The following is a 71423-nucleotide window of genomic DNA, read 5'->3' as shown; positions in this document are numbered from 1 at the left end:
TACTCCAGCATTTTGTGTCTATCTTCGATGTAAGCCAGCATCTACAGTTCTTTCCGACACACTTAAGTTGTGATACATCCCAATAGGATGCTTTCTATAGGGCATCTATAGAAATTGTAGAGGCTAATTGGAGGTATGCCAAATGTCTTGAGTCTTTTGAGTCGAGGTGTTGCTGGGTTTTATTGGCCTTGGCGTCAATGTGGTTGGACCAGAACAAATTGATGATATTTACACCTAGGAACTTGATGCTCCAGATCATCTCTGCCTCGGCACCATTGATGGTGATCGGAGCAAGTACTCCACTTCACTTCCTGAAGTAATAACCAGCTCCTTCATCTTACAGGGGGGGGGTTGTTGTCCTGACACCATGTCACTAAGTTCTCTATCTCCTTCCTGTACTTGGCCTCATCTTGTTCGAGATCCGGCCCACCACATCTGCAAACTTGTAGATGGAGATACACACAAAAAGCTGGAGTAACTCAGCGGGACAGGCAGCATCTCTGGAGAGAAGGAATGGGTGACATTTCGGGTCGAAACCCTTCTTCAGAAGAACTTCCTGAAGTAATAACTAGCTCCTTCATCTTGCAGATACTGAAGGGAGGGGGGTTGTTGTCCTGACACCTGTTCCTTATCTCCAGCGATGCTGTCTGTCCCGCTGAGTTACTCCAGCTTTTTGTGTCTATCTTTTGTTTAAACCAGCATCTGCAATTTCTTCCTTCACAACTTGTAGATGTAGTTGGAGCAAGTTGGCCGCACAGCTGTGAGTGCATGAGGCATGTAGTAAGCGCTGAGAACACATCCTTGTGGGGCACAGGTCTTGAGAGTTTTCAGGGGGAATAATTAATGTTGGTAATTTGTAACGATGACTATCGTGTGACTGCACAGCCAGAGATGTAGTAGCAGACTTGTTGTCTGCCCTCTTTGTCCACATTCCACCGCACTCCAAGCCTGTGCAACCACATTCTGCTCTGACTCCATGCTGATGCATGAACCCCGCAATAAGTATGTGTGAGGTGACGGCCACAGACAGCACTGGGGGCAAAGCTGGCCTGCAGAGGGACTCCCTCACCTCCTGCCCCCACCTGGCACATCTGTGGGTTCAGGTGCAACACACAAAGTGCTGGAATAACTCAGTGAGTCAGGCAGCATCCCAGGAGAGGTGATGTTTTGAGTCGGGACCCTTCTACAGACTAATTATTGTTGTGTGGAGAGAGCTGGGTGGTGAGCAAGGGGCAGTCCGCCCCCGGTCTGGCTGTGGATCTTGCACTGCCTCTGCCCATTGCCCCCACCATCTCCCCAACCCCCACACTGCCCCCTGCCCCCACCATCTCCCCAGCCCCCACACTGCCCCCTGCCCATTGCCCCCATCATCTCCCACACTGCCCCGTGCCCATTGCCCCTACCATCTCCCCAGCCCCCACACTGCCCTCTGCCCATTGCCCCCACCATCTCCCCATCCCCCACACTGCTCCCTGCCCCCTGCCCATTGCCCCCTGCCCATTGCCCCCTGCCCATTGCCCCCTGCCCATTGCCCCCTGCCCATTGCCCCCTGCCCATTGCCCCCTGCCCATTGCCCCCTGCCCATTGCCCCCTGCCCATTGCCCCCTGCCCATTGCCCCCTGCCCATTGCCCCCTGCCCATTGCCCCCTGCCCATTGCCCCCTGCCCATTGCCCCCTGCCCATTGCCCCCTGCCCATTGCCCCCTGCCCATTGCCCCCTGCCCATTGCCCCCTGCCCATTGCCCCCTGCCCATTGCCCCCTGCCTATTGCCCCCTGCCCATTGCCCCCACCATCTCCCCAGGCCCCACACTGCCCTGCCCATTGCCCCCACCATCTCCCCAGCCCCCACACTGCTCTCTGCCCCCCGCCCATTGCCCCACCATCTCCCCCGCCCCCACACTGACCTGCTGCCCTCTGCCCCGTTCTCCAGGACAAGGCGGCTGAGGTTCTGCGGCTGTGCCAGCGTTCCCTCGACGCGTTGTACCCGGTGGCGGCCCTGTCGGCGCTGCAGCAGGAGTGTCGGGGGGTGTGCGAGGACGAGAAGACCTTCTGCCTGTGCCTGGTGCAGCTCCAGAAGGACAAGAAAGTGGCGGTGGCTGAACTTGACGGGGACAGGGTAAGGGCAGGGGGGGAGGGCATTCGGGGTGTGGGCGCTGGCATCGTGGGCGCTGGAGGATGTGTGGGCGCTGGAGGATGTGTGGGCGCTGGAGGGTGTGTGGGCGCTGGAGGGTGTGTGGGCGCTGGAGGGTGTGTGGGCGCTGGAGGGTGTGTGGGCGCTGGAGGGTGTGTGGGCGCTGGAGGGTGTGTGGGCGCTGGAGGGTGTGTGGGCGCTGGAGGATGCGTGGGCGCTGGAGGATGCGTGGGCGCTGGAGGATGCGTGGGCGCTGGAGGATGTGGGCGCTGGAGGATGTGTGGGCGCTGGAGGGTGCTTGCTGGAGGGTGGGCGGGCACTCGGGGTGTGGGCACTGGAGGGTGCACGGGGGCACTGGAGGGTGCGCAGGGTGCTGGAGGGTGGGCGGGCACGGGGTGTGGGCGCTGGAGGGTGCGCAGGGTGCTGGAGGGTGGGCGGGCACTCGGGGTGTGGGCACTGGAGGGAGGGCGCTGGACAGGGTGGCCACTCAAGTGTGCATCTGCTGGGCTGTGCCCACACTGGGCCCACCAGGGCAGCAGGTCAGTACTTTCACATTGCTATATACTCTTCATCTGAACCCTGCTTATCTTGAATTAATAAACTATTCCCAGTGACAGCCTGCTTCACAAACATCCTTTAAAGGAAGGAATTTGCCTTCCTTATCCAGTCAGATCCAGCAGTGTGGTGGACTCCAGCCTCCTCCTTCACGGGTAATTAGGGATGGTCAATAAAATCTGTCATTATCAGTAATATCTGCACTGTGTGAGCAGATAAACAATATTACACCTACTCTGCGTGTCTGTCCCATGCTAAAACAAGCTCAAACTCTTGCTCAACGTGTGATGAGATCCAAATATGTCATCCTCCCCTCCCTGCCTGTATGCGATCACTCAGCAGGCTCTGTCCTCCCTCCTCTCTTCCAGCTTTCTCCCTCCACCCCCCACAATCACTGAAGAAGAGTCCCAACCCGAAACGTCACCTATCCATGTTCTCCAGAGATGCTGCCTGACCTGCTGAATTACTCCAACACCCTGAAACGTCACCTATCCACGTTCTCCATAGATGCTGCCTGAGCCGCTGAGTTACTCCAGCGCTTCGTGACTTTTTTTTCTGATCCAAGCGTGGGACTGATTACTTGTTACTTTGTTCCAAATCATTCAGCACGGAAACGGGCCCTTCAGCCCAACTTTCCCATGCTGACCAGGCTGTCCCATCTACACTAGTTCCACATCTACATTTGGCCCATATCCCTCTAAACCTTTCCTGTCCATGTACCTGTCCAGATGTCTTTTAAATGTGATTGTAGTACCTGCCTCGGCCACCTCCCCTGGCAGCTCATTCCATATACCCACCACCTTGGGAAAATGTTGCCCCTCAGGTTCCTATTAAATCTTTACCTTCTCGCCTTAAACCTTTCCTCTGGTTCTTGATTCCTCTCCTCCAGGTGAAGGACTGTGTGCATCTACTCGCCTTAAAATCTTATACACCTCAACCTTCTGAGCTCCATGGAATTAAGTCCAAGCCTGCCTAACTTCTCCCTACAGCTCGGGCACTCGAGTCCCGGAAACATCCTTGTCGATCTTGTCTGTACCCTTTCCAGCTTAACAACATCTTTACTATAGCAGAATGGCCAAAACGGAACACAATACTCCAAATGTGGCCTCACCAACATCTTGTACAACTGGAACATAACATCCTAACATCTATACTCAATACCCTGACTGATGAAGGCCAATGTGCAGAAAGCCTTCTTGACCACTCTACCCACCTGTGACACCACTTTCATGAAACCTAGTACCTGCATTCCTAGATCGCTCTGCTCTACAACACTCCCTGGGGCCCTGCCATTCACTGTAAAGGTCTTGTCCTGGTTTGACTTATCTGTGTTAAATTCCATTAACTATTCCACAAAGCCTCCCTTGCCAGGTGATCAAGATCCTGCTGTAATTTTTGATCAATACCACCCACTTTAGTGTCATCTACAAACGTACCAATAATGCCTTGTACGTTCTCATCCAAATCATTGACAACAGCAATGGGGCCCAGCAACAGATCCACGCGGCACACCACTAGTGACAAGCCTCAATTCCCAAAAACACCCTTCCACCCTCTACTTCCTTCAATTAAGCCAATTTTCTATCCAAGGTAGACACTAAATGCTGGAGCAACTCAGCGGGTCAGGCAGCATCCCTGGAGAGAAGGACTTTGTCCCGCCCCCTCCCCTGACATCAGTCTGAAGAAGGGTCTCAACCCAAAACGTCACCCATTCCTTCTCTCCAGGGATGCTGCCTGACCCGCTGAGTTGCTCCAGCATTTTGTGTCTATCAACGTGGACATGGTAGATATAAATCCTCCAACACATCCAATCCCCCCTGTAGTCTCCCAGAGGGAGTTTCTAGAGCAGGGACAGTGTGTGTTGGAAGCAGAGTATACCATGCCTGACCCTCTCCCTTTCATGTGCTCCCAGTGCCCCTCCATGAACACAGCATTCCCTGCACTTCCACCAAACATCCCAGGGTAAATTGCACTCGGGTGGGTATGGTTTCACCGGAGATCGTCTGCCCAGAGGTTGGTGTAAGCTGGGTTTGATGTCTCGCCTGGTATGACAGCGTGCAGGTCAGACCGGTTTGCTGGCAGTGGCTGTGGTGGTGCCCTCTCAACCTCTCTCTTTCCTCTGGCGTGCAGATTGTGAAGCTTGCCCACCCTGGCAGCAACAAGCCTGTGGTGGTGACGGAGGTGGACGTTGGCGTGTACCACCTGATGAACTGTGAGAAGATGATGTCACAGAAGGCCGAGACACTGTCGCAAGAGGCTGACGGGTACGGCAGGACCACTCCACTATCGCCCGCTCTGCTGCTCCGTCAGTGTTTGTGTTTCCACCCTGGGGTGTCTATTGGGCACAGTACCAATCTGGAATATGTTTGTTATGTGGAACATTAAACAGTAGCACAAGTACAGGCCCTTCAGCCCACAGTGTCTGTGTGGCTCAATCTAAACCCAACTGCCTGCAAATGGTCACTATCCCTCCGTTCCCTGCCCGTTCATCTGTCCGTCCAAAAGCCTCTTAATTTGCTGTTGTTTCAGTTTTCACTGCCACCCCTTGGCAGCAAGTTCAGACACCCACACTCTGTACAGAAACAACAACAGCTTGGTGGATATGGACCATGTGCTGGCAGAGATTAGTTTAACATGGCTTCATGTTCGGCATGGACATCGTGGGCCGAAGAGCCTGTTCCTGTGCTTTTAACTTTACCCCTCTCACGTTAACGCTATCCCCTCTAGTACTTGACATTCCCACTCTGGAAAATAGACTTTGATTTTGTAATGTATGTATGTATGTCTCTTTATAGCTTTATAAACTTTTACCAGGTCTCCCCTCAGCCTCCAGTGCTTAAGGCAAAGCAATCCACGTTTGTCCAAATCTGCAGGAGGAACTACGGGTGCAGGTTTAAACCGAAGATAGTCACAAAATGCTGGAGTAACTCAGCAGGACAGGCAGCATCTCTGCAGAGAAGGTATGGGTGACGTTTCGGGTCGAGACCCTTCTTCGGACCCTGAGAGAAGCTGAAGAAGGGTCTCAACCCGAAACATCACCCACTCCTTCTCTCCAGAGATGCTGCCTGTCCCGCTGAGTTACTCCAGCATTGTGTGTCTATCCAAGTTTGCCCAACCTCTCCTTCTAGCTAATACTCTAATTCGCCAACACCCTGGTAAACCTCTGCTGCACCGTCTCGTAAGCCTTCACATCCTTCCTGTAATGTGATAACCAGAACTGTGCACAATACTCCCAACTGAACTTTTATTTTGCTGCAACGTGACAAAATAACTGCAGATGTTGGTACAAATCGAAGATATCACAAAATGCTGGAGTAACTCAGCGGGTCAAGCAGCATCTCAGGAGAGTTCCCAACTTCTTTGCTCAATGCCCTGACCAGTGAAGATAAGCGTACCATAACCCTGGTGCACCACTATGTCTATTTGTGTTGCTACTTCTGGGGAGCTATGAACTTGCACCCTTCAATCCCTCTGTACATCAATGCTGTAAAAGATTCTGCTACTTACAGTATACTGGTGTGGTGGGCAGAGGGAGGCTTGACCATGCAGGATGTCTCACAGTTCCAGCTGCTGCCATCAGACCATGGTCAGGGAGAGAGCTCTGTTGAACTTCTCCTAACTGCGATGGGCTGAACCTTTCATGCAGTGCACTTCTTCCATTAACCTTTGCTTGTTGCGGTTGTGTGACGAGTGTTGGTGAGGCCACACTTGGAGGACTGGACTGTCTTTGGGTTTGGGTCACCCTGCTATAGGAAGGATGTAGTTAAGCTGCAACCATTGCAGAGAAGATTTACGAGCATGTCACCAGGAGTTAAGGAGCTGAGCTACAGGGAGAGATTGGGCAGGCTAAGACTTTACTCCTTGGAGCACAGCAGGCTGAGTGTGATCTTATAGAGGTGTATAAGATCATGGGGAATTGACAGGGTAAATGCGCAGTGTCTTTTACCCAAAGTCGAGGAATGAGGAACCAAAGGAGTGGGGTTTGAGGAGAGAGGGGCAAGATTTAATAGGAACCTGAGAGGCAACTGTTTCATGCGGAGTGGTGGGTGTATGGAACGTGCTGTCAGAGGAGGTAGTTGAGGCAGGCATATAACAGCGTTTAAAAGACAGGTACATGGATAAGAAGGGTTAAAAGGGATACGAGCCAAATGTGGGCAAATGGGACTAGCTTGATGGGGCATCTTGGTTGGCATGGATGAAATGGGCCGAAGAGCCTGTTTCCATGCTGCATGACTCCATGACCCTATCAGAAGATGCAGAGCTTGTGTGAAAATAAAGGGAAGGAAACTAAATCATTGTTTTGTTTAAAGAAATAAGGCAGCAGAGCAACCATTTATTTTAAAATGTATTTTTCTTTGCAGCTACAAGGAGGAGGCAAGGAGGCATATCAGAGCTGGTAAAAAGCATCTGGTGAGTGAGGGATGTGTTAGTCCATTCTGCCGGTAACGTTCAACGGTCTTTTATTGTCATGTGTACCAATTAAGGTACGGTGATATGTGAATTACCACGCAGCCATGCGGAAAAAAAGCAATTAAATAAAAGTTAACATAAACATCCACCACAGCGGAATCCCCACATTCCTCACTGATGGAAGGCAAAAAAAGTCCAAACTTCTTCCTCTTTATTGTCCCGTGGTCAGAGCAGTCGAACCATCTGTCGGGGCGATCGAAGCTCCCGCAGCCGGCGGTCGAAGCTCCCGCAGCCGGCGGTTGAAACTCCCGCGGCTTGGAGTCTCGGAAGTTGGTCTCTGACCAGAGGCTGCGGGCTCCGTGATGTTAAGTCCGCAAGCACCCGCGGTTGGAGCTGTGAGGTCGATCCCTGGCAAAGGGATCGCGGGCTCTGCGGTGCTAAAGTCCGCGGTGGAGCTTCTCGAAGTCGGTCTCCAGCAAAGGCCAGCAACTCCTCGATGTTAGGCAGCTGCGGACGGAGATACGATGCGGAAAAAATCGCATCTCCGTAAAGGTAAGAGATCAGAAAAAGTTTCCCCCCCACACACAAAACAAGCTAAAGAACATTAAAAATATACATTTAACACATACTATTAAACACAAAGGAAAGAAAGGACAGACAGACTGTTGGCAAGGCAGCCATTGCTGGCGCCACCCGGCTTTGTTCTTCAAAAGTGATAGGAGCAGAATAAGACTATTCAGCCCATCAAGTCTACTCCGCCATTCAATCATGGCTGATCTATCTCTCCCTCCTAACCCCATTCTCCTGCCATCTCCCTATGACCTCTGACACCTGTACTAATCACGAATCTATCTATCTCTGCCTTAAAAAATATTCTCTGACTTGGCCTCCACAGCCGTGTGTGGCAAAGAATTCCACAGATTTACCACCCTCTGACTAAAGAGATTCCTCCTCCTGCTCGGGCCATTGCCCGGGTGTGAGAGCGGGTGGTGCCATGCTGCTGCTGGTGTGGGTGCTGTAGTTTACACTTACATCTGAGGTGGATTTGTTGCGGAGCTGATCACCCTGGGTGGGTGCAGATCCTTTGCAGCACCGGAGGTCACATTTTGGCCGGTCAAGTGCGAGAGGAAAGTGTGCAGTAAATAGCCAGATGCTTAGCAGCATCCTCTCTGTCGGGAGAACTGAGCCGGGTCACAAGTTATAGGAGTAGAATTAGGCCATTCAGCCCATCGAGTCTACTCCGCCATTCAATCACGGCTGATCTCTGCCTCCTAATCCCATTTTCCTGCCTTCTCCCCATAACCCTTGACACCTGTTCTAATCAAGAATTTGTCGTAGTGACTGAATGCAGTGACTGTCGAGGAAGGACAGAAAAGTTCACCAAGTTTCTGCTTGCTGACCAGAGCAGTATACCTCACTGTCGTGCTGGTAAATCATTTGTCCACCCGCTTGCTTCAGAGGTGATTGGTCTGCTCTGAATTTCCCCTCAAAATAAATATGCTGTCATTATTTTATAGTTCGCACAGTGGCGCAGCGGTAGAGTTTCTGCCAGACAGCGCCAGGGACCTGGGTTTGATCCAGACTACGGGTGCTGTTTGTACGGAGTTTGTACGTTCTCCGTGACCGTGTGGTTTTCTCTGGGTGCCCCTGTTTCCTTCCACATTACAAAAATGTGCAGGTTTGTAGGTTAATTGGCGTCTGTAAATTGTCCCTAGTGTGTGTAGGATAGAATTGGTATACAAGGTGATCACTGTATCTCTAGACTAAATGTGTGGCGTAGAACAATTCCACAAATTCACAACACTCTGAGTGAAAAAGTTTCTTCTCACCTCAGTTTTAAATGGCCTCCCCTTTATTCTTAGACTGTGTCCAAGACCTTTAGAGATAGAGTGCGCAAACAGGCCCTTCGGCTCAGCAAGTCCGTGCTGACCAACGATCACCTCATATACTAGAACAATCCTACATTTTCGGGACAATTTACCGAAGATAGACACAGTGCTGGAATAACTCAGCGGGTCGGGACCCTTCTTCAGACTAGGGAAGGTTCCCGACCAGAAAAAGTCACCCATTCTTTTTCTCCGCAGATGCTGCCTGACTCACTGAGTTTCTCCAGCATTTTGTGTCTATCTTTGGTAACCTACAAACCTGTGCATGTCTTTGAAGTGTGGGAGGAAACCGTAGCACCCAGAGAAAACCCACACGGTCACGGGGAGAACGTACCAACACCGTACAGACAGCACCCGGAGTCAGGATCGAACCCGGGCCTCTGCTGCTGTAAGGCAGCAAGACTAGCGTTGCACGTGTTCAAGAAGTCGTCAGCGTACCCCTGCTACTGCTCCTTATGTATTGTTATGCCTGGTTGGCTCTTTTAAAATGCATTTCCTCCCATTTGGCATGTTTGTACCTATAAACTGCTCCATTTATATCTTTCTGGAGCCTCAATGTATCGATGTCAGCCAGCAGAAATAAGTGAAACACACAATTGGGCGTGTAGTTGTGTTCCAGTAGGTGCTGCGTTTTGTACCGTGCTACGTTGATGAGGCAGCAGAGAAACCAGAGGGAGAGTGGGGAGTGCCGTGGTCAGCATGAACCAGGCCAGGGTTTGGGGCTGTCTGGGGGGGGGGGGGGGGGGGGGGTGTGGGGAAGACCTGTGTCCCAGCTGTACTGTCTTTGCTGCACCTTTCCATTTAAGGCACTGAAATCTCTGAAAATGAACAAGAGAGCTTTTAAACAACTGGAAGATATCCACGCAAAGCTTGATACGATTGACACCATCCTCGATCGCATTCGCTCCTCCCAGACTGACCTCAAGGTAATGAAGGATTTTGCTCCTGTCTCCCTTTGGCCATTGCGAAAGGATAATGTTGGAAACTGCTGCGTTAACGTCGGGTAAACGGAGCTCCGTGCCGCCGACGTTCATGGTCACGTGTACGCTAGGAACACCTATACCTTGAGCATGGCCCAGAGACTGGAGTAGTGTCTGCATGTATCCCAGAACTGAGACCCTCGTGAGATGGCGGCATGGGCAAGTTCAAGTCAAGTTTATTTGTCACGTACACATACACGATGTGCAGTGAAATGAAAGTGGCAATGCCTGTGGATTGTGCAAAAATAAATAAATTACAATTTCAGCATACAAATTAAAATTAATACAGAAAAGAAAATTTAGTCCCTGGAGATATAATAGTTAATAGTCCTGATGGCCTGTGGGAAGAAACTCCGTCTCATCCTCTCTGTTTTCACAGCGTGACAGCGGAGGCGTTTGCTTGACTAGCAGCTGGAACAGTCCGTTGCTGGGGTCCCTCATAATTATAAGTTGGGCCGAAGGGCCATTCTCCATGTTGTATGATCCTGTGGTGACAAAGTCTCCCTTCCCTTTGGTGAGCTGAGCGTACCTGAGCATGGATGATGTTTACTTATTCCCTTTGTCTCGGATCATGTGAATCCCCATTACCTTCTGCCTCCTCGACGTTACTCAGTCTGAAGAAGGGTCCTGACCTGAAACGTCGCCCACCCATGTTCTCCAGGGAGGCTGCCTGGGCCGCTGAGTTACTCCAGCACTTTGTGTCTTATTTATCCAGTTAATTTTTTGCTTGCTCTTCACGGTATTTCTGGGCGCTGCCTGCATGTTTCAGCAGAGCTGAACTGCTGGTTCAAGCTCAGAAATGAACGGATACACAAGAGACTGCAGGAGTTGGAATCTTAAGCACGTGTGGCACGGTGGCGCAGCGGTCGAGTTGCTGCACCTGAGATCCAATTTAATCCTACCTATGAGTGCGGCCTGTACAGAGTTTGTGCGTTCTCCCTGTGACCTCATGGGTTTTCTTTGTGTGCTCCGGTTTCCTCCCACACTCCCAAGACGTGCAGATTTGTTGGTTAATTGGCTTTGGTAGGTTGTAAAATTGCCCCTAGTTTGTGTAGGTGATCACTGGTCAGTGTGGGCTCGGTTGGCCGAAGGGTCTGTTTCTGCACTGTATCTAAAGTCTGAGGTAGGGTCTCGACCTAAAACATCAGCTGTCCATTCCCTTCCCAGATGCTGCCTGGCCCGTTGAGATTCAATAATTAATTCAATAATGTATTCAATATCGAATGGGTTCCATTACAGATAAAGACAGCAATAAGCACAGTGGAATTGTACAGCACAGAAATGGGCCCTTGGTCCACTCCATCCCGCCATGTCTAAATGCCCCATAAACACAGTCATTGCAATTGCCCCCACCACCTCCACCAAAGATGTGGTCAAGCTGGAAAGGGTACAGAGAAGTTTTACGAGGATGTTGCCAGGACTAGAGGGTGTGAGCTATAGGGAGAAGTTGAGTAGGCTGGGACTCTATTCCTTGGAGCGCAGGAGGATGAGGAGTGATCTTATAGAGGTATATAGAATCATGAGAGGAATAGATCGGGTAGAGTCTCTTGCCCAAAGTAGGGAAATCGTGGACCAGAGGACATAGGTTTAAGGTGAAGGGGAAAAGATTTTATCAGAGTCTGAGGGGTAACTTTTTCACAAAGGGTGGTGGTTGTATGGAACAAGCTGCCAGAGGAGGTAGTTGAGGCTGGGACTATCCCAATGTTTAAGGAACAGTTAGACAGGTACATGGATAGGACAGGTTTGGAGGGATATGGACCAAACACGGGCAGGTGGGACTAGTGTAGCTGGGATATGTTGGCCGATGTGGGCAAGTTGGGCTCAATAGACAATAGGTGCAGGAGTAGGCCATTCGGCCCTTTGAGCCAACACCGCCATTCAATGTGATCATTCACAATCAGTACCCCGTTCCTGCCCTCTCCCCATACCCCCTGACTCCACTATCATTAGGAGCTCTATCTATCTGAAGGGCCTGTTTCCATGCTGTATCACTCAATGACTCTATGACCTCCCTGGTGGAGTGTTCCAGATAGCCACAATTCTCTTTATCGTAGAATAAAAATGTTCTCCTCAAGTTCGTTTTAAGACACTTTATCCCAGCCTTAAACTTGTCCTCACCGTCCACCCCATCAGCCGTCGCATACAGCATATAATCCTCCCGACATTTTTGCCACCTCCAATGGGATCCCACTGCTGGCCACATCTTCCCATCTCCACCCCTTTCTGCTTTCCACAGAGACCGTTCCCTCCGCAACTCCCTGGTCAACTCGTCCCTTCCAACCCAAACCGCCCTATCCCAGGTACTTTCCCTGCAACCACAGGAGATGCAACACCTGTCCCTATACCTCCCCCTTTGACTCCATCCAAGGATCCCAAATGTCTTTTCAGGTAAGGCAGGGGTTCACTTGCACCTCCTCCAACCTCATCTATTGTATCCGCTGTTCCAGGTGTCAACCCCTGTGTATCGGCGAGACCAAGCGCAGGCTCGGCGATCGTTTTGCTGAACACCTCCACTCAGTCTGCCTTAATCTACCTGATTTCCCAGTTGCTCATCACTTTTACTCTCCCTCCCATTCCCAATCTGACCTTTCTGTCCTGGGCCTCCTCCATTGTCAGAGTGAAGCCCAGCGCAAATTGGAGGAACAATACCTCATATTTTGCTTGGGTAGCTTACACCCCAGCAGTATGGACATTGACTTCTCTTACTTCAAATAGCCCCTTGCTTTTGCTCTCTCTCCATCCCCTCCCCCTTCCCAGTTTTCCCACTGTCTTACTGTCTCTGACTACATTCTATCTCTGTCCCACCCCTTCCCCTGACATCAGCCTGATGAAGGGTCTCGACCCAAAACGTCACCCATTTCTTCTCTTTAAACCCGCATGTCTTTGGAATGTGGGAGGAAACCCAAGTATCTGGAGGAAACCCACACGGTCACAGGGAGAACATGCAAACTCCACACAGACAGCACATGAGGTCCGGATCGAACCCGGGTCTCTGGTGCAGTGAGGCTGGTGTGTAGAGCCCGTTGCTTCTCTCTGACTGTTGAGGTAATTTGTCGATTGTTGTGCAATTTGACAGGTTGTTGAAGCTTATCAGGCTGGGCTCGGGGCTCTGAGGCTGTCGATGAAAGATGTGAGTGTGGAGAAAGTGGAGAACCTGATGGATGAGATCGAGCAGGTGAGTGGCTTCATGTTGCCCGTACTGTCAGGGTCAGGCCCTGCCTGGAGGAGCAGGCCAAGGTTGCCCGTGCTGTCAGGGTCGGGCCCTGCCAGGAGGAGCAGGCCAAGGTTGCCCGTACTGTCAGGGTCAGGCCCTGCCTGGAGGAGCAGGCCAAGGTTGCCCGTGCTCATGAAGCTCAGGGTCAAGGCCCTGCCTGGAGGAGCAGGCCAAGGGAGCTGAGATCTGAGGAGCACTGGGATGTAAAGCTGAGCCTCTATAAGGCGCTGGTCAGGCCACATTTGGAATTTTGTGATCAATTTTGGGCACCATATCTGAGGGAGGATGTGCTGGCTCTGGAGAGGGTCCTGAGGAGGTTTATAAGAATGATCCCAGGAATGAGTAGGTAACCTAGATTCTTGATTGGTACAGGTGTCAGAGGTTATGGGGAGAAGGCAGGAGAATGGGGTTATGAGGGAGAGATAGATCAGCTATGATCGAATGGCGGAGTAGACTTGATGGGCCGAATGGCCTTATGGTTTGGAAGAGTCTATTTAGTTTAAAGCCTTATCTACAACCCTAATTGTGTGATTCAGGTTTATAAGTCATAGGTGCAGAATTTGGCCATTCGGCCCATCTAGTCTATGCCGTTCAATCATGGCTGATCTGTTTTTCCCTCTTAACCCTATTCTCCATTCTCCGCAGTAGCTTTGACATCTTACTAATCAAGAAGTTATCAATCTCTGCTTTAAAAATACCCAATGGCGTAGCCTCCACAGCTGTCTGGCAATTAATTCCACAGATTCACCACCCTCTGACTAAAGAAATTCCTCCTCATCTCTTTTCTAAAGGTGCAACCTTTTATTGTGAGGCTATGGCCTCTGGTCCTAGACTCTCCCACTAGTGGAAACATCCTCCCCACATCCAATTTATCCAGGTCTTTCACTATTCAGTAAGTTTCCAATGAGGTCCCCCCTCATCCTTCTAAACTCCAGCGGGTACAGGCCCAGTGCCGTCAAACGCTCCACATATGTAACCCGCTCATTCCTGGTCCCAGCAGAGTTCTGGTGGAGGCCAGCTCCCTCCCTCCCCAATACTGATGCCAATGCCCCACAAATTCAAACCCACTTCTACCACACCAGTCTTTGAGTCATGCATTTAACTCTCTAATCTTATTGACCCTATGCCAGTTTGCTCAAGGTTCAGGTAGCAATCCAGAGATCTTTATCTGCTTTTTAAGTTAGTCGGTTCTGCTCATATTCTCTCAGCAGAAACAGAGCAGTACTTGAGCAGTAAATGTTTAGTTTAGAGAGACAGCGCGAAAACAGGCCCTTCAGCTCACTGAGTCCACGCCGACTAGCGATCCCCACACATTAACACTATCCTACACACACTAGGGACAATTTACACATACACCAAGCCAATTAACCTACAAACCTGCACGTCTTTGGAGATGGCTGAAGGAAGGATGTCATTAGTCTATCTATATCAATGATTTGGATGAGAACTGACCTGGCAAGATCAGCAAATGTGCAGATAATACAAAAGTGGGTGGCTTTACAGATAAAGGATGGATGACATTTTTCACACAAAGGGTGGTGGGTGTATGGAACGAGGTGCCAGAGGAGATAGTTGAGACATTGAAGAAACAATTGGACATGTACATGGATAGGACAGGATTCGAGGGATGTGGGCCAAACGCAGGCAGGTGCGACTCGTGTAGATAGGACATGTTTTTCAGTGTGGGCAAGTAGGGCCGAAGGGCCTGTTTCCACACTGTATAACTTTATGACTCTCATTGGAGAGGGTCCAGCAGCGATTCACCAGGATGTTACTTGGGCTTGAGTTGTAACAAGAGGTTGGATAGGCTGGGAATATTCTTTGGAATGTAGGAGACCGAGGGATGACCTTATTGAGGTGTACAAGATCATAAGGAGCCAGGATAAACTGACTGTGACTTTCAGTCTTTGTGCCAGGGCAGAGGATTGTAAAACTAGAGGGCATGGGTTAAGGTGAGTGAGGAGGGGTTCATGTGTGTAGTCAGGGGCAATGTTTTCACTCAGTGGGTAGTCCGTCTGTGCAGTGAGCTGCCAGAGGAAGCTGTAGAAGCAGATACAATTACAGCTCTAAACAGACCGCACGGTGGCGCAGCGGTAGAGTTGCTGCCTTACAGCCCTTGCAGCACCGGAGACCCAGGTTCGATCCCGACTACGGGTGCTGTCTGTGCGGAGTTTGTATGTTCTCTGAGATCTTTGGTTTCCTCCCACACTCCAAAGACGTACAGGTTTGTGGGTTAATTGGCTACTTTGTATAAGTGAAAATTGCCCTTAGTGTGTGTAGATAGTGTTAATGTTCGGGGATCGCTGGTCGGTGCAGACTCGGTGGGCTGAAGGGCCTGTTTCTGCACTGTTTCTCTAAAATAAAAATTGAATGAATGAATGAATAAGTTTATTGGCCAAGGATGTGCATATACAAGGAATGTGCCTTGGTGCCCCGCTCACAAATGACAACACAAACATGCAGTTAACAATTAAGAATAAAACATAAACACATCAAAACAATAAGGATACACCATACGGACTAAACTTGTTGGTGAAAATAAATCAGAGCAAAAAAGAGACTACAGACTTTGGTTATTGAGTAGAACTATCACTCGTGGAAAAAAGCTGTTTTTATGTCTGGCTGTGGCTGCTTTGACAGTCTGGAGTCGCCTTCCAGAGGGAAGTGCTTCGAAGAGTTTGTGGCCAGGGTGAGAGGGGTCAGAGATGATCTTGCCCGCTCACTTCCTGGCCCTTGCAGTGTACAGTTTGTCAATGGGGGGAAGGTTGCAGCCAACAACCTTCTCAGCTGTGCGAACGATCCGTTGCAGCCTCCGGATGTCGTGCTTGGTGGCTGAGCCAAACCAGACCATGATGGACAAGGTGAGGACGGTCTCAATGATAGCAGTATAGAACTGGACCATCATTGCCTGTGGCAGATTGTGTTTCTTCAGTTGCCGCAGGAAGTACATCCTCTGTTGGGCCTTTTTGACTGTGGAGTCGATGGTGGCCCCCCCATTTAAGGTCCCTGGAGATGATGGTTCCAAGGAACTTAAATGACTCCACAGATGTGACTGTGGTGTTGTTGATGGTGAGTGGGGGGAGGGGAGGGGGATCTCTTCGAAAGTTTACAATTATTTCCACCGTCATAAGAGCATTGAGCTCTAGGTTGTTGCGATGGCACCAGGATGCCAGCTGTGTCACTTCCCATCTGTAGGCAGATTCCTCCCCATCCTGGATCAGTCCAATCAGGGCTGTGTCATCCGCAAACTTGAGGAGCTTGACAGAGGAGTCTGTGGAGGTGCAGTCGTTGGTGTCGAGAGAGTAAAGGAGAGGGGAGAGTACGCAGCCTTGCGGAGCTCCTATGCTGAGGGTCTGCGGGTCCGAGATGTGCTTTCCCAGCCTCACATGCTGCTTCCTGTCTGTCAGGAAGTTGATGATCCACTGACAGAGGGGTTCAGGCACAGTCAGCTGGGAGAGTTTGTAGTGTAGTAGCTCTGGCACAATGGTGTTAAACGCAGAGCTAAAGTCCACAAACAGAATCCTGGCATAGGTCCCCTTGTGGTCTAGGTGCTGGAGGATGAAGTGCTGGCCTAGGTTGACTGCGTTATCCACCGATCTATTGGCCCGGTATGCAAACTGCAGTGGGTCCAGCAGGGGGTTTGTGATGTTTTTCAGCTGGGCCAGCACGTCTTTCAAAGGTCTTCATGACTACAGAGGTCAGTGCGACAGGCATGTAGTCATTAAGACCAGTGATCCTTGTCTTTTTGGGTACAGGGACAATAAGTGGAGACCTTGAAGCAGGCAGGGACAGTGCAGGTTTGCAGGGACTGGTTGAAATTTAACAGATGTTTGAACAAATTTATGGACAGGAGAGGTTTAGAAGGACAGGTCCCAAATGCAGGCAAATGAGACTAGCCCGGACCGCCAAGTTGGTGGTTATGGCCAAGGTGGGCCGAAGGGCCTGTTTCCGTGCTGTATGACTTGAAGTGAACGGCTCTCAGGGTGTCATTCTTACTGCTGCTCCATCCCGTGGCTAGCTTTTGATCCTCACCTGTGCTGCTGTCTATGTGGAGTTTGCCTGTTCGAGTCACCGCACAACTCATTTTCCCCGTGGCTGTGTGGGGCATCTGCTTTCCTCCCTTACCCCAAAGCTGTGCTGCTGGGTTAGTCGGCCTCTGTGTGGGTGGGGGGCAGGTGAATCAGAGGGTTCATGGGCTTGAGGGAAGGGTAGATCACAGGGCTGCATGGGTGGCCCCCAGGGACCTACCCCCGCTGCTGTCTGTGTGGAGTTTGCAGGATCTCCCTGAAACCCTGTGGGTTTTGTCCAGTGGACCGGCTTACTCCCCAATGTGGCAGAGCTGCTAGATGGAAATTAATCAGCTGCAATAAATTGCCCCTGGTCATAGTCAAAGAGTCATACAGTGTGGAAACGGGCCCTTCGGCCCAACTTGCCCAAACCAACTACTGGGAGAGTTGGGCAACAGTAAAATCAGGGAGAGTTTGGTTGAGGGGGGTTGCTGGGGATCTGAGGGAACAGTGGGGTGAATGTAGGGGGTGTATTGATGGTGTTTGGTGGCAGAGCAGATGTGAGTCTGTCCATGGTGTGGAATAGGTTTGGGGTGGAGGGGGGGGTTCGGAATTCTGTGAGAGCCAGCACAGAGCCTGTGGGCTGAATCCCGAAAGAATGGTCTTGGGCCGAAACGTCACCCATTCCTTCTCTCCAGAGAGGCTGCCTGTCCCGCTGAGTTGCTCCAGCATTTTGTGTGTACAGTGGGCTGAATGGCCTTGCTGTGTGCTGATGGGCAGTGGCTGTGCTGGGGGGGCATGAGTGGGTGTGGCATTGAGTGTGGCCCACCCGTGCCAGAGGGTGGGTGCCAGCCGTGACCTGGGGGTAATAACGCTCTCTCTCTCGTTGTAGTTCTGTGAAACACAGGATGACATCAGGAAGACTTTGGCTGGTGAAAGCTTCGATGTAGCGGGTAAGCTTCTGTTTGTTGACCTGTACATGTTTCTTTTACACAGACGTACATTCTTTCTGTTCACCCTAACCCCTCCCGAACAATGGTTCAGAAATACCAACCTGGTTGTTCCCATTAGTGACCCTCCAGTGGGTGAGTGTGTTCTTGTTCCCCGTCTGCTCTGTAAGTGTCTGCTGTGGTTCTAGCTCCACCAGTCCTGCCTCTCGTTTTATATCTTCAACCAACCATGTGGCACGGTGGTGCAGCGGGTAGAGCTGCTGCCTCACAGCCGGTGACCAGGGTTCGAGCCTAACCTTGGGTACTGCCTGAGTGGAGTTTACACGTTCTCCATGGTACCGGCTGCTCCAGTATCCTCCCACATCCCAAAGACGTGCGAGTTTGTAGATCAACCGGCTCTCTGTAAATTGCCCCTAGTGTGTAGGGAGTGGATGAGAAAGTGGGCTAGCACCAGTATGGACAGGTGATCGATGGTCAGTGTGGGCCGAAGGGGCCGTTTCCGTGCTATATCTCTAAATGAAGCTAAAGGCATGATGCGTAGGAAGGAACTGCAGATGCTGGTTTAAACTGAAGATAGACACAAAATGCTGGAGTAACTCAGGCAGCATCTCTGGGGAGAAGGAATGGGTGACGTTTCGGGTCACAAACACCTCACAATGAATGGCCTGTTCCCTTTATCATCGTTACTTTTTTGCATATCTTTCATTCATTTGTTCGACATCTCTACATCATTGTCTATGTCTCTCTTTTCCATTTCTCCCGACTCTCAGTCTGAGAAGGGTCTCAACATTGTTTTTTGTGTGTGCGTCATATATGTGTGTGTGTGTGTGTATATGTATATATGTGTGTACTTGTCAGTATGTATATACACACACTGAAGTTTATTTCTCTCTCGTTTATTATATTGTTTACAGTGCACTATGTTCACATATTTTGTTGTGCTGCTGCAAGTAAGAATGTCATTGTTCTACCTGGGACACACGACAATAAAACACTCTTGACTCTCGACCCGAAACGTCACCCATTCCTTCTCCAGAGATGCTGCTTGTCCTGCTGCGTGACTCCAGCACTTTGTGTCTATCTTAAAGTCGTGTTGAGCAGAGATGAGCTGTTTGATCATCTGCTCACTCCTGGATGGTGGAGATTTTAACCCTGCAGCGTTTATTTGCTTCCTCCTCCCCACATTGCCTCTCGCCGACCCCTCCCCTTGTCCCACAGTGTAATACCCACTGCTATTCTTCAGGGACGCTGCAGGATCCGAACAAATGCAGCTTTACCACTACAACTCCTGCCCAACCTCACGTTACTTCAACAAGGCTCTGCGAGCCTGTGATGGAACCTCCCAACACTTCCTCTAATTTGGGGTTTAAAAAAAAGTTGATCTGCTGCTTGGACATGTTGGCCGATGTGGGCATGTTGGGCTGAAGGGCCTGTTTCCACACTGTATCACTCTATGAAGGGCCTGTTTCCACACTGTATCACTCTATGAAGGGCCTGTTTCCACACTGTATCACTCTATGACTCTATGAAGGGCCTGTTTCCACACTGTATCACTCTATGAAGGGCCTGTTTCCACACTGTATCACTCTATGACTCTATGAAGGGCCTGTTTCCACACTGTATCACTCTATGACTCTATGAAGGGCCTGTTTCCACACTGTATCACTCTATGACTCTATGAAGGGCCTGTTTCCACACTGTATCACTCTATGACTCTATGAAGGGCCTGTTTCCACACTGTATCACTCTATGACTCTATGAAGGGCCTGTTTCCACACTGTATCACTCTATGAAGGGCCTGTTTCCACACTGTATCACTCTATGACTCTATGAAGGGCCTGTTTCCACACTGTATCACTCTATGACTCTATGAAGGGCCTGTTTCCACACTGTATCACTCTTATCACTCTATGTCCAGCAGAACAATTGGAGCCGTTCCCAATCACTGGTGCCTCTGCGTTTAATATAAGTGTGCGTGGGGATGGCGGTCGGTGGCTCTGGGCACCGTATGGTGAGGGACCTCTGCTCACGTGTTGTCTTTCATGCTGATGCAGGTGGAGCTGACGCGAGTGATTTGGAGGCTGAGCTGGATGCTCTGCTGCAGGAGGGGCCGCAGCCCCCAGATGTGCTGCAGGAGGGGCTGCAGCTCCCAGATGTGCCGGCCGATGCAGAACCTGCTGCTTCCCTCGGTGAGGACGATGAGCTGCTCGCCCAGCTCAACAAGCTCAGCCTGGCTCAACAAGGTAACCTTCAGCTCTGGGGGGGGGCTAGAGGCAGGGGGGCCATGGGCAGGAGGGGGGCCGGGGGGGCTGGAGGAGGGGGGTCAGCGGCTGGAGGGGGACAGGAAGGGGTAGCAAGGAGGCAGGAGGGGGGAAGCAGCTGGAGGGGAGGGGGGCAGCAAAAGAACAGCGAGAACAAAGGGGAACACAGCATGGGGGGCCACCCTGAACAACGAGGGACCATTGGGGACCATAATGACCACTTTGTAACTTTGGCGGCACCCTGTACGTGGCCACCCGGTGTGTGGTACACAAAACAAGAGTTTCACCATGACATGTCACATGTGATGATAAAGTGGCAGGCAAAGGCAGGGGGCAGGTGAAGGCTGGTAAAGGCAGGGGGCAGGTAAAGGCAGGGGGCAGGTAAAGGCAGGGGGCAGGTAAAGGCAGGGGGCAGGTGAAGGCTGGTAAAGGCTGGTAAAGGCAGGGGGCAGGTAAAGGCAGGGGGCAGGTGAAGGCTGGTAAAGGCAGGGAGCAGGTAAAGGCAGGGGGCAGGTAAAGACTGGTAAAGGCTTGGGGCAGCTTAAGGCTGGGGACCAGTGTTAGTTCTCGCTCTTCCTTTCCAACTTGCACCATACTCACCTGCCTCAGGTAATGTCCCAGACTGGGAAGTCCTGCAAGACATCACAGTTGACTTGAATTGATCTTCATTTCCCTGTCTCTACACGTTCCCTTTTCCATTGGTCTTTACACTCTCCCTCCACCTCTCAACGACTGGGTGTTTCACTCTCTGTGGCCGCTGCTCCTGTCCCCTCTGGTTCCCTTTCTAACGCTGGTGATTTTAAGCTACTTGCAGCACATTCCCAGTGCGCCCCACAACCTGCTGCACAGCTGTTTGGGAAGTGTCTTCCAGATGTGGAGCACATTCACAGTGCGCCCCATGACCTACCGCACAGCTGTTTGGTGCAGCATCTTCCAGATGTGGAGCACATTCCCAGCGCACCCCAAGATCTGCTGCACAGCTGTTTGGGGCAGTGTCTTCCAGATGTGGAGCACATTCCCAGCGCACCCCATGACCTACCGCACAGCTGTTTGGTGCAGCGTACTCCAGATGTGGAGCACATCACCAGAGGTTTGGCCGGAGACGCTGTGGTTACACGTTAGCGTCAGCACCGAGGAGTTGCCGTTCCTGCAGCGGTCGACCTGTGAGGATCGCTGTACCCTGAGCTTATGAGAGGTCTGTTCAGTGTTCTGGTGACAGTGGGGAGGAAGCTGTTACTGAATGCAGTAGTACGTCCTTTAGAAACATAGAAAATAGGTGCAGGAGGAGGCCATTCGGCCCTTTGTGCCAGCACCACCGCCATTCAATGTGATCATGATTGATCATCCACAATCAGTACCCCGTTCCTGCCTTCTCCCCATATCCCTTGATTCCTTCCCAGCTTTAATATCTTCTGTCGGGCGGGAGAGGGGAGAAGAAGGAATGAAGAAGTAAGTGGTCCTTGATTATAATGGCTGCTTTCCCGAGGCAGCGTGAAGTGTGGATGGAGGGGTGGGGGACTGGTCTGTGCTACATTCACAAGTCTCTGCAATTCTGCGGAGACAGGTGTGATTGGTACCTGGTGGAATGTTTCTGGCGGGCCATCGGAGAGCAAGGTGGGGAGCAGTGGGAGAACCCTTGCTGAATTTAAAACTACCAATTACAAAATGGTGCTGGGGATTGTGTCACAAAGTGAGTAACAGTTTCACCAAAGATAAGGACATAGAGTGCTGGAGTAACTCAGCGGGCCAGGCAGCATCTCTGGAGAAAAGGATTAGGGTCGAGACCCTTCCTCATTCTGAGAGTCAGGGGAGGGGGGAACTAGAAACATGAAATGATACAAAGAACAAAAGAATAAAAGGTATGAAAAGAACAAATCAAGGCCAGCAAGGAAAGGTGGAGCCCACAAAGGTCCATTGTTAGCTGTGGAAGAGGTGATAATGAGGGGGTGGGAACAGTGAAACTAAGCAGGAGGATAGTGTAACTCGTGGGATGACGGGTGGGGGGCTAGATGTGGTGGCACCACATCTGGCATTGGCATTGTCTTCACATTATGGTGTCACCACATCTGGCATTGTCTTCACACTATGTGATGTCACCACATCTGGCATTGGCATTGTCTTCACACTATGGTGTCACCACATCTGGCATCTTCACACTATGATGTCACCACATCTGGCATTGGCTTCACACTATGGTGTCACCACATCTGGCATTGTCTTCACACTATGTGATGTCACCACATCTGGCATTGTCTTCACACTATGTGATGTCACCACATCTGGCATTGTCTTCACACTATGTGATGTCACCAAATCTGGCATTGTCTTCACATTATGTGATGTCACCACATCTGGCATTGTCTTCACACTATGTGATGTCACCACATCTGGCATTGTCTTCACACTATGGTGTCACCACATCTGGCATTGTCTTCACACTACTGGGCTTATTGAACTTGTTGCCTTCGTTTTCAGGTCCCATTGTTGAAAGCAGGAAGCCTGAGGCCTCTCTGGAACTTGTACAGTGACCGGCGCTGTGGATGCAGGGGCAGCCCGCTCGAGTGGCCACGTGCCTCATCTGGACAGCGGGGGGTTGGTGAGAGGGTACACGTGGTCAATTGTAGTCTGCACAAGAGCACTCTTGCAATCTTTCCCTCATGCTCTAGGATCTGGGACAAGGGCAAGATAGCCTCCTGCCCAAGTGCAGCACCACAGGGCATTTTGGAAGAGACTCTGGGTCATTGAGACCGCTTCTACATTGACCACCTTTGGCCCAGCGTGGGTAGACATGGGCAACAGGCCGAGGGCTGTGACTGAGGACTGTTGAAGGAGGTGGGGAAGGAGCTTGTTGCCATGACGTTACTGCAGGTCGCAGTGATCTGTGACTGCAGTGCACTCTGTGTCCCCACTGCTGCTAAACACTGGCTGGAGAACATTGAGGCAAGGAAATCTGTGGTGAAATAGTGAGCTGCCCTGTGGCAGCTGAAGAGCCAGGGTCCACTGGAAGTCACCACTATGTGACCACTGATAACACACCACCCCTGCCCCGGTCACTGAGACCAGTTTGGTCTGCTGATCTTTCACTTTTCAAATGCTGCTCAATGGCCAACTGGTTGCCCGCGGGAGGTTGGTGGTGGTGGTGTGGCTGTAACGAGACTGTCGCTGGCATAGGAACAGTCGGCTTGCTGCTGTCCTCGATTCACCGACGGTCCTGTCCCGGGTGTGATTACTGTAGGTCTACCCCACCCTGTCCCGGATGCGATTAGTCTGGGTCTAACCCACCCTGTCCCGGGTGTGAGGGTTTAGCCTGGGTCTAACCTGCCCTGTCCCGGATGTGAGGGTTTAGCCTGGGTCTAACCTGCCCTGTCCCGGGTGTGAGGGTTTAGCCTGGGTCTAACCTGCCCTGTCCCGGGTGTGAGGGTTTAGCCTGGGTGTAACCCATACTGTCCTGGGTAATTCCTATCATTGTCCACCCCACCTTCCGCTGACTCGAGCTGCAATGGTGAAGGTGCATTTTGGTCAAACCCTTCCCAAGCGGGGCAGAGTGTCCAGCAGGCACCACAGGGGCAGAGTGTCCAGCAGGCACCACAGGGGCAGTGTGAGACCAGCAGGCACCACAGGGGCAGTGTGAGACCAGCAGGCACCACAGGAATCACATGGCTGCAGTAATGTACTCTCTGCGGCTCCAGCTATACTATCCTGCAAATTGTACAGTCTTGTAAATCCTGTAGTAAATGTATGTTTTGGATAAATATGAGCTAAATGTCGGCAGTGTGGAATATACTGAAATCCCTTTTTTCTGCCTGTTTAAAATAAAAAGATAAAGGGCTATGGTTTCTAACTTGATTGAGCTTTTTGAGGAAGTGACAAAGGTGAGTGATGAGGAGAGGGAAGTGGATGTTTCCCCTTAATCCCCATTTTGTGAATTAACCAAGGTACAAGCTCACATTCATTTCAACAGGACTAGAATACGAAAACTGGGATGTAATGCTGAGACTTTATAATGCACTGGTCAGATCACATTTGTAGTATTATGAGCAGTTTTGGGCACCATACCTGAGGAAGGATGTGCTGGCTCTGGAGGGGGTCCAGAGGAGGTTTACAAGAATGATCCCAGGAATGAGTGGGTTAACATATGATGCACGTTTGACGGCACTGGGCCTGTACTCGCTGGAGTTTAGAAGAACAAGGGGGGACCTCATTGAAACATACAGAATAATGAAAGGCTTGGATAGAGTGGATGTGGAGAGGATGTTTCCACAAGTGGGAGAGTCTAGGACCAGAGGTCATAGCCTCAGAATGAAAGGACATGCTTTTAGAGAGGAGATGAGGAGGAATTTATTTAGGCGAAAGGTGGTGAATCTGTGGAATTTATTGCTACAGACAGCAGTGGAGGCCAAGTCAATGGATATTTTTAAGGCGGAGAATGGCAGATTCTTGATTAGTGCGGGTGTCAGGAGTTATGGGGATAAGGCAGGAGAATGGGGTTGAGAGGGAAAGATAGATCTGCCATGTTTGAATGATAGAATAGACATGATGGGCCGAATGGCCTAATTCTGCTTCTTCAGTGTGGAAACATGACCTGACCAGTGTCCAGCACAGAGGCTGGACTTGCCGAGTGGGTTAACATCTGATGCGCATTTGATAGCACTGGGTGATGGAAAAAAGTGTGATTCGTAGAACAGTCATGTTTAATTACCAACTTCTCTGGGAGCTGTTCAAGTAGAATATCCCAGACCAAAGTGGGGTGTAAAATTGGCATCATCTCTCCAGATGCAACTCATCCTTTGAAAGAAGTGTTAATCTTGGATGATTTGGCCGCTTCAAGAAACTGACAATTGGTGAAAGGCTGAGGCGGTTGCAGGTACAAAGTTGTCTGAAGATGGCGGCGCAGGTGGACAGGTTGAACAGGTGAACAGGTTGGCGGTGCAGGTGAACAGGTTGGCAGCGCAGGTGGACAGGTTGGTGGCGCAGGTGAAAGGCTGAGGCGGTTGCAGGTACAAAGTTGTCTGAAGTTGGCGGCGCAGGTGGACAGGGTGGGAAGAAGGGGGTCAACACTCTTGCCTTCCTCAGGCAGGGTATTACGTACAGGAATATCATATTACACCTGTAGAAGATGCAGGAGTTGTTGGTAAGGCCACATTTGTAATACTGGTGTAGGAAGGAACTCCAGATGCTGGTTTAAACTGAAGACAGACACAAAATGCTGGAGTAATTCAGCGGGTCAGGCAGCATCTCTGGAGAGAAGGAATGGGTGAGGTTTCGTGTGGAGACCCTTCTTCAGACTGATGTCAGGGGAGTGGGCGGTACACAGATAAAATGTAGACAGTAAGACTGGTGGGAGAACTGAGAATGGGAGGGGATGGAGAGAGGGAAAGCAAATGTTACTTGAAGTTAGAGAAGTCAATGTTCATACCTCTGGGGTGTAAGCTACCCAATCAAACTATGAGGTGTTCATCCAATTTGCGCTGGGCCTCACTCTGGCAATGGAGGAGGCCCAGGAAAGAAAGGTGAGATTGGGAATGGGAGGGGGAGTTAAAGTGTTGAGTGAGTGGGAGATCAGGTAGGTTTAGGTGGACTGAACTGAGGTGTTCAGCGAAACGATCGCTGAGCCTGCGCTTGGTCTAGCCGATATGGAGGAGTATATACTGGAGAAGAGCGACGGGTCAGGCAGCATCCATGGAGGGAAATGAAGAGATGTGTTTGCTGGGACTCTTCATAAAGAAGGGCAGTATATGTGGTAGAGGGGAGGCCACCAGACTGAGTCATGGGATGGAGGTTTGCAGTAGCGGGAGAGCTGAAGCAGATGGTGCCTTCACTGAAGGTGGTGACTGAATGTTTTGGTTTTTTGAACCCTCTGACGAGGTTCTACCCACTCCATCGCCACTCCTGCCCCTCAGTCAGTGTGCACTTCACTGAACCTTAGTTGCGGCACGGTGGCTTAGTGGTAGAGTTGCTGCCTCATAGCACCAGAGACCCGGGTTCCATCCTGACTACGGGTGCCGTCTGTACGGAGTTTGTACCTTCTCCCCGTGATCTGCGTGGGATTTCTCCGGGTGCTCCGGCTTCCTCCCACACTCCAAAGACGTACAGGTTTGCAGGAAAGAAAACTGCAGATGCTGGTTTCAATCGAAGGTAGACACAAAATGCTGGAGTAATTCAGCGGGTCAGGCAGCATCTCTGGAGAGAAAGGAATGGATGACGTTTAGGGTCCTGACATCAGTCTGAAAAAGGGTCTCGACCCGAAACGTCACCCATTCCTTCTGTCCAGAGATGCTGCCTGACCCGCTGAGTTACTCCAGCATTTTGTGTCTACGTATAGGTTTGTAAATTAATTGGCTTGGTATAAATGTAAATTGTCCCTCGTGTGTGTAGGATAGCCTTAATGTGCGACGATCGGTGGTCAGCATGGACTCGGGCCGAAGGGCCTGTTTCTGCGCTGTATCTCTAAACTAAACTAAACATCCACCATCCTGAGAAAAGTGACTGTGATTCTGCACCGCAGGGTCTTTTTACTTTAGTTTAGAGATACAGCTCGGAAACAGCTCCTTGGACTCACCGAGTCCGCGCCGACCAGCGATCCCCACACACTAGCACTATCCCACACTCAGTAGGGACAGTTTACAATGTTTACCGAAGACAATTAACCTACAAACCTGCACGTCTTTGGAGTGTCTGAGGAACCTGGAGAAATCCCGCGCTGTCACGGGGAGAATGTACCAACTCCATACAGACAGCACCCGTAGTCAGGATCGAACCCGGGTCTCTGACGCTGTTCGGCAGCAGCTCTACCGCTGCGCCACTGTGCCGCCTCTGTGGTTGATCAGTGGCTGCTTCGTTCAGGACAGAGATCCATGGACGTTTGGATATTAATGAATCTCAAGATATGAGATTAGAACCGGAAACCTTCAGGAGAAGGATCTCATGGGATGGCAGAGTGGGCAAGGATCTCTGAATGGCAGAGTGCAGAAGGATCACATGGAATGGCAGAGTGGAGAAGGATCACATGGAATGGCAGAGTGGAGAAGGATCACATGGAATGGCAGAGTGGAGAAGGATCACATGGGATGGCAGAGTGGGCAAGGATCACATGGAATGGCAGAGTGGGCAAGGATCACATGGGATGGCAGAGTGGGCAAGGATCTCTGAATGGCAGAGTGGAGAAGGATCACATGGAATGGCAGAGTGGGCAAGGATCACATGGGATGGCAGAGTGGGCAAGGATCACATGGGATGGCAGAGTGGGCAAGGATCTCTGAATGGCAGAGTGGAGAAGGATCACATGGGATGGCAGAGCGGGCAAGGACTTGAACGTGATGCTCTGGCTCTTTATGTTTTAAGATTCATTGTCAGTAATACTCTCAAAGTGGCAATGGGGCAGAAACATGACCTTTGGTACGTTCTCACAAGCAGGAATAGAATAGACAACACTACTGCACAGGTACAGCCTCTTCGCTCCACAATATCTGTGCTGAACATGTTACCAAGTTACACGAATCTGCGTGCATATGACCCAAATCCATCCATTCCCTGCATGTCCATGTGCCTCTTAAAGCCTCTTCGATGCCATTATCGTATCTCCCTCCTCCACCACCACTCCCACAGCGTGGTCTAGATACCTAACACCCTCCGTGTAAAAAAACGCCTGCACATCTTCAAAGGTTCTGCACTGCATCTCTAAACTGACCTAAAACGTTTACCACTTTCAATTGAAAGCTCTTTATAGTCTTCAACAGTTCCATCCTGAGGGAAACCCTGAATTTACCTTGTGTATGGCTCCCATATAGGATCCGATCTCCCTTCAGCCTCCAACACTCCAGAGAAAACAATCCAAGCCTATCTTAACTCTCCCTGTAACTAATACCTGATCTCCCGGTTGCTGGACACTTTAATTCTCCTTCCCATTTCAACACAGACCTTTCTGTCCTAGATCTCCTCCATTGTCAGAGTGAGGCTTAAGAATAAGGGGTAGGCCATTTAGAACTGAGATGAGGAAAACCTTTTCAGTCAGAGAGTTGTGAATCTGTGGAATTCTCTGCCTCAGAAGGCAGTGGAGGCCAATTCTCTGGATGCATTCAAGAGAGAGCTAGATAGAGCTCTTAAGGATAGCAGAGTCAGGGGGTTTGGGGAGAAGGCAGGAACGGGGTACTGATTGAAAATGATCAGCCATGATCACATTGAATGGCGGTGCTGGCTCGATGGGCCGAATGGCCTCCTCCTGCACCTATTGTCTATTGAGGCTAAACGCAAATTGGAGGAACAGCATCTCATATTTTGCTTGGGCAGCTTACAGCCCAGTGGTATGAATATTGATTTCCCACACTTCAGGTAGCCCCGGCATTCCTTCTCTCTCTCTCTATCCCCCACCCAAGTCGCATCAGCTTCTCATTTTCACCCTACAAACAGCTAACAATGGACTGTTTCCTTTATCATCCTCATTTTCTTTGCATATTCATTGTTCTTTATCTCTCTACCGTCTATATCTCTCGTTTCCCTTATCCCAAACCAGTCTGAAGAAGGGTCTCGACCCAAAACATCACCCATCCCTTCTCTCCAGAGATGCTGCCTGACCCGCTGAGTTACTGCAGCATTTTGTGTCTATCTTCCCTCTAATATAAACCACTTCTGCACCCTCTCTTTAGCTTCACAAACCATTCTGCGGTCCAGTAGGTGGTTTGACTGACCTTCTCTACCTGTGACCTGGAGCAGCTGGAAAGACAGGGGCCGCATTGTATCAACGCCACCACCTGCGTGTCCCCCTCCAAGTTGGAAGGAACAGCAGATGCTGGTTCAAATTAAAGATAGACACAAAGTGCTGGCGTAACTCAGCGGGACAGGCAGTATCTCTGGAGAGAAGGAATAGGTGATGTTTCGGGTCGGGACCCTTCATCAGACTGGTCTGCAAAGGTATCTCGACCGGAAACATTACCTATCCATGTTTTGCCTGTCTGGGCCAGCGAGCCCCCGCGGTGGCCAATGGAGCTTTATGGCGGCGGAACCTCAGTGGCGGTGGTGGGGCCTTGGTGGTGGTGGTGGTGGTGGAGCCTCGGCGGCGGTGGTGGGGCCTTGGTGGTGGTGGTGGGGCCTTGGTGGTGGTGGCGGGGCTTTGGTGGTGGTGGTGGGGCCTTGGTGGTGGTGGTGGGGCCTTGGTGGTGGTGGTGGGGCCTTGGTGGTGGTGGTGGGGCCTTGGTGGTGGCGGTGGGGCCACGGTGGTGGCGGTGAAGCCTCGGCGGTGGAGCGGTGGCGGTGGAGCCTCGCCGGTGGTGGAGCCTCGGTGGTGGTGGAGCCTCGGCGATGGTGATGGAGTCGTGGGGGGGACTGCTATTGGGGAGGGGGGGAGAACAAAGGAGGAGTTGGCGTGGGATACTTTGTAACTTTGTCGGCGCCCTTTATGTGGCGACTATTTGCATACCTTGGGTACGCAAGCAAAGGATTTCACTGTGACATGTGACAATAAAGTATTCCGTTCCAAGCCTCGGCACGAGGTTCTGCCGGCATTACGGCTCTTGCAGGGAATGGTGTCTCACACCGAGCGAGCGCCCGGGCTGTGGCCGCGTTTGGCAATGGAAGGAGGGCTCCGTGCATTGGGTCAGCACCGGGCCGGCAGCACGGACATGCCACACGGCAGCACGGACATGCTACACGGCAGCACGGAAATGCCACACGGCAGCAACGACCTGCTACACGGCAGCACGGACATGCCACACGGCAGCAACGACAGGCCCTCGCCACAGGGAAACAAGAACATGCTCAAGGAGAGAAAACTCAACAAAAACGTGGTAAACAAAGGGTCCACACCACTGACGATCATTCCTTTTAATGTATTTTAAAATTTGAAAACATCATTGTTGTAAATGATTAAACTGATAACAGGATGAAACACATTCTAACTAATAAACATGGTGAGAGACCAGTCTCAGTGGTGCAGCGGTGGAGTGGCTGCTTTACAGCGCCAGAGAGCTGGGTTTGATCCTGACTACGGGTGCTGTCTGTACATGCTCCCTGTGACCGCGTGGGTTTCCTCTGGCTGCTCCAGTTTCCTCACCCACTCTAGAGACGGACAGGTGTGAAGGTTAATCGGCTTCTAAAAACTAAATTGTCCCCAATGCTAGAGTATGGGGTGATCGCTGGTCAGCGCGATGGGCCGAAGGGCCTGTTTTCGCCCTGTATCTTTAAAGTTACAAGTGATTAAATATGAATTCTGCCAGATTAAACTGGCAACAGAGTGAAACACACTCTAGCTAATAAACCCAGTGAGAGATCAGGTACAGAGAGTGCAAAGCTCATTTACGCATGGTGAATCATTGTGAATGATCTGATCCACAGGTCATACTGTAGCTTTATGTGAACTCAGGTTATCCAGGACTGTCCATCTTTCAGGCAAATACTTTCTATCCTGCCCTGTCCACCCCCTCCACAGATGCTGCTTCCCCACTCCCAAAACAAAGATACTAGAGGAGCAAGATGAACCACTCCGTTGAAATCGCCTATCATGAAGTGTAGTACGCAAAAGAGCGGAACGTCCACCATTTTAGTAGGCAAAGCCCGCCATTCGCTCTGTCTCTCACAGTGTAATCAGTGTATGTGTGATGATACCATTAAAATGCAGAAAAAATATCTCATCTCAACGCACATTTTTTAGTTATTTTTATTTTAAAAAGTTTCCCCTGCTTAATTTCTTTAATTTTATTATTTCTTACTGTTTCTGCCCATTTCTCTCCCATTCTTCCTCCCCAGCCCCCTCTTTTGTGCAGATTCCCTTGTATTGCTCAAACGCACACTCTGCACAAATGTGACTTATGATATATATATTATATATATATAGATATAGATATGAATGTGTGTGCGTGTGTGTGAGGCAAGATACAATACAATATATCTTTATTGTCATTGTACAGGGGTACAACGAGATTGGGAATGCGCCTCCCATACGATGCAATAAATTAATTAGCTAGTCAGTATTAATTTAAACAACCCAATGAAACAAATTGTAACAGTTTTAAAACAGAATAAAGTGCAGGTAGATCTGTGCCGGTTCACTGTGCGATGTGACCATCCGGCTCAGCAGGACCGGTTCATAGCAGCTATGGCCCTGGGGATGAAGCTGTTCCTGAGTCTGGAGGTGCGGGCGTAGAAGGCCTTGTATCGTCTGCCCGATGGTAGAAGTTCGAACAGACTGTTGCAGGGGTGTGAAGAGTCTTTGTGGATGCTGGTGGCTTTTCTGAGGCATCGTGTGTTGTAGATGCCCTCCAAGGCTGGTAGCTGTGTTCCGATGGTCCTCTGAGCTCTATGGACTACCCGCTGAAGAGATTTCCTCTCTGCCTATAGAGATCTATCTATAGAGATAAATAGATCTTAAATTTCCTTCTCATGGATCAGAAACAACTTTGTTTTAAAACAACGCTCTATTTCTCTCTTCATCTTATTTTTCACACGATGTACATAAACCATAAAGGCAATTCGACCTTTATGGTTTATGTATATGCATATATAAACATAGCACAAAAAGTAAGGAAATTTGTGTTTGGTAGATTATTTCTTTGTTGTAACAATGCTTCTTGGCAATAAATCTTATACCGTTGGAAAGCCTGTTTATTTCCCTTTTAAATGGTGCCACATTTGTAAGGAACATGCATTTGTGGGATGAGCAGCAGAGCTGAGTATATGGGTAGCGCCCATTAAAAAATTGCCAAATCTTCTCTGCCAATGCCAAACAGCTTATTCTGCTGTTGCTATTGACTCTTGTTTTGAGCTTCTGGTACCCCAGGTGCTGACAATCAGGTGCCTGATTGGCACCTGATTGGCAGCATCTGTGAGCATGGGCCCTGCTACAGTAGGTGCAGTAGGTGTCTGCTCCAAGAATCGGCATGCCACGTTTGACTGATCTGGATAGGGCCCGTGCGATAGGGCAACTTCAAGCTGGTGTTCCGCAAAACCAAGTTGCGGCATTATTTGGAGTGAGCCCTAGTACCATCTCCAAAGTGAAGGCCAAGTTCCATATAACGGGGGATGTCAGAGACAGGCCGTGAAGTGGGCGTCCCAAGAAGACGACACCCGAAGAAGACCGTTTCCTCACCCTGTCAGCACTTAGGAACCGTAGGCTGTCTTCTACAGATTTGCAGTCAAGGTTTGCAGGACGATATGGCCGACGGCTCTCTGCCCAGACAATTCGGAACAGACTGCACGCAGCCGATCTCCGGTCTCATAGGGCTGCCAGGAGGCCTGCCATGACTGCCCTTCACCGTCAGGCCCGTTTGCGCTGGTGTCGGCAACACGTGCACTGGAACCTGAACATGTGGAGGAACGTTATGTTCAGCGATGAGTCCAGATTCTGCGTACGGCAGTTGGATCATAGGGTCAAAGTGTGGAGAAGACGCGGAGAACGCTATGCTGATTGCTGCACCGATAGAGTAACATCTTTTGGTGGAGGCAGTGTGATGGTGTGGGGCGGCATCTCCCTCACTGGAAAAATGAGGCTTGTCATCATTGGAGGCAATCTCAATGCAGAGAGATATCGAGATGAGATTCTGCAACCAGTGGCAATCCCATATCTCCACAGTCTGGGACCGAACTCTATCCTCCAAGATGACAATGCTTGGTTTCTCAGAGCAGGGTTTCTCAGAGACTACCTCCAGAATTTGGGAGTGGAGAGAATGGAATGGCCTGCCAGCAGTCCTGACCTCAACCCCATTGAACACTTGTGAGATCAGCTTGGGCGTGCTGTTCGTGCCAGAGTGACCAACGCAACCACGTTGGCTGACTTGCGACAAATGCTGGTTGAAGAATGGGATGCCATCCCACAACAGTGTGTGACCAGGCTGGTGACCAGCATGAGGAGGAGGTGCCAGGCTGTTGTGGCTGTATATGGTTCTTCCACACGCTACTGAGGCTCCTGTTTATTAAATGAATAAATTGTTAAATTGCCAATATGTCTTGTTTCTTCAGACTTCAATCATCCAATCCACCAAACAACACCGAACAAGTCAATGGCAGAATAAGCTGTTTGGCATTGGCAGAGAAGATTTGGCAGATTTTTCATGGGCGCAACCCACATACTCAGCTCTGCTGCTCATCCCACAAATGCATGTTCCTTACAAATGTGGCACCATTTAAAAGGGAAATAAACAGGTTTTCCAACGGTATAAGATTTATTGCCAAGAAGCATTGTTACAACAAAGAAATAATCTACCAAACACAAATTGCCTTACTTTTTGTGCTATGTTTATATATATATACATATCATATCATATCATCATATCATATATATACAGCCGGAAACAGGCTTTTTCGGCCCACCAAGTCCGTGCCGCCCAGCGATCCCCGTACATTAACACTATCCTACACCCACTAGGGACAATTTTTACATTTACCCAGCCAATTAACCTACATACCTGTACGTCCTTGGAGTGTGGGAGGAAACCGAAGATCTCGGAGAAAACCCACGCAGGTCACGGGGAGACCGTACAAACTCCTTACAGTGCAGCACCCGTAGTCAGGATCGAACCTGAGTCTCCGGCGCTGCATTCGCTGTAAAGCAGCAACTCTACTGCTGCTCTAGTTTCTTTCTTGTGATTTCCTCTAATTATTTGTTTCATTTGGGCCTACACATTCACAATCAGTGACATAGACAATAGACAATAGGTGCAGGAGTAGGCCATTTGGCCCTTCGAGCCAGCACCGCCATTCAATGTGATCATGGCTGATCATTCTCATTCAGTACCCCGTTCCTGCTTTCTCCCCATACCCCCTGACTCCGCTATCCTTAAGAGCTCTATCTAACTCTCTCTTGAATGTATTCAGAGAATTGGCCTCCACTGCCCTCTGAGGCAGAGAATTCCACAGATTCACAACTCTCTGACTGAAAAAGTTTTTCCTCATCTCTGTTCTAAATGGCCTACCCCTTATTCTTAAACTGTGGCCCCTGGTTCTGGACTCCCCCAACATTGGGAACATGTTTCCTGCCTCTAACGTGTCCAACCCCTTAATAATCTTATACGTTTCGATAAGATCTCCTCTCATCCTTCTAAATTCTAGTGTATACAAACGTAGTCGCTCCAGTCTTTCAACATATGACAGTCCCGCCATTCCGGGAATTAACCTAGTAAACCTGCGCTGCATGTCCTCAATAGCAAGAATATCCTTCCTCAAATTTGGAGACCAAAACTGCACACAGTACTCCAGGTGCGGTCTCACTAGGGCCCTGCGGTCTCACTAGGACCTCTTTGCTCCTATACTCAACTCCTCTTGTTATGAAGGCCAACATTCCATTGGCTTTCTTCACTGCCTGCTGTACCTGCATGCTTCCTTTCAGTGACTGATGCACTAAGACACCCAGATCACGTTGTACGTCCCCTTTTCCTAACTTGACACCATTCAGATAATAATCTGCCTTCCTATTCCTACCACCAAAGTGGATAACCTCACACTTATCTACATTAAACTGCATCTGCCATGCATCCGCCCACTCACACAACCTGTCCAAGTCACCCTGCAACCTCATAGCATCTTCCTCACAGTTCACACTGCCACCTAGCTTTGTATCATTTGCTTTGTAACGGGCGGCGCGGACACGATGGGCCGAAGGGCCTCTTTCTGTGCTGTAGGACTCTATGACTCTATGGCCGTGCACCTTCCGCCAGCACCAAAGATGGCGGCGCTGTTGCGGGACGCGTTGACGTCGGCAGCGTGCGTGGTGACGCGGTGGCGGGAACTTCGAGCCGTCCGGCGGCCGCAACATGGCGGCGACAGAGGAGGAGCCGGAGCCTGAGGTGGATTCCCTCATGGAGGAGGATGAGGAGATCCTCACCCCGGCACAACTCATCCACAAACTAGAGGAGGTGAGGGTAGAGCCGCGGAAACGCCCGCTCCTCCCCGCAGCCGGGCCCAGGGCCCCGGGCCCAGCTGTTCACACTGATCCAGATGTGATCACACTGATCCAGATGTGATCACACTGATCCAGATGTGATCACACTGATCCAGATGTGATCACACTGATCCAAATGTGATCACACTGATCCAGATGTGATCACACTGATCCAGATGTGATCACACTGATCCAGATGTGATCACACTGATCCAGATGTGATCACACTGATCCAGATGTGATCACACTGATCCAGATGTGATCACACATCACATCTGCAGTGGGACTCTGCAGGTTGGCGAGCTGGGACCCTGCCCCAGGGAGGGTGGGAGGTTAGTGAGAGACACGGTGGCCAAGGACAAGCTCAACTCAAGGGAGACTATTATCTACACGGAAAGGATGAGGCTATTCTTGTGCACAAATCATAAAAGGCAGGTACACCGGTGCCATAAAGAGATCAAAGAGGCAAATGGCATATTGGCCTCCAGAAGGTTGGAGTTTAGAAACAGAGAAGTTTTGTACAGGAAAGGATATAAAGTGCTTGGAGTAACTCAGCAGGTCAGGTAGCATCTCTGGAAAACATGGATAGGTAATGAAACTTTACTTATCCATTTTACTCCCAAAACTTTATGTCTCTTTTTGTAAACTAGTATCTGCAGTTCCTCACATCTCCCAAGTTTTGACATTGGTGAGGTTGCAACTGGAGGACTGTGCATAATGTTTGTCCTCTCATTTAAGGATGAAAAATTCCCATTTGGATGCAGTCTAGTAGGCTACGTGAATATAAACAAAGATAGGTACTCTCAGCAGGTAGCTTGAACTTGCAAATGTTGACCACTCATGGTTATTTTTTAAATTATTTTTGGAAAAAATAAGGCTCTAACATGAAAGAATACTATAGCAAAGTAGTGCTATACGGGGCAGTGCTGACGGAGGCTGGACAATCGAGCGAAATTTATGTACAATAGGTAGTGTGTTGGGGGGTAGATTTACAGGTAAAAATTAAGGAAAAGAGTAGAGCGAATAGGACAGTTTCTGGCAACTGAACCATCCTATCAACTAGAGAGCGGTTCTGACTTACTATCTACCTAATTGGAGACTCTCGGACTCTCTTCATTTGGACTTTATCTTGTATTAAACATGATTCCCTTTATCCTGTATCTGCACACTGAACAGCTTGATTGCAACGTGTAAGAAGGAACTGCAGATGCTGGTTTAAACTGAAGATAGACACAAAAAGCCTGAGACAGCATCTCTGGAGAAAAGGAATAGGTGACATTTCAGGTCGAGTCTGAAGAAGAGTCTCGACCCGAAACGTCACCTATTCCTTTTCTCCAGAGATGTAGTCTGACCCGCTGAGTTACTCCAGATTTTTGTGGCCAGCTCGATTGTAAACTTATGTAATCTTCCCGCTGACTGGATAGCGCGCAACTAAAAATCTTTTCACTGTATCTCAGTACACGTGACCGTAAACTGAACTAAACTATTGAATAATAGTAAATCCCCCTCTGGGAACAGCGCACAAAGAATTGCCACGCTCTTGCAATTTAATCTTATAGTTGATGTACAGGTCAAGTCCACAAGTATATGCATTGAAGCCATAGATTTTAGTTTGCAGGTCTGTAATGCTAATGACTGGAGGCTTGTCTTTAATTTCCACATAGGCTTGGCTGAATGAGAAGTTTTCTCCCGACCTTCTGGAATGTAAATCTGAAGTTGTCGAATGTGTTATGGAACAGCTGGATCATATGGTAACTAAGCAGTTTTTCATTTGGCATAGGATGGCCAGCGAAAGGTGCCCAGCTTTACTGTCTCTGTACTGAAATGGCCCTTCCATCTTTGGAGTCCATGACTCCATCATAGCAGTCTAATTTCTGTTCTCGCCACACTTCCAATATTCCTCCAGATTCTATCCCTCACTCTACCATCGGGGCAACTTGCAATCTTTGGGATCTGGGAGGAAGAAACCTATGTGGTCACGGGATGAGCACGCAACTCTAAGAGGGCAGCACGGTGGCGCAGCAGTAGAGTTGCTGCCTTGCAGTGCCAGAGATGCTGACTACAGGTGCTGTCTGTACGGAGTTTGTATGTTCTCCCTATGATTCTGTGGGTTTTCTCCAGGTGCACCGGTTTCCTCCCACATTCCACAGACATGCGCATTTGTAGGTTAGTTGGTTTCTGAAAAGGGTAAATTGTCCCTAGTGTGTAGGATGGTGATACTGATCGCCAGTCAGCACATACGCAGTGAGCCGAAGGGCCTGTTTCCACAAAAGCCCACAAGGGTTGCAGCAGAGGTTAAGTTTAAACCCAGGGTGCTGGAGCCATGAGGCGGGTGTGTGACAGAAATATATATACATTTAAAAAAAAAAAATTAATGCCATTGTGTTGATGGTCTGCTCTCTCTGGAGGGTCCCCTCTCTAGCATGGGATGGTTTGGGTAGTGGGTGTTCTCTGGTAATGCCCCCACTGTTTATGTCCACTGTAGACCAGCCACTGTACGTGGGGCCCGCACCCACTGGACGTTATCCCGTCCAAACTCGCACTCACTGGCACCAAGCAAAGCTTGCTGTCAAATGTGGAGAATGATTCTTCTGATGGACCAGATGATTGTAGTGTTTGGTGAGAAATAGAGGCTTGTATTAACACAGCGCTCTTTGGGACTCTGCATCGTAAAGCACTTATACAACCATAGAGTGATACAGTGTGGAAACAGGCCCTTCATAGAATCATAGAGTGATACAGTGTGGAAACAGGCCCTTCAGCCCAACTTGCCCACACCGCCCAACATGTCCCAGCTACGCTAAAATCATAGAGTGATGCAGTGTGGAAACAGGCCCTTCAGCCCAACTTGCTCACACCGCCCAACATGTCCCAGCTACACTAGTCCCACCTGCCTGCGCTTGGTCCATCTCCCTCCAAACCTGTCCTATCCATGTACTTGTCTAACTGTTTCTTAAACGTTGGGATATTCCCACCCTTGACTACCTCCTCTGGCAGCATGTTACGTACACCCACCACCTTCTGTGTGATAAGGTTACCCCTCGGATTCCTGCTAAATCTTTTCCTATCACTTTATTTTAAAACATTGTAGGAAACGCAGCAGAATCTTGCACATAGTGAGCTCAAAGAAAGATCAATGTGATATTAAACTGTGAATCTGTTCTGGTGATGTTGTTGAAGGACAAATATTGATTGGGACTGGTGTAACTCCACTGCATTGTGAGGTAATGGTCCAAGCTCCTTCTCTGGATTAACTCCCTGGAGGAACATTCCTGTCTGGGCCATTAATGGCCAGTCCCCTTTGGTTAATCCCTGGTGCCATCTGTCCCACCAGCTGCCCCTTGAGGATGCCAAGGCATTTGTTGGTGCCCTCACTGACACTGACCCTTAATCACCAATGTGCTAAACAGATTACCTGGTGGTTTATTTCAAGTTTGTTTAGCCTTAATGCTTTTTTCTCCTCGTTTTTAGAGTAACTCGTTTATGTTAAGCAGACATGAGTATCTGTGGGAATAACGATGTGTGTGTTGCTTTTTGTAATAATGTGGTTTACAGGAAAAGAACTTGCAGCGGGCCAAGAAAGGAGACCTGAAAATCACCGTTCACAGGATGGAAATGGAGAGGATTCGTTATGTCCTCAGCAGCTATTTGAGGTCCCGGTTACAAAAGGTATGATGTTGATGCCTTTGTTCCTGAGCAGAAAATGTGTTGATGTTGAGAGGGGAATAGAGGGATTAGAGCAAAATCCTACAGCTTTTTTAGTTTGTCAAATTGACTTGTGTGTGGCCATTTTATTCTGCAAATTAAATTCTCAAGAAAAGCATTACATATTCTTTGAAAAGCATTAAACAAGTTAAATAAGTCTACAGTTCAGGCATTTTGTTTATGACAATTTGCCAAGAAAATTGCACCTTGGGGGCAAAAATACTGTTCTTCCTCAATTTCCAGATAGAGAAGTTTTTCCCTCACATTCTGGAGAAGGAGAGGTCCCGTCAAGAGACAGAGCCTTCGTTTTTATCCGCACAAGAGGTTGCTTTTGCGAAAGAGTGAGTACTGTAAAGGTGCACTGTTTCCACTGCAAGAAAGAGTAAATCAGACACTGTCAATAAATGCTAATCCCTCGGTTTAAAATTTCTCTGAACTTTGTGGAAAGCAAGCGATCCAGCAGGACTTTCAAGAATGATTTCCACCTGGAATGGTGAGAAAGTTGACCTCATCACCACAGATGGTGTCTGTGAATCATATAACTGGGCGTTTGACTTGAGGAGACTTCATAGGCTCCCGTGAAGCCAGCATGGCCATTTCTCAAAAGGACACAAAGTGCTGGAGAAACTCAGCAGGTCAGACAGCATCTCTGGAGAACATGAATGTTATTATTCTGACCTACTTTGCCAGTGCAAGGTCTTGCTGATGGTGATCGTGTGAAAGTTTCAGTGTGCTTGCCCAGTCTATTTCACTAACACAAACGTTGATGTGCCCTGTTGCTGTACGTGTTCCTGGGCCTTTGTCCAGATGCTGGCGACTTGCTGAGAAGCATACTGTTTCCAACAGTATTTTGGGAACTGGGATGAAAAGATGTGATGTTGGGGCAGAAGGTGTAGAACCTTGCCCCTGAACTTGGACTAGATTGCTGGTTTGCTCCAGAAGTTCAAATCCCTCAAGTTTCTAGTTGCTAGTCCCTCTAGATGTTGATTCCATCTCGCTACATTGCTCACTGCTTTGCCTCCTAGGTACGCATCAAACTGTGAATCTCACCTGAAGAACCTGGCCCTGAAACGCATGCCTCCCAATCTGCAAGCACTGGACGTGATAAAGGCAGGTGAGTGGTCTTCTGTTGACCCAGGTTAATGAGCATGATGGGCCTGATGACCATTACAAGGACTATTGTGGGTAAGGCAGCCGGTTAGCCTGGATCAGTGCACGGAACTATGCCGCCCGCGGTCATTACAGGGCCTTGTTTGAAAGAGGGGCTGGCATGGCCCCTCAATGACTCAGGGGTCATATTGTAACCGACATTTACTGAGGTAATAAGGGGAGAGCTAAACAGAACAAGGTGCTATCACCATGATGGGATTATATTGTAGGCCTCCCTTTAGCCGGCAGGAGATACAAGAACAGATATATGTGTTGACAGATTATGGAAAGATTGTTGTACAGATCCACCCTTGGTTCTAGAGCCTTTTTGCCAGACCAACAGAGGTCATGGCCTCCGAGAGGATTCCAACGGTACCGGAACCGTCTGCCTCGGCCACCAAGGGACCAAGATAACAGCCCGCAAAGCCCGGCCGCATAGGTCGGCTATGGGAACAGATCTGCAGGTTCCTGCCAGGCTGGACTTCCAGAACCCCGGCCGCAGGGGGCAAATTCGAGCCGCCGACTGGTCTCGAAACTCAACTATGGGAACAGTACTGTCGCTCTGGCCGGGCTGGACTTCCAGAACCCTGGCCGCAGGGGGCAGATTCCCCGCTGATCGAGTTTCCATGATGGAGGTTACAATGGGGTTGAGATCAGCTGCCTTATCCAGATAGGCGCCGCATTCTCGGGGGGACTTCCAGATGGCATAGGAGTAAGTGGGGAAGTTCAGACCTTGCTGAAAGCTGCAGGATGATCAATGGTCAGCCCTGCCCTTCATAAACCACTGCAAGTTATTTTGGGAATTCCCACCCTCCAGGCTTTGAGAGGTGAGACAAAATGATTAACGATACTGAGCCTCCCACCTCATAGGAATGTTGTGATCCCAGGAAAAGGACTGATTTTCTGCAACACAAAGCCACATCATCTGCGCTTTAACAAATGTGAGGTGCAATTAATAAATAGTTTATTTATTTTCTCTTTTTTTAATTCCATATCCCAGATTTTTTGGTGGTGGTTTGTGAATTCTGTAAGGGTGAATTTCCACTCCCCAAACTGCCTGTAGATGCCCTTCATTCATCGTGACCTTCTGCCAATGGACTGTGTTGAGCTTGTTCATTTTTCTGCCCCAGTTGCCAAGCCCAACCTGGATTCGTTTGTTTTTCTGCGAGTGAAGGAGAAGCAGGAGAACGTGCTGGTGGAGCCGGAGACAGAAGATCAGAGGTAGGAGAGTCGGTGCTCTGCACCCTGTCAACACAACGCTCCAATATCATCCATGTCAATGATTTGGGTGAGAAGGTACAAGGCCAGATCATCAAGTTTGCAGATAACACTAAAGAGGGTGGCAATGCAGATAATGAAGATCAATGTCAAAAGTGCGGCAGGACCTTGATCGATTGGCCAGGTGGACTGAGGAATAGTTGATGGCATTTAAAACAGAGAAACGTAAGATCTTCCAGTTTGGGAAGTCTAACATGGGCAGGACCTACACAGTGAATGGTCGGTCTCTGGGGTGTGTTGTAGAGCAGAGGGATCTAAGAGTACAGGTACATAGTTCGTGGAAAGTGGAAACAGGTAAATAGGGTGGTCAAGAAAGCTTTCGGCACTATGGTCTTCATCAGTCAGACTATTGAGTATAGGCGTTGGGAGTTGATATTGCAGTTATATAAGCCATTGGTGAGGCCACATTTAGAGTATTGTGTTCAGTTTTGGTCACCGTGTAATAGGAAAGATATTGTCAAGCAGGAAAGGGTGCAGAGAAGATTTACAAGGATGTTGCTAGCACTTGAGGGTCTGAGCTATAGGGAAAGGTTGAGCAAGCGAGGACTCTATTCCTTGGAGCGCAGGAAGATAAGAGGTGATCTTATAGAGGTGTATAAAATCATAAAAGGAGTAGATTGTGTAAACACAGTCTCTTGCCCAGAGTAGGGAAATTGAGGACCAGAGGATATAGGTTTAAGGAGAGGTGGAAAAGATTTAATAGGAATCGGAGGGATAACTTTTTCACATAATTGGTGATGGACGAATGGAACGAGCTGCTGGAGGAGGTGGTTGAGGCAGGTACTATCCCAACTTTTAAGAAACATTTAGACAGGTACATGGAAAATAGGTGCAGGAGTAGGCCATTTGGCCCTTCGAGCCAGCAGCGCCATTCAATTTGATCATGGCTGATCTTCCAAAGTTAGTGACCCGTTCTGACATTTTCCCCATATCCCTTGATTCCTTTAGCCCTAAGAGCTAAATCTAACGCTCTCTTGAAAACATCAAGTGAGTTGGCCTCCAGTGCCTTCTGTGGCAGAGAATTCCACAGATTCACAACTCTCTGGGTGAAAAGGTTTTACTGCATCTCAGTCCTACCCCTTATTCTTAAACTGTGACCCCTGGTTCTGGACTCCCCCAACATCGGGAACATTTTTCCTGCATTTACCCTGTCCAATCCTCTAAGAATTTTATATGTTCCTATAAGAGCCCCTCTCATCCTGCTAAAGTCCAGTGAATACAAGCCCAGTCGATCCATTCTTTCATCATGTACCAGTCCTGCCATCCCGGGAATTAACCTGGTGAATCAACGCTGCACTCCCACAATAGCAATAATGTCCTTCCTTAAATTAGGAGTCCAAAATTGCACACAATACTCCAGGTGCGGTCTCACCCGAGCCATGTACAACTGCAGTAAGACCTCCTCGCTCCTAAACTCAAATCTTCTCACAATGAAGGCCAACATGTCATTAGCTTTCTCCAATGTTTAGAGGGATATGGGCCAATCGTAGGCAGGTGCGACTAGTGTAGATGGGGCATGTTGCCATGGGAAAGTTGGGCTGAAGGGCCTGTTTCCATGTTGTATGACTATAACAAATGCTTTTGAGTGTAGCATTGTTAGTGGCAGCTTGGCGCACAGTGGCTCAGCAGGTAGAGCCGCTGCCTCACAGCACCAGAGACCCGCATTCAATCCTGACCGTGGGTGCTGTCTGTAGAGTTTGCATGTTCTCCCTGTGATATCATCATCATATCATATATATACAGCCGGAAACAGGCCTTTTCGGCCCTCCAAGTCCGTGCCGCCCAGTGATCCCCGTACATTAACACTATCCTACACCCACTAGGGACAATTTTTACATTTACCCAGCCAATTAACCTAAATACCTGTACGTCTTTGGATCGCGTGGGTTTCCTCCGGGTGCTCTGGTTTCCTCCCACATCCCAAAGACGTGCTGGTTTGTAGGTTAATTGACCCTTTGTAAATTGCTCCTCGTGTGTACGGAGTGGATGGGAGCGTGGGATAAGATAGAACTAGTGTGATGGATGGTATTCATTTACAAAATGCTGGAGTAACTCAGCAGGTCAGGCAGCATCTCAGGAGAGAAGGAATGGGTGACGTTTCGGGTCGAGACCCTTCTTCAGTCTGAAGAAGGGTCTCGACTCGAAACGTCATCCATTCCTTGTCACCTGAGATGCTGCCTGACCTGCTGAGTTACTCCAGCATTTTGTGAATAAATACCTTCGATTTGTACCAGCATCTGCAGTTATTTTCTTACACTAGTGTGGTGGATGGTCGGCATGGACTCAGTGGGCTGAAGGGCCTGTTTCCGTGCTGTATCTCTAAACTAAACTAGTGTGTGAACGTGTGATGGATGGTCTCTAGTGTGTGTAGGGTAACGTTCATGTGCGAGGTTCGCTGGTCAGTGTGAACTCGGTGGGCCGAAGGGCCTGTTTCCGTGCGGTATCTCTAAACTGAACTAAAACATGTTGATATTCTGAAAACAGCATCATGGAATTTGACCAGTTATTTGGGTAGATTGACAGGGAATAAGTTTACTCGTTCTATTTTAGAATTGTATCTTTGAATCTTCGGCACTCACCAAAAATACTTTGATCCTAATGCATGACTGACAGGACTGGTACAGTTCAGGATAGTTTAATTGGACTGTCTGCTGCTGGAACTTCACAAGGGGGGCAGTTGCTGTCCACAGAGCCTTGCCCTGATATCTGTCAGTGGCCGAGACTGTGTGAGGCATGAAGGGAGTGCTAGCTTCAGTGCTACTGATATCTGTCAGTGGGTGAGACCGTGTGAGGCATGAAGGGAGTTACCTAGCTACCAATGGACACGGACTCCTGGACTTGCACTGCTTCACTTCAAGCGCTCACCGTTCCCTGGTCTATTCGGTAAAGATATATCCACGCGGCTATTGGGTGGGGAGTTCCAGAAGTTAGACTTGGTGACCATGAAGCAGCAACACTATATTCCCAGTTCACAACAGTGTGAGACTTGTGGATGAACTTGCATGTGAAGGTGGTTTCATTTGCCAGTTTCCTTTTCCATCAAAGGGTGGAAAAAGGGGGTTGAAGAAGGGTCTCAACCCAAAACGTCACCTATTCCCTTTCTCCAGAGATGCTACCTGACCTGCTGAGTTACTCCAGCATTTTGTGTCTCTCCAGGAGATGGAAGTCCTATCTTTGGTGCTGTTGAGAAGCTCTTGGCAAGTAATATCATTGCATTTTGTAGACGGTGTGCTGTGTAGCTGGGGGCATGGATGCTTGAGGCAGATGCTGTGCTGGTCTATCGGGCAGCTTTGTTTAAGGTTCTACTGAGCTGCTTGTCGGAGCAGCAGTCATCCAAGTAAGTGGCGAGTTTTCCATCCTTCCTGCCTCCTTAGAAAGCGGAGAGACATGAAATGTGAGGGAGGCTTGACCTGGCCTTTTATCCGCTCTGTTAGAAACTATATATGTGTCTATAGATGCGTCTATAGAAACTATATATGCGTCTGTTCCACTGAGGTGTCTGGTCAATGGCAACTCCCAGAAAGTTGATGATAAGGGGTCTTTACAAAGGTAATGCCAAAGGGTGTTGGTGAACCTTTGCTGGATGCTGTTGTTGCCTGGCCTTCCTCTAATAGAGGAGGTGTGTCTAATGTGATTAATTAATCTTGCTGTAGATACTGAGTGGAGTATATCGTCATTCTGCAGCTATCTTCAAAATGCATCAAATTAACTGAATTAAAGATTTTATCTGAAGAAAGGTCTTGACCCGAAACGTCACCCATTCCTTCTCTCCCGAGATGCTGCCTGACCCGCTGAGTTACCCCAGCATTTTGTGTCTACCTGAAGATTTTATTATCTCCTTGGAGAGTATATTTTTCTCTTGTATTTTAAGTCATTTTTTAATTTCATTTTGTCACCAATGGGAATAATCTGAAAGATGATTTAAATTTTGAAGTATTATAGATTAGATTTGAGGAATACACATTTGAATGGCAATCTTCTCTAAGATTATCTGAAATAAAGGAAGAAAATAGGAGAGACACAAGGAACTGCAGATGCTGGAATCGTGAGTAAAATAGAAAGTGCTGGAGGAACACAGCAGGTCAGGCTGTATTTGCCCAACTCGTCCATGCTGACCAACATGCTCCATCTGAGCTAGTTCCATTTGCGTGCATTTGGCCCATATCCCTCTAAACCTTTCCCATCCATGTTCCTGTGTCTGTTAAATGCTCTTAAAGTACCTGCTTCAGTTATCTCCCCTGGCAGCTCGTTCCATATGCTCGCCACCCTCTGTGTGGTAAAACTTGCCCCTCTCATTTAACCCCATGTCCTCTGGTTCTTGGTTCCTCTACCCTGCATTCACCCTATCAAATCCCTTCATGATTTTACACACCTCTACAAGATCACCCCTCAGCCTCTGGCATATCAAGGAATGCAACCTCTCCCTGTAGCTCAGGCACTGACCCTGGCAACATCCTCATCAATCTCTGTATTCTTCACAGCAGATCGCTCGGCCATTCGTCTGTCCCTCAAACCTGGGACCATGTGAGATGGAAGTCAATTCTTTGTTTCATGTGTTTCTGAATTTCTACACGAATACCAGTGTGAGAATCTTGCCTTACTTTCTGCAAAGGTTGTTGATCTGACTTTGCTGTGTGTGGTGCAGTGCTGATATGATTATGAGTAACTGTGCCTGATCCATCCCATGGCTCTGAGCTCTGGCAGTATGTGCAGTGTTTCTGAATCAATGGAGCTGTCCTCTGTCTTGTAGCTGAACAATATTTTTCCGTTTTGCCCTTGAATTTTGATTGTGTGTCAGAATTTGCCTCCTGTTTCATAGACACGAGAGCTCCCAGCACCTTTCCCAAGTGACTATCGAGTAACAGTCTTCAGAACGAACAGTGCAGGACCATCGCTGTGTCCAATCCTAACGCCACTCACAGTGGGGTCACGCTATTCGTCTAACTCAGGGTCACTGACTGTCTCTAGCACAAGCCCCCTCCCCCACCGGCCCCCTCCCCACCCCATCCCCCGCCGGCTCCCTCCTCTCCCCCGCCGACCCCCTCTCACCCGCCAACCCCCTACCTCACCAGCCCCCTCCCCCACCACTCCCCTCCCCTCCCCCATGGCCCCCTCCCCTCCCCGGCCCACCAGCTGGAGTGATCGCGACGCTGCTATTGGAGGGGAATCTAAACAGATATCTGGATAATGTGTTCACACAGATCTGTTTAATTTACTTCAGTTTAGAGAGATAGCATGGAAACAGACCCTTCAGCCCACATAGTCCATGCCGACCAACGATTACCCGTTCACACTAGTTCCATGTTATCCCACTTTGTTATCCACTGCCTACACACTAGGGGTGACTTACAGAGGGCCAATGAATCTACAAAGCTGTACGTCTTTGGGATGTGAGACAAAACCAGAGCAGCTGGAGGAAACCCATGAGGTCACAGGGAGAACGTAAACTCTGTACAGACAGCACCGAGGTCTGGCGCAAACCCGGGTCTCCGGCGCTGTAAGGCAACAACTCTACCTGCTGTGCCATTGTCCGCACTAAGTGTTTTATTGTATTTCCCTGTGACAGAGAGTACACCATTGATCTGGATGAAGGGTCGCAACACTTGATGCGTTACAGGACAATTGCACCTCTGGTGGCCAGCGGCGCAGTGCAGCTAATATAACCGGCAACAGGCAGAGAGGTAAGGTGCTGTCTACCCCACACCCACTGACTGCACGCACCACTCTGGTGGCTGCATGGTTGCAGGAAGACAGTGGTTACTGGCGATAGCAGTGGAAACCATTTTATGAAATAAAACCACAGTCAGGAGCATGGATTCAGTTCCTCTCCACATCTGCTGCTGCCGCTGCCTGGTTCATCCAGGATTTCCCGTTTGTTTTACATTGCCAGCAGCGCCAGTATTTAATGCAGGGCCAGTCACACGGCACTTGTTTGTACAATAGTGTTTAACCATTTGAGCAAGAGCAAGAACAGCTTGTTGGAGAGGAAGCTGATGGGCACAGCCAGCTGCAGAGAGCAACTGTGGAAGCTGAGTACAGTGGCAGTGCTGTGGGTACGGGCATGGTCTGACAGCTCAGTACAGTGGCAGTGCTGTGGGTACTGGCATGGGGCTCAGTACAGTGGCAGTGCTGTGGGTACGGCATGGTCTGACGGCTCAGTACAGTGGCAGTGCTGTGCTGTGGGTACGGGCATGGTCTGACAGCTACAGTGGCAGTGCTGTGGGTACGGGCATGGTCTGACAGCTCAGTACAGTGGCTGTGCTGTGGGTATGGGCATGGTCTGACGGCTACAGTTGTCATATCTTCTACCATCTTTTGAACTGAATACCAGTGTCAATGAAGCAATGATAAATTTGTCATCCAGAGTGTATACATAAGAAACATAGAAAATAGGTGCAGGAGTAGGCCATTCAGCCCTTCAATATGATCATGGCTGATCATCCACAATCAGTACCCCGTTACTGCCTTCTCCCCATACCCCCTGACTCCGCTATCTTTAAGAGCTCTATCTAGCTCTCTCTTGAAAGTATCCAGAGAATTGGCCTCCATGGCCTACTGAGGCAGAAAATTCCACAAATTTACAACTCTGACTGAAAAAGATTTTCCTCATCTCCGTTCTAAATGGCCTACCCCTTATTCTTAAACTGTGCCCCTGGTTCTGGACTCTCCCAACATTGGGAACATGTTTCCTGCCTCTAACTTGTCCAATCCCTTAATAATCTTATATGTTTCAATAAGATCCCCTCTAATCCTAAATTCCAGTGTATACAAGCCTAGTCGCTCCAGTCTTTCAACATACGACAGTCCCGCCATTCCGGGAATTAACCTAGTGAACCTACGCTGCACGCCCTCAATAGCAAGAATGTCCTTCCTCAAATTTGGAGACCAAAACTGCACACAGTACTCCAGGTGCAGTCTCACCAGGGCCCTGTACAACTGCAGAAGGACCTCTTTGCTCTTATACTCAACTCCTCTTGTCATTAGCTTTCTTCACTGTCTGCTGTACCTGCATGCTAACTTTAAGTGACTGATGAACAAGGACACCCAGATCTCTTTGGTACTTCCACATTTCCTAACTTGACACCATTCAGATAATAATCTGGCTTCCTGTTCTTACCACCACAATGGATAACCTCACATTTATCCACATTAAACTGCATCTGCTATGCATCTGCCCACTCACACAACCTGTCCTAGTCTCATAGCATCCTCCTCACAGTTCACACTGCCACCCAGCTTTGTGTCATCCACAAATATGCTAATGTTATTTTTAATCCTTTCATCTATGTCAGGGGCCTCCAAACCTTTCAGCGTGAGGGCCACATTATATATTTAGCACATTTTTGTGGGCCGTAGGAAAAAATAAAGAAGTGTGAGTTTTATAAATTTAATGTACTCAAAACAGTTTAGACTAGGTTACGTTAGATTAGATTAAGAAAGGTTAAACTAGGTTAGGTTAGATTAGGTTGGTTTACATTAGGTTTATATGGCAACAAATAAATGATACCCAATATTTTTAAAGAGCGTGAAATATTGGAATATATATATACCATAGGTATAGAATTACTTATAAAACAGGAAAATACAGTGACCACCACTGGGGGAGAGAGAGGGGTAGAGAGGGGAGGGGAGGAGAGAGTCGGGGTAGAGGGAGCAGTGGGAGCGCGGGGAGGGGGACGGGGAGGGTGTCAGAGGGTCTTGCGGGGGCTGCTCCCTTCCTCTCTCTCCCAGAGCCAGTGAGATCTGCGCCGCTACTCCACCCTCTTCCCCGGCCCCGTCTCCCTCTAACGCAGTGAAATAAGAACAAACACAAACACAGCCTCGCATCCCCGGGGTGAGCGACAGCGGCGGCGAGGGAAGTTTCACTTGTGTTTGTTCTTATTTCGTTGCGTTAGAGGGAGACGGGGCCAGGGAAGAGAGTGGAGCAGCGGCGCAGATCTCGCTGGCTCTGGCAGAGAGGGAGAGGGAGAGGGAGGGAGCAGCCCCCGCAAGTGGCAGCGTTCCTTCACCGGACCCTCTGACACCCTCTCCCACCTCAAGCTTGCACCCGCTGCTCCCTCTACCCTGACTCTCTCTCTCCCCCCCCCCCCTCTCTCGCTCCCCGCGGTGAGGAGGGAAGTTTCCTTGGGTTTGTTGTTTGCGAGGGGGCGCTGCGATCTCTCACCTTGTCCCGGCTCTGGGTTGGTGGTGATCCGCTCTCCGGCGAACCTTCGCGGGCAGCTTCTGCCTCCAGTCCCGGCCCCCTAAGAGCTTGCCGCGGGCCGGATAAAATCCTGTGGCGGGCCGGATGTGGCTCGCGGGCCATAGTTTGGAGACCCCTGATCTAAGTCATTAATGTATATTAACCCAGCACCGAGCCTTGCGGTACCCCACTGGTCACTGCCTGCCATTCTGAAAGGGACCCGTTAATCCCTACTCTTTGTTTCATGTCTGCCAACCAATTTTTTATCCATGTCAGTACCCTACCCCCAATACTATGTGCTCTAATCTTGCCCACTAATCTCCTATGTGGGACCTTATCAAAGGCTTTCTGAAAGTCCAGGTACACTACATCCACGTGGGGAACCAACATATGTAGAGTATTGGGATTTCCACAAGGCAACATGAGGCACGGAGACACAAAACTGCAGATGCTGGAACCCTGAGCACAAAACAATGTGCTGGAGGAACAGCAAGCCATGGGGTTGGAGGCAATAATAATGGTTGCACAGGGCTGCTGTTTCACAGCGCCAGAGACCCAGGTTCGATCCTGACCATGGATGCTGTCTGTGTGGAGTTTGCATGATCTCCCAGTGACCGTGTGGGTTTCCTCCTTATTAAGATCATAAATTATAGGAGCATTCGGCCCATGAATTCTACTCTGCCATTCAATCGTGGCTGATCTATCTTTCACTCTCAGCCCCATTCTCCTGCCTTCTCCCCATGACCCCTGACACCCGCACTAATCAAGCTCTGCTTTCCTACCATGCCTCAAAGACGTGCGGGTTTGTAGGTTAATTGGCCTCTGTGAATTGCCCCTAGTCTGTAGTGAGTGGATGCAAAAATGAGATAACGTAGAACTAGTGTGAGCGGGTGATTGATGGTCGGCGTGGACCCGGTGTATCTCTAAACTAAAATAATAGGCCATCAGCTGCTTGTGTTGCTGCTGCAGTCAGTTGCCAGTCAATAATGTATTACAGGGGTCTGAAGAAGGGTCTCAACCCGAAACATCACCCATTCTTTCTCTCCTGAGATGCCGCCTGACCCGCTGAGTTACTCCAGCATTTTGTGATACCTTCGATGTGTAGCAGCATCTGCAGTTATTTTCTTACACTACCTGTTGCTCCACTGCGATTTCTCCTCAAGGTATGTCTACTTTGAAGAAATTCTCCTCTCTTCGACGAGAGTTTAGCAAGATGCTCTCTCGCTGCCTCCTCTCTGTGATTCCTCCTGCCCTCCTACTCTACGACAGTCTGAAGAAGGGTCTCGACCCGAAACGCCACCCATTCCTTCTCTCCAGAGATGCTGCCTGACCTGCTGAGTTACTCCAGCATTTTGTGATACCTTCATTTTGTCGCAGCATCTGCTGTTATTTTCCGACATGTATTACAGGGGTGTGATCACATGCAGCTTAGGTAGAGTGAGGTACAATTGGGAGATGGTGGTGCAGAGAGAGAGCACAGGTTGCAGATCACTGTTGCAAAGCTTTATTTGTGGTGACGTGAGATGCCCCCGTAGACACGAGATGCAGCGCCCATGTGAAGTGTGTGGACAGCAGAATATGTACTGAGTGGCCAACAGAGGGAGATCAGAGCTCATTCTCCAGCTCTGCGTGATGCAGTAAAGATCAGACGACAATGCCGGCCATGAACACAAATCTGCAAAAATCACCTGGTTTCTTCAGAGTAAGAAACCTGCTGCCATTGATGGGAGTTCAGAGATTCCTGACTGCAGTGCCTTGATTGATTCTTAACTGTGCTCTGATATGGGTGTGCGGTTACAGGTGAGCAATCAATGCTGAAACAAAGAACTGCAGATGCTGGTTTATACCAAAGATGGATACAAAGTGCTGGAGTAACTCAGCGGGTCAGGCAGCATCTCTGGAGAAAAGGAATTGGTGACATTTTGGATCGGGAGTTGTTTGAACAAGGGTCTCGACCCGAAACGTCACCCAGCCGTTTCTCCAGAGATGCTGCCTGAACCGCTGAGTTACTTCAGTACATTGTGAACAGCTTCATCCCCAGGGCCATAGCTGCTGTGAACTGGTCCTGCTGAGTCGGATGGTCACATCGCACAGCGAACCGGCACAGAACTACTTGCACTTTATTCTGTTTTAAAACTGTCTCTAATTTTGTCTCACTGGGTTGTCTAAATTTATGCTGATTAGCTAATTAATTTATTGCATTGTATGGAAGTTGCATTCCCAATCTCGTTGTACCCCTGTACAATGACAGTAAAGATATATTGTATTTAGTAATAAATGCTGGTCTGGTCCATGACTGCCAGACCCTCTGAATAAACTGATATAACAATGTAGAAACCAAACTAGAAGGCATTGTTAAAGTTCTGACCTATAACAAACAGACAACCACATAAATCGATTTAAAGCACAAAAAGCTTTCCTACTTTCACCAAGATATATTTTTTAATATATCAAAAAATACTTTTTTCCTGTAATACATATTTACAAAACATTTTCTTTTCAAAACTCCATCTGACATTCCCGGAGGTTATACATTCAATACAGATATTCATTGCCAGATTTACACAGAATCCCTTCCCTTATTAGGAGGGGCGTCTCCACCACACCCTGCCCCCCATGTCCAGCAGCAGAAGGCCCCTAGACTGTGGTCCTCCCCCACAGAGCCTTGGCGTTGGCTTCAGTGCGTCCCTCAGCACGTACTCCTGCAGTCTGCAGCGGGCCAGTCGGCAACATTCCGTAGATCACAGAGTCCTCTGTGACGGAGTTGCTCGGAATAAATCGTGACAGGGATCCCTGCAAACCTCTCCAGACTCTCTTGGCAAATCCACACTCTGTGAAGAGGTGGGCCACCGTCTCCTCTCTGTAGCAACCGTCCCGAGGGCAGCGTGCGCTGGTAGTGAGGTTCCGGCGGTGCAGGAAGGATCTGACTGGGAAGGCTCCCCTCAACGCCAGCCAGGCCAGGTCTTGGTGCTTGTTGGTGAGTTCTGGCGATGAGACATTTTGCCAGACAAGCTGGGTAGTCTGCTCTGGGAACCACGCCACAGGATCCATGGAGTCATTCCCCTGCAGTGCCTGCAGGACGTTCCGTGATGACCACTGCCCGATGGACGTGGTCAAAGCTGTTGGTCCGGAAGAACCTTTCCACGAGCGACAGATGGTGCGGCAATGTCCAGCTGACTGGCACATTGCGTGGCATCTGCGCCAGGCCCATCCTTCGCAACACCGGGGACAGGTAGAACCTCAGCAGGTAGTGGCACTTGGGAACCTCAGCACGAAGTTGGCCATCAGGGTGAGGGCGACGTTGGGCATGCTTTTACCCCGTTGTCTGCCGACTTGTGCATTGTGTATCACTATACTTGGCAGTTCCGATTTAGCAAGATACTGCTGCTTTTATTATGGAGATGACAATGCAGAGTCCGCCAACAGATGTCTTTGCCATATATGGAATAGTCCTGCTCCAAGTTAGCTGCCTGAGCTAAACCTTTGCAGCACAACTTCCAGTGTTCAAGGCACATAATAGAGGCAATTAGCATTTCTGTAACCAGACGTGGAGGCAGTTTCGGCCGTTATCACCTTCATGAAACTAACCACGTACACAATAGAGGCAATTAGCACATTCATATAACTAGACATGAAGGCAGTTTCAGCCATTATCACAGCTTGCAACTAACCACATTTCCTGTAGTCAGGTATCTTTGCAAACAAGTTAGCTGTCTGGGCTTGCCTTTTGCAGTACACATTCTTTTAGCCACATTTTCTTTAGTCAATAACATAACATAACATAACATAACAACACTTTATTGTCATTCGGCACAACACCGAACGAAATTTCAGCAGTCACAAGACACAGCAAAAAAAGAAAAGAACACAGGACACCCGACCCCAACACAAACATCCATCACAGTGACTCCAAACACCCCCTCACTGTGATGGAGGCAACAAAACTTCCCCTCTCTTCCACCCGCACCCACGGACAGGCAGCTCGACCCCTACCGAGGCAACCGACACGCACAGCCCCCGCAAGAGGATGGAAGGCCCCGCGGCCGAGCCGCCCCGGGCACCGAAACGTCCCGCGTCCGCACCGGGCGATGTTAAGTCCAGCGGCCGAGCCACGCCGGGCACCGAAACGTCCCGCGGCCGAGCCGCACCGGGCAATGTTAAGTCCAGCGGCCGAGCCGCGCCGGGCACCGAAACGTCCCGCAGCCGAGCTGCACCGGGCACTGAAACGTCCCGCGGCCGAGCCGCGCTGGCGATGTTAAGTCCAGCGGCCAAGCCGCGCCGGGCACTGAAACGTCCCGCGGCCGCACCGGGCGATGTTAAGTCCAGCGGCCGAGCCGCACCGGGCACTGAAACGTCCCGCGGCCGAGCCGCGCCGGCGATGTTAAGTCCCGCAGCCGAGCAGCGCCGGGCGATGGAAGGCCCCGCGGACGAGCTGCGCCCCGTGGAAGAGACCTAATAAAAGAAAGGTTTCCCCCCGCCCCACCCCACCCCCCCCCCACACCCCACACCCCCACCACACATACACAGCCAAAAACAGAAACAAAAACCATCCCAACACCGACACAAACAAAAAAAAAAGAAAAAAAGACAACAGACTGCCAGAGAGCCGCAGCCGTTAGGCGCAGCCAACTCCTCCTCCTGCCATCATCCCATCAACTTCTGCAAAAGGCAAGGCCAGGTAGCCACTTTATCAGCATTCTAGGATGGACTTGCAGCTGAATCCCTGGTTCTGAGACAAACATTGCAAATTGGGTTCTGCCACGAACCAAGGAACAGTTGGACAAGGAGTCACTTGATGAGGTCATAAAGGGGACAGAAATAGTATTGAACTCCTACAAAGAGAGGGTGGGGAATGAGGAGAGAGTGAAGATGATGCCGCAGGTGAGAGTGTCTGTGAACCACAGTACAGGGACATGGCCACTGGTTTGCCACTTGTACCGAGCTCGGCACAGTGAGAAGCTTTTGTTTGTGTGCTCTCCATTTAAATGCAAGCAGACTCAAGCTGCATTCATCAGGTAGCAGTGTAGGGCAATGCTGGGCTGAAGAACTGGACAAAGGGAAGACTTGTATTTTTGGGCTATTGGGCCATAATGGGCAAGAGCATGTTGGTCTTGGAATCGCTCACACATTCATTTCCATGAGGTAAAGTTACATGGTGGAATTGGGGACCCATCAAGACGTACTTTCTTGGAGACCATGGACAAGATGGTCAGAAACTCAGGAGGGACAGGCAAGTTAGTTACTAGCTGTAATACAGAAGAGGCCATTCAATCCTTTGACCCCATGCTGGCTTCCATCAGAGCAAATGCATCACGCGTGTTTCCTTTCTGTTTGCGTCCCTGCATCTGTGCAACGTTTTTCTCATGGATTCATACAGTGTGAACACAGGCCCTTCAGCCCAACTTGCCCATGCCAGCCAATATGCCTCATCTGCACTAGTTCCACTTGCCTGCATTTGTCCCACATCCCTCTAAACCTTTCCTATCCCTGTACCTGTTCAAATGTTTGTTAAACGCCGTGATGGTACCTGCCCCAACGGCCTCCTCTGACAGTTCGTTCCATATTCCTAACATGAATGCCCATTCAACAATGAGTCACTTGGATAAGGTGCGAGGCGATGGGCAACAGAGCTCAGCTTGCTCAGTGAGGCTGTGATGTGCTGGATTATTGGTTGCACACTCTAACCTGACATGAAGGCATGGCTTCTAAGGTGGGCAAGGCTGCCAAGTGTGGACCATGATTGAACAGTGGTGTGAAGCTGGTCTCGGTGTTGCTGCCTTTGTGGATGTGTTGTGAGGAGCGTGGAACACTTCACAGCGTTATGGTGGCAGCATGCAGAGTCATCCGCTCCATGTCCATGTACTGTGACCAGGTTCACACCCACAGCTGTGGAATGATCAACTCCTTGATGGTATTGTGTAATAATGTGCAGAACATGCTTTATCCGGTGATGATGATGAGCAGTGCTTGGCATTTTTTGGTTCAGTTTAGTTAAATGTCACGTGTACCGAGGTGCAGTGAAAAGCCTTTGCATGCTAACCAGTCAGCAGAAAGACAATACGCCATTTACAGTGTATAGATACATGATAAGGGAATAACGTTTGATGCAAGGTAACGCCAGCAACGTCTGATCAAGGATAGTCTGAGGTAGATAGTAGTTCAGCACTACTCTCTGGTTGTGGTAGGATGGATCAGTTGCCTGGTAACAGATGGGAAGAAACTGTCCCTGAATCTAGAGGTGTGTGTTTTCACACTTCTGTACCTTTTGCCTGATGGGAGAGGGGGGAAGAGGGAGTGGCCGGGGGTGAGACTGGTCCTTGATGCTGCTGGCCTTGCCGAGGCAGCGTGAGGTGTAAATTGAATCAATGGAAGGGAGGTCGGTTTGTGTGATGGTCTGGGCTGTGTCCACCATTAGAGGGCCAAGTCCTTTCCAGAAGCTTCCAAACTCAGTCCATTCAGTTACAGAAAACTTTAAAACACACCACAAGGATCGGATAGGGCAGTCAAGGCTTTCCTCCAGTTTAAACCAGCAGTTCCTTCCTACCCATAGTGTATATTTGAGCACCTAATATAACAGCCGTTGGGAACAGTCAAAACAGACTGTTACCCAAACACAGTTCATGTGATCTTCTCTACAGTTTTTTCTCTTGTTTGTTTACTCTAATTAAGGCGTAGCAGATTTCACACAGGCACATTCCTCTGTTATCAGATTGCTCTGATAATCTGGAATTCATTGCCACAGGTGGCTATGCAGGCCGTCAATGGATATTTTTAAAACGGAGATTAACAGATCCTTGATTAGTAAAGGTGTCGGGTTATGGGGAGAAGGCAGGAGAATGGGGTTGAGAGGGAAAGATAGATCAGCCATGATTGAATGGTGGAGTAGACCTGATGGGATGAATGGCCTTATTCTGCTCCTCAGGCACTTTATTCTTTTACAATCTACTCTTTTACACCTATTTTCTTCCATTCAGAGAATGTTTTGTTGTAATGTAAACGTGCTTTTAAAAAGGTCCCGTCCCCTTTTTTTTGTGGGGGGACGGGATGTTATACTAGTCCCAGCTACACTAGTCCCACCTGCCCGCATTTGGTCCATATCCCTCTAATCCTGTCCTATTCATGTACCTGTCTAACTGTTTCTTCAATGTTGAGATAGTCCCTGCCTCAACTACCTCCTCTGGCAGCTTGTTCCATACACCCACCACCCTTTGTGTGAAAAGGTTACCCCTCAGATTCCTATTAAATCTATTCCCCTTCACCTTGAACCTATGTCCTCTGGTCCTCGATACCCCTACTCTACACAAGAGCCTCTATGGATCTACCCGATCTATTCTTCTCATGGTTTTATGCACCTCTATAAGATCACCCCTCTCGTCCTGTGATCCAAGGAAAAGAGACCCAGCCCAATCAACCTCTCCCTATAGCTGAGACCCTCTAGTCCTGGCAACATCCTCGTAAATCTTCCCTGTACCCTTTCCAGCTTGACAACATCTTTCCTATAACATGGTGCCCAGAACTGAACACAATACTCCAACTTATACAAAGCCCAGTTAACGAGTCGACCACATTGATGTTGATCAGGACCAGTGGGAAGGACGGTGGATTTTCAAACATATCCCCATTAGGACATGTTTGAACCGGCTGAACCTCATCAGCATTCCTCGGGCCCTGTGGTAGCCTGGACGGGGACTGGCTTTTTCATTGCTGATTCCCTTGAATGAATTAACTGAGTTTGAATTCCCCTGGTGGCAGTGGGATTTGATGTTGCTGCTGGTGGGTGTAACGCCACACCATCCTGCCAGCACCAACGGCTGGGACCATGGCAAGTCCCCTTCCCTTCAGCCTTCTACTGCCCGACCAATCTCCCGTTACCAAGGCTCACCAATATCGCCGAGTGGTAACAATCAGGAGCTGTGTTGCTGGGGGAGGACCAGCTGTCTGGCATGTATGACATTACCATTGCACTGGAACCTCTTCTCCGCTTTCCTGGGTCTCCTTCCAGTCCCTGCCTTCTGACGTTTGATGGTGCGGCAGATATTGAGTTACTCAGTAAGCTGCCTCCTCTCTGGTTGCTGCCAGTTCAGAATCAGCACTCAGTCTCTCAGACGTCTGCAGCTGCAAACCAAGGGCAACGTTCACAGTTTATCATGTTCACTTTGTTTGCATTTTGGAGTTGCCGATGTGATTGAAATATAACAATTCTCTTTTCAAAAGATGTTTGTTTTGACTTCTCGTTGTGTCAACATTACATCTGTAAAAGACTCCAAAGACATACAGGTTTGTAGGTTAATTGGCTTGGTGTCAATGTAAATTATCATATCATATATATACAGCCAGAAACGCCTTTTCGGCCCACCAAGTCCGTGCCGCCCAGCGATCCCCGTACATTAACACTATCCTACACCCACTAGGGACAATTTTTACATTTACCCAGCCAATTAACCTACATTGTCCCTAGTGTGTGCAGGATAGTGTTAATGTGCGGGGATCGCTGGTCGGTGCGGACTCGGTGGGCTGAAGGGCCTTTTTCTGTGCTGTTTCTAAACTATAAGATGGCTGCATCATTTAAAATGCCATTTGTTGCCAGTGTTAATCTTGTTTCCTGTTCAAGGCCTCCGCAGTGCCCTCAGTCCATGGGAGGGTCGAGCAGCTGTCCTCGATCAAGGTCACAGGGTCGTGTGGAGGTTCACATACTCATCTCCCTTTACAAAACCACGATCTCTACAAACGGAGCAGAGAGGCGTCCGGGTTCTGGGAACTGAGTCAGCGCACAACAGGAAACCTAAGTCACTTCCCCAGCACTTGGCCTCGTCATTCAAATCACTTCAAAGAATCAGTCTGAAGCAAGCTCGCAACCCCAACCTTCCACAGATGCTGCCCATCCCTTCCACAGATGCTGCCCAAACCTTCCACAGATGCTGCCTGACCCGCTGAGTTACTGCAGGATGTAAGAAGATCTGTAGATGCTGTTTTACACCAAAGATAGACACAGAATGCTGATCAGGCAGCAGCATCTCATCTCTGAAGAAAAGCCATAGGTGACGTTTCAGGTTGAGACACTTCTTCAGGAGAACGTCTCGACCCGAAACTTCACTTATACCTTTTCTCCAGAGATGCTGCCTGACCCGCTGAGTTACTACAGCATGTTGTGTCTACGAGTTACTCCAGGAGTTTGTTTGTTGCTCCTAATTTTTATAAACTTAATTCTAGTGAATATTTAAATTTTTCATTGCAAAATATGTAAATAAATGGTTCACAAAGACAATAGTAGCTCTTTACTTATTTACCATCAATATATTTCCATGTTCAAGTCATCCAGCACGGATACGGGCCCTTCGGCCCTACTTTCCCACACCAACCAACATGCCCCATCTCCACCCACCTGCCTGCATTTGGCCCATATCCCTCTAAACCTGTCCTATCCATGTTATGGTTCTACAGTTTTAGTTTTAACAAGTTCCAGGAGGACAATTAGGCCATTTGGCCCATCAAGTCTACTCCGCCATTCAATCATAGCTGATCCAACTTTCCCTCTCAACCCCATTCTTATGCCTTCTCCCCATAGCCCCTGACACCCTAACTAACCAAGCATCTGTCAATCTTTGCTGTAGAATTATCCATTGATGGCAATGAATTCCACAGATCAAGTCAAATCAAGTTTATTTGTCACATACACATAAATGTGCAGTGAAATGAAAGATTACCCACAGTCCAACAATAAGCAATAAAAATAAGCAATAACACACACAATCAAACAAAAAGAAACATCCATCACAGTGAGTCTCCTCCAGTCACCTCCTCACTGTGATGGAAGGCCAGAATGTCTTTTCTCTTCCCCTGCCGTCTTCTCCCGCAGTCAGGCTGTTGACGGTCAGACCACGTTCCAGGCCGTGCCGGACAGTGAAAGGTCTGCAACGGGCCGACCCAAGCCCCGCGATCCGGGGCGGGCGAAGACGCTGCCGCTGCACATCGGGGCGGTCGGGGCTCCCGACATTGAAGCCCCCGCCGGGCCGAGAAAATCCCGCGGCCTATTTCAGGCCGCGCCGGACAGTGAAAGGTCCGCAGCGGGCCGACCCAAGCCCCGTGGCTAGGGGCGGGCGAAGACGCTGCCGCTGCCGGAGCTCCCGATGTCGGCCCCCACCCAGGGCAGGGGCTGCGAGGTCCGACATCCACACGGCCCGCGACCGAAGAAGCCTCCGCAGGCGAGTCCCAGGTGGAGGCCGCCATCACCCTCTGACTAAAATTCCTTGTCATCTCCTTTCTAAAGGTATGTCCTTAATTCTGAGGCTGTGGCCTCTGGTCTTAGACTCTCCCACTAGTGGAAACATCCTCCCCACATCCACTCTATCCAGGCATTTCACTATTCAGTAAGTTTCAATGAGGATCCCCCTCATCCTTCTAAACTCTGGCGAGTACAGGCCCGGTGCCTTCAAACAGAGTCAGTCCCCCAGCATGTTTTGTGCTCAAGGATTGCTGCGAATGTCCTTTCCCCCACGGCTCACACTTTGTCCTTCTACAGTATGTAAACTGAGCAGCTTGTTTGGCCGTTTGCGAAGGAAGATAAATCGAGAGCAGGGCTGTGCGCCCAGAATCACCAGACAATGAGAAGGGTCTCGACCCGAAACCCCAGCCATTCCTTTTCTCCAGAGATACTGCCTGTCCTGCTGAGTTATCCCAGCTTTTTGTGTCTACCTTCGGTTTAAAGGTTCCTTCCTACACAATAACAGCTGCATTCTCATCTTAGTAAACCGGATGGGCTATTCCCAATACTGTCATCGTCATAGAGTGACACAGTGTGGAAACCGGCTCTTCGGCCCAACTAGCCCATTCCGGCCAACAATGGCCCAGCTACATTAGTCCCACTTGCCTGCACTTGGTCCATATCCCTCCAAACCTGTCCTATCCATGTACCTGTCTAACTGTTTCTTAAATGATGGGATAGTTCCAGCCTCAACTACCTCCTCTGGCAGCTTGTTCCACACTCCCACCACCCTTTATGTGAAAAAGGTACCCCACGGATTCCTATTAAATCTTTTCCCCTTCACCTTGAACCTATGTCCTCTGGTCCTCGATTCCCCTACTCTGGGCAAAACACTGTGCCTCAATCTATTCCTCTCATGACTTTGCATACCTCCATAAGATCCAACCTCTCCCCATAGCTCACACACTCTAGTCCTGGCAACATCCTCGTAAATCTTTACTGAACCCTTTCAAGCTTGACAATATCCTACAACATGATGCCCAGAACTGAACACAATATTCTAAATGCGGCCTCACCAGCGTCTTACACAACTGCAACATGACCTCCCAACTTCTATTCTCAATTCTCTGGCTGATGAAGGCCAATGTGCCAAAAGGCTTTTTGACCACCTTATCTACCTGCGACTCAACCTTCAAGGAACCATTCACCTGCGCTCCTAGATCCCTCTGCTCTACACTACCCAGAGGCCGACCATTCACTGTGTAGGTCCTGCCCTTGTTCAACGTCCCAAAATGCAACACCTCACACTTCTCTGTATTAAATTCTATCAACCATTCCTCTGCCCACCTGGCCAATCGATCCAGATCCTGCTGCAATCGTTGACAACCATCTTCACTATCTGCAAAACCACTAACTTTTGTATCAGCAAACTTGCTAATCTTGCCCTGTATGTTCTCATCCTAATCATTGATGTAGACAACAAACAGTAACGGTCCCAGCACCGAACCCTGAGGCACACCACTAGTCACAGGCCTCCAGTCTGAGAAGCAACCTTCCACCATCACTCTCTGCTTCCTTCCATGGAGCCAGTTTGCTATCCATTCAGCAATCTCTCCTTGGATCCCATGTGATCTAACCTTCCAAAGCAGCCTACCATGCAGAACCTTGTCGAATGCTTTACTGAAGTCCATGTACACAACATCTACAGCTCTGCCCTCATCAACCTTTTTGGTCACGTCTTCAAAAAACAATCAGATTTGTGAGACACGACCTCCCACGTACAAAACCATGCTGACTATCCCTAATCAGCCCTTGCCCATCCAAATGCCTGTATATCCTATCCCTCAGAATACTCTCCAATAACTTTCCAACTACAGATGTTAAGCTCACCGGTCTATAGTTCCCAGCATTTTCCCTGCAGCCCTTGAATAGAGGCACAACATTTGCCACCCTCCAGTCTTCCGGCACCTCTCCTGTATTTAAGGACGACTCGTAAATTTCAACCAGGGCTCCCGCAATTTCCTCTCTAGTTTCCCGCAATGTCCTCGGATATATCTGATCAGGCCCTGGAGATTTGTCTACCTTCAAAGACGATAGTACCTTCAGCACCTCTTCACCTATAACTTATTTTCATCAACGCAGCTGCTACAAGCTTTACATTGAAGCATTTCTTAAATATAATTTAATTTTCTTCTCTGGCCTAAAACTAAAAGTTCTGGTGGGATTTGAAGTGCAGGTCACATCTGTTTACATAACCACTTCATCCCAAATGTCATGGGAAGATTATTTGAACAGCATTAAAAGATTCTTTATCTCAGATTACTTGTTTAAATAAAAACTGGCCAATGGAGGATTTCTTCAAAAATATCACAGATTGTTAATTAGCAATAGTCCCTGAAGGTTTTTTAGTGGAGCACATGTAGATCACCCACTGGCTGTACCCACTACACCGTGACATTTTAGAAGTGCGTGCTGTTGCCAGGGTACGCAAGAGTTCCCATCCTGACACTATTGCTGAGGTGGTTCTATGTTTCTCCATGACTTTTACTTTTTTAGACTTAGAGATACAACATAGAAACAGACCTTTTGTCCCACCGAGTCTGCACCAACCAGTGATCTCTCCGTACACTAACACTATTCTACACATTAGGAACAATTAAGACGTTAATTGGCTGGGTAAAGGTAAAGATTGTCCCTAGTGGGTGTAGGATAGTGTTAATGTATGGGGATCACTGGGCGGCACGGACTTGGAGGGCCGAAAAGGCCTGTTTCCGGCTGTATATATATGATATGATATGATAATTACAATTTTACCAAAGTCATTTAACCTACAAACCTGTGCATCTTTGGAATGTGGGAGGAAACCGGAGCACCCGGAGAAAATTGTCACAGGGAGAACGTACAAACTCCATACATTAGTCAGGATCAAACCCAGGTCTCTGGCACTGTGAGACAGCAATTCTACCGCTGCGCCACTGTGCTGCTGTGACTCTGGCTATCGCTGAGATGGCTGATGTCCCTGAAAGGCTATTTAGTAATGAGCGCATGTCAATCACCCATTCTCTGTAGTCACTACACTTCACCTGACATTTCAGAAATTTTAGCCGGGATTTGCAAGGGTTCCATCCTGAGAACTGTAAACTGATTTTTTTTTCTCCCATGTAAGTCAGAAATATGCAATTTCAATGAATGATTTTTTTTTAAATGAGATTCTCCTGTGTAGATACAACAGCACAGGATCAAAATGTTTCTCGTTGTGATGGACTTAAAATATTAAAGACTATAACATCATTTAAAGTATTTTACAAGTGCCAATAAAAATAATTTGCCTTCTCAGTTTCCAAATCAAATCACATTAGAAGCTTTCCGCTGTGAATGGGCAGCCTGTGTTTTAACAGCCAATGATGTCAGATCACGATGGGAAAATTTCATGTAAACAGTTTGTTTTGAAGACTTGTCTTATTGTGAATTAACTAGCTGCTACCCCCTGTTTCCTTTTCTCTGACAAACTTTCCTATCTTGTAAATTCTTTACAGAATTTATGGGAGAATTTTCACAGTTAGATTCCCATAAATCATGTCGTCCGCAACAAGCCCCTCGTAGGAGCCCCTACATCCCTCGACAGGGACGCCACTGCGTTAGAATAGCAGAGATGAACAGGTCACCCACGTCACACACCACCTTGGACACAAAACTCTTGAGTTCATTAGTAGTAGGAGCAGAATTAGGCCATTCATCCCATCAAATCTATTCCGCCATTCCATCATGGCTGATCTATCTTTCCCTCTCAATCCTGTTCTGCAATCTCCCCACAACCTTTGACACCCTTATTTATCATGAATCCATCAATCTACACCTTAAAAATATCCATTGACTGGCCTCCACAACCTCTTATGTCATTGAATTCCACAGATTCACCACCTACTGACTAAACAAATTCCTTCTCATCTCCTTTCTAAAGGTACGTCCTTTTATTCTGAGGCTGTGACCTCTGGTCCTGGACTCTCCCACTAGTGGAAACTTTCGTGTTCTTGTTCTATGCCTGTATGAAACTTTGCGAGTCTTCAAGGTACAACAGAAGTCTTTATTACAGTAACTCAATGCTGGCAGCAAGACAACTAACATGGCTGCAACTACACGATCTGACTGCATACTCCACACTGTGTACAGCCAACATAATTATGTACAAAACATCTCCCTTTGTCCTGTGCAGCGCCACCTGCTGCACGGGAGGAGCAACAGGTCCTCCCACCCCACACAGTCCACCAAACATCACAGAAATATCCTCTCCACATCCACTCTATCCAGGCCTTTCACTAATTGGTTACTCATGCCCACAAGCATATTAACACTATCCTGCACACACTAGGGACAATTTACACATACACCAAGCCAATTAACCTACAAACCTCTTTGGAGTGTGAGAGGAAACCGAAGATCTCGGAGAACAATATCATGAGAGGAATACTGTAGATTGGGTAGACTTGCCCAGAGTAGAAGAATCGAGGATCCCATCACACAAAGGGTGGTGGGTATATGGAATGAGTTGCCAGGGAAGGTAGTTGAGGCAGGGACTATTGCAACGTTTAAGAAACATTTAGACAGGTACATTTAGGCAGGTGTGACTAGTGTAGCAGGGACATGTTGGCCGGTGTGGGCCAAAGGGCCTGTTTCACTCTAGACTGTATCACTCTATGACTATCAGCACAATCATACCTATGTACAAGAGTGTAAGATGATAGGTTTTACTGAGGCAGTACACAAGAGTCGCCACATTCCTGCCGCCATCTTGCATCTTTAAAGTTCGTAAAGATGTAACTTGGCCTGAAAGGCCCGTTGTCCTAGCGACGGCACTGGTCCGTGTTGCAGGGGTCGGTCTGGCCTGGCGATGCTCTCAGTGTCCCCCACCTCTGCATCATACTGAGCACTGCAAGTGTTTTCCATGAGCAGTAGCTCTCCTCAACAACCACAAGTCTGCAGCTTCCTAGTGCTCTGGTATTTTATTTCATTCTTCACATGTTTAAACTATAATGTTTTATTCTTAATGTTTTAATGTTTTATGTTTTATTTTTTAATTGTTTACTGTATGTCATGTTGTTACTTGCGAGCGGAGCACCAAGGCACATTGCTTGTATGTGTACATACTTGGCTAATAAAATGTATTCAATTCAATTCAATTCAAACTCTGTCCGATGGTCAGAAGCCTTATAAAGTTTCAATGGAGAGGACGCAATGTAATTGGAATATTGCCATGGACAGCCCCTTCACTGCGTACGGTCGGTATCTCACCTCAACATCCAGCCACAAATAAATCCTTGGTGGAACTCAGTGGGTCGGGCAGCATCGACTCGCAGGGCTGTTCCAGCAGTTTCTATTTGGCTCCTTACATCTACAATACAATACGATACGGTACGATAGAACTTTATTTATCCCAGGAGAGAAATTGATCTGCCAACGGTCATAAAAACACAACAAGATACATGAAACATGAAATCAAAGTAACGAGTGGAAAGTCCAGGATTGGGGATGTGCGAAGATTGGGGAGGGAGGGAGGGGGGTCATTCTACCCCACGACAGAAGGGGGAGGAGTTGTACAGTTTGATAGCCACAGGGAAGAAGGATCTCCTGTGGCGTTCTGTGCTGCATCTTGGTGGGACCAGTCTGTTGCTGAAGATGCTCCTCAGGTTGACCAGGGCGTCATGGAGGGGGTGAGCTGTATTGTCCAGGATGCTCCGCAGTTTGTGGAGCATCCTCCCCTCCAAGACCCCCCCCCCCCCCCATGAATCCAACTCCACCCCCAGGACAGACCTGTGCTGTCTTGTGTCTACATAACACAATCCCTCACCACAGAGACACAAGGAACTGCAGGTGCTGGCTTACAACAAAAGATACAAAGTGCTGGAGTAAAGTGATGTGAGTTGAAGCTGGGTTTCAGCAGATGCAGGTGTGGATACTCACGGTGTGGATACTGACGGTGTGGATACTCACGGTGTGGATACTCACAGTGTGGATACTCACGGTGTGGATACTCACGGTGTGGATACTCACAGTGTGGATACTCACAGTGTGGATACTCCCGGTGTGGATACGGTGTGGATACTCACGGTGTGGACACGGTGTGGATACTCGCGGTGTGGATACTCGCGGTGTGGATACTCACGGTGTGAATACTCGCGGTGTGGATACTCGCGGTGTGGATACTCGCGGTGTGGATACTCGCGGTGTGGATACTCCCAGTGTGGATACTCGCGGTGTGGATACTCGCGGTGTGGATACTCGCGGTGTGGATACTCGCGGTGTGGATACTCGCGGTGTGGATACTCGCGGTGTGGATAGACACGGTGTGGATACTCGCGGTGTGGATACTCGCGATGTGGATACTCGCGGTGTGGATACTCGCGGTGTGGATACTCGCGGTGTGGATACTCGCGGTGTGGATACTCGCGGTGTGGATACTCACGGTGTGGATACTCGCGGTGTGGATACTCACGGTGTGGACACGGTGTGGATACTCGCGGTGTGGATACTCGCGATGTGGATACTCGCGATGTGGATACTCGCGGAGTGGATACTCGCGGTGTGGATACTCATGGTGTGGATACTCACGGTGTGGATACTCACGGTGTGGATACTCACGGTGTGGATACTCACGGTGTGGATACTGCTACTGGGATGGGATTGCCTAGGCTCAGCATGTGGATGTGAGGCAGGCTCACATTCATCTACAGAGTTCCCCAGAGTGAAGCTTCCCCCCAAGACCCCGTCACTGGGCTACTCAGCCCCTCACGTACTCTCGGTGTTCCGGCAACTTCAGGAGCAGACGGGAAAATCAAAATAGAAATGTTTTCCCCAAAATGCTTATCCCCTGTTGAAGAGGGAAGGGGCTGGAATAGCATTGCGGCTCTAGCAGGCAGGTGTTGTGTAACTCGGTGTAACAATCACTGAGGTCACTGCAGTTTTATCTGCTTTTCTCTCTGATCTCTCTCCAAATCTCTGTTGTCAGTCAGAACCTTTCTCCCAGGACTGAATTGTCAAAGTCTAGAGGGCGTTGCGTTAAGGTGAGAGGGTGGGGGGGGAGTTTAAATGAGATGTGCAGGACAGGTTTTCTTTACACAGAGGGTTGTGGGGGCTTGGAACACGCTACCAGGGGTGGTGGTGGAGGCAGATATAATAGTGGCGTCTAAGAGGGTTTTAGACAGGCACATGGACATGTAGGGAATGGAGGGGTACAGATCACGTGCAGGCAGAGGAGATTAGTTTAATCATGTTTGGGCCAGACGTTGTTTGCCGAAGGGCTTGTACTGTTGGTGTTCTATTGGCATCACACAGCTCACTCTGCCATTGGTTACCCGGCCTGGCATGAATGGGGCCAAATGGTGATTGTCAGAGGACTGGTTGACAAGATGGTGGTTGGGGTGACCAGCCCTCAACAGGCATTGTCCAGAAGGAGAGACTGTGCAGAGACCAACCTCGTACAGAACGTATAGTTTAGTTTAGTTTAGTTTAGGGATATAGCGCGGAAACAAGCCCTTCGGCCCACCGAGTCCACGCCGACCAGCGATCCCCGCACACTAACGCTATTCCATACACATACCAGGCCAATTAACCTACGTTCCTGTATTTGTTTGGAGTGTGTGAGGAAACCGAAGATCGCAGAGAAAATACAAACTCCATACAGACAGCATCCGTAGTCGGGATTGAACCTGGGTCTCCGGTGCTGCAAGCGTTGTAAGGCAGCAACTCTACCGCTGCGCCACCGTGCCGCACACTGGTGGAGATGTTGGCGATCTGTAGTGTAGGTAGGAACTGCAGACGGTGGTTTCATGGTTTCAAGGTTTCAAGGTTTCAAGGTTTCAAGGTCAGTTGAACCTGATGTGGATGAGGAGTTAGCCAACAGAGGACACATAAACATGGAAACCGTGTGCCTAATTTATTTTAGTTTAGAGATACAGCACAGAAACAGGCCCTTTGGCCCACCGAGTCCACACTGCCCAGCGATCCCTGCACATTAACTCAGCCCTACACACATGAGGGACAATTTACACTTGAACCAAGCCAATTAACCTACAAACCTGCACGTCTTTGGAGTGTGGGTGTAAACCGAAGATCTCGGAGGAATCCCACGCAGGTCACGGGGAGAACGTACAAACTCCGTACAGACAGCACCCGTAGACAGGAACCCGGTCTCTGACATGGTAAGGCAGTAGCTCTATCGCTGCGCCACCGTGCCGCATAGAATGTGCTAGAATCACCGGGACGCACGGCACGATGTGTTTGCCCACCCTGGAGAGGTTGGAATGCCAGCGGTGAGAGAGATCATGCAGGCCAGGGGTGTGGGGGAAGGTGCTGATCCCAGTGCCCACCAGTGGGGGGCTCTCGTCTCCGACGGCCACTGTACCTCACGCTGCCTCGGCAAGGCCAGCAGCATAATCACGGACCAGTCTCACCCTGGACACTTCCTCTTCTCCCCTCTCCCAGCAGGCAAGAGGTGAAAACGCACACCTCCAGATTCAGGGGCAGTTTCTTCCCAGCTGTTATCAGGCAACTGAACCATCCCACCAACAACTAGCGGCACGGTGGCGCAGCGGTAGAGTTGCTGTCCTACAGCGCCAGAGACCCGGGTTCCATCCCGACTATGGGCGCTGTCTGTATGGAGTTTGCATGTGTTCTGGTTTCTTCCCACACTCGACATTCTAATTTGTAGGCTAATTGGCTTTGGTTAAAGTTGTAAAGTTGTCCCTAGTGTGTGTAGGATAATGTTAGTGTGCGGGGATCGCTGGTTGGCGTGGACTCGGTGGGCTGAAGGGCCTGTTTTCATGCTGTAACTCTAAACTAAACTAAAGCTAAATCTAAACTAGAGAGCGGTCCTGAGCTACCATCTATCTCATTGGAGATGCACAGATCTTTAATCGGACTTTACCAGACTTTATCTTGAACCAAACGTTCTTTCCCTTTACCATGTATCTGCCAAATGGTGGCCGGCTTGATCGTAATCATGTACAGTCTTTCGGCCGACTGGTTAGCACATAACAAAATGTTTTTCCCTGTACTTTGGTACACATGACTATAAACTAAGCTAAATAAAACGATACAAAACGAAACTAAACTAAACTGCCAGCTGTTGAGCAATGGTGGGAAATGTTCCAAGCCGCATGTAGCCACAATCATTGTGTCTGTGCTTGCTACGTGAGGTTTGTAACACGTCAGACTTCCTGCACTGTGTCACGTACCTGCAGCTTCTCACTGTCAGCGTAGCTTGCAAGAGTTGCAATTACGCAGTTCCATTGCTCTGCTGTCTGGGTGTTGCCACAGTCAGGAGCTGGTGAACAGAGCACCAGGAACGTGGTGCCGTATCCCTGTGGTGGTGAGCGTGGGCTTGGTTGGACTTTGGTTTCTGAAGATCCACAGAGAAGGCCTCTGGCAGTGGTGGTCTCTGGGTGGGGGCAGCACCGGGGGCTGCTGGCCGTGAAGACCACTTCACTAGTGGGTAAGCAAGTGGCCATGGACGTGACTGTGCAACCTGGCTCTGGGGGGATGCTGCTTACCTGCAGGGATTCATTCAGTACCTGTGTGATGTATGTTAGTTTAAATTCTAAACTTCACTCCACTTCCCTCCTTATCTGATGCCATTTTGGCTCCTTTTCACCTCTAGCCTTTGTCACTTACTCCATCCATCTGACAATCAAACCTCCCTCACCTGTGTCTACCTGTGTTAACCACTTTAACTCCCCTTCCCATTCCCACCTGACCTTTCTGTCCTGGGCCTGCTCCACTGTCAGGGTGAGGCCACACACAAACTGGAGGAACAGCACCTCATATTCTGCTCGGGTGGATACATCCCCAACCGTATAAATGTTGCATTCTCCAATTTTAGACAACACCCCCCTCCCCATTTTTCCTCCCCTCTCTTTCTTGTTGCCTCCCCAGCCTGGACCACCCATCTCTCCCACTGTTCCACCCTCTCTGTCCCCTTACACCCATATCCCATCTTCTAGCTTCACACCACTCCACTTCTCTCCTTTGTCTCTAGCCTCTAGCTTATGCCCACCCATCTGCCAATCCCCCTCTAACCTGTATCCACCTGTCACTCGCTGGGCTTTGTCCTTCCCCCATCTTTCTTCCAGCTTTCTTCCCTTCCCTCTCCCAACCAGTCTGAAGATGGGTCCCGACCCTATCCATGTTCTCCAGAGATACTGCGTGACCCGCTGAGTTACTCTAGCACTTTGTGAATCGTTACCTATCCATGTTCTCCACAGATGCTGCCTGACCCGCTGAGTTACTCTAGCACTTTGTGAATCATTACCTATCCATGAAACTAAACTAAACTAAACTAAACTAAACTGCCAGCTGTTGAGCAATGGTGGGAAATGTTCCAAGCCGCATGTAGCCACAATCATTGTGTCTGTACTTGCTACGTGAGGTTTGTAACACGTCAGACTTCCTGCACTGTGTCACGTACCTGCAGCTTCTCACTGTCAGCGTAGCTTGCAAGAGTTGCAATTACGCAGTTCCATTGCTCTGCTGTCTGGGTGTTGCCACAGTCAGGAGCTGGTGAACAGAGCACCAGGAACGTGGTGCCGTATCCCTGTGGTGGTGAGCGTGGGCTTGGTTGGACTTTGGTTTCTGAAGATCCACAGAGAAGGCCTCTGGCAGTGGTGGTCTCTGGGTGGGGGCAGCACCGGGGGCTGCTGGCCGTGAAGACCACTTCACTAGTGGGTAAGCAAGTGGCCATGGACATGACTGTGCAACTCGGCTCTGGGGGGATGCTGCTTACCTGCAGGGGTTCATTCAGTACCTGTGTGATGTATGTTAGTTTAAATTCTAAACTTCACTCCACTTCCCTCCTTATCTGATGCCATTTTGGCTCCTTTTCACCTCTAGCCTTTGTCACTTACTCCATCCATCTGACAATCAAACCTCCCTCACCTGTGTCTACCTGTGTTAACCACTTTAACTCCCCTTCCCATTCCCACCTGACCTTTCTGTCCTGGGCCTGCTCCACTGTCAGAGTGAGGCCACACACAAACTGGAGGAACAGCACCTCATATTCTGCTCGGGTGGATACATCCCCAACCGTATAAATGTTGCATTCTCCAATTTTAGACAACACCCCCCTCCCCATTTTTCCTCCCCTCTCTTTCCTGTTGCCTCCCCAGCCTGGACCACCCATATCTCCCACTGTTCCACCCTCTCTGTCCCCTTACACCCATATCCCATCTTCTAGCTTCACACCACTCCTCTTCTCTCCTTTGTCTCTAGCCTCTAGCTTATGCCCACCCGTCTGCCAATCCCCCTCTAACCTGTATCCACCTGTTACTCGCTGGGCTTTGTCCTTCCCCCATCTTTCTTCCAGCTTTCTTCCCCTCTGTCTCCCAACCAGTCTGAAGATGGGTCCCGACCCTATCGATGTTCTCCAGAGATGCTGCCTGACCCGCTGAGTTACTCTAGCACTTTGTGAATCGTTACCTATCCATGTTCTCCAGAGATGCTGCCTGACCCACTGAGTTACTCTAGCACTTTGTGTTTTTCATGTAAGTAGCCTGACTATTTGGAATGTCTTTAGCCTCTCATCTTGTTCCTGTTAGGCACAGCTAGTACAGTCACTGCCTTACAGCGTCAGAGACCCGGGTTCGATCCTGGCCTCAGGTGCT

General features: G+C 49.3%; 2 protein-coding genes across 3 annotated transcripts in view; both read left to right on the top strand.

The window, feature by feature from the left end:
• The window catches only part of chmp7 (charged multivesicular body protein 7), a 33403-nt gene extending 9186 nt beyond the window's left edge, over positions 1 to 24217 (top strand). The window contains exons 3-10 of the mRNA XM_078428897.1: positions 1931 to 2116; positions 4817 to 4950; positions 7048 to 7096; positions 9789 to 9908; positions 13039 to 13137; positions 18076 to 18136; positions 20188 to 20376; positions 22870 to 24217. Coding sequence (XP_078285023.1) covers positions 1931 to 2116; positions 4817 to 4950; positions 7048 to 7096; positions 9789 to 9908; positions 13039 to 13137; positions 18076 to 18136; positions 20188 to 20376; positions 22870 to 22922 — 891 coding nt within the window. The 3' untranslated portion in view covers positions 22923 to 24217. The remainder of the gene's footprint in view (positions 1 to 1930; positions 2117 to 4816; positions 4951 to 7047; positions 7097 to 9788; positions 9909 to 13038; positions 13138 to 18075; positions 18137 to 20187; positions 20377 to 22869) is intronic.
• Positions 24218 to 35104: 10887 nt separating this feature from the next.
• On the top strand, positions 35105 to 58794 carry gins4 (GINS complex subunit 4 (Sld5 homolog)). 2 transcript variants are annotated; one of them, XM_078428826.1, is made up of 8 exons: positions 35105 to 35231; positions 36922 to 37008; positions 38813 to 38926; positions 39206 to 39303; positions 39988 to 40076; positions 41242 to 41332; positions 46956 to 47070; positions 58183 to 58319. In XM_078428826.1, the coding sequence occupies exons 1-7, from the start codon at positions 35130 to 35132 to the stop codon at positions 47050 to 47052; spliced, it is 678 nt and encodes a 225-aa protein (XP_078284952.1). In that variant the 5' UTR covers positions 35105 to 35129; the 3' UTR covers positions 47053 to 47070; positions 58183 to 58319. The 2 variants fall into 2 exon arrangements, with proteins under 2 accessions (XP_078284952.1, XP_078284951.1); XM_078428825.1 differs by lacking the exon at positions 46956 to 47070 and having other exon boundaries at positions 58183 to 58794.
• The last annotated feature ends 12629 nt before the right edge of the window (positions 58795 to 71423 follow it).

The sequence above is a fragment of the Rhinoraja longicauda genome, chromosome 36 (genome assembly GCF_053455715.1).
Source record: "Rhinoraja longicauda isolate Sanriku21f chromosome 36, sRhiLon1.1, whole genome shotgun sequence".
NCBI lineage: Eukaryota > Metazoa > Chordata > Chondrichthyes > Rajiformes > Arhynchobatidae > Rhinoraja > Rhinoraja longicauda.
This window is presented reverse-complemented; position numbering and strand designations above follow the sequence as displayed.

Bases quoted from the DNA above. Each gene is read 5' to 3' on its own strand.
- gins4 (XM_078428825.1), top strand. From the start codon at position 35,130: ATGGCGGCGACAGAGGAGGAGCCGGAGCCTGAGGTGGATTCCCTCATG. The intron at 37,009-38,812 runs GTAACTAAGCAG...TGTGGTTTACAG, and splicing joins TGGAACAGCTGGATCATATG to GAAAAGAACTTGCAGCGGGC. The intron at 39,304-39,987 runs GTGAGTACTGTA...TTTGCCTCCTAG, and splicing joins GAGGTTGCTTTTGCGAAAGA to GTACGCATCAAACTGTGAAT.